The sequence below is a fragment of the Heptranchias perlo genome, chromosome 44, assembly GCF_035084215.1.
Source record: "Heptranchias perlo isolate sHepPer1 chromosome 44, sHepPer1.hap1, whole genome shotgun sequence".
Lineage (NCBI taxonomy): Eukaryota > Metazoa > Chordata > Chondrichthyes > Hexanchiformes > Hexanchidae > Heptranchias > Heptranchias perlo.
In genome coordinates, this window is record NC_090368.1 from 2955531 (window position 1) to 3025743 (window position 70213).

The 70213-nt window shown below is 50.2% G+C and overlaps 2 protein-coding genes across 2 annotated transcripts in view; one reads left to right on the top strand and one right to left on the bottom strand.

Moving 5' to 3' along the window:
* The first annotated feature begins 2075 nt into the window (after positions 1-2075).
* LOC137306739 (high affinity nerve growth factor receptor-like) lies at positions 2076-47643 on the top strand. Its single transcript, XM_067976106.1, has 15 exons — positions 2076-2333; positions 3319-3390; positions 19243-19311; positions 20373-20527; positions 23053-23195; positions 23873-24008; positions 29473-29799; positions 31196-31257; positions 32224-32326; positions 33348-33524; positions 34366-34496; positions 35025-35197; positions 41193-41433; positions 44252-44410; positions 47036-47643. The coding sequence occupies exons 1-15, from the start codon at positions 2176-2178 to the stop codon at positions 47219-47221; spliced, it is 2292 nt and encodes a 763-aa protein (XP_067832207.1). The 5' UTR covers positions 2076-2175; the 3' UTR covers positions 47222-47643.
* Positions 47644-64738: 17095 nt separating this feature from the next.
* Positions 64739-70213, bottom strand: part of LOC137306599 (insulin receptor-related protein-like) — a 66544-nt gene continuing 61069 nt past the window's right edge. The window contains exons 20-22 of the mRNA XM_067975898.1: positions 68666-68795; positions 66809-66943; positions 64739-65137 (exon numbers count right to left, since the gene is read on the bottom strand). Of these exons, the coding sequence (XP_067831999.1) occupies positions 64786-65137; positions 66809-66943; positions 68666-68795 (617 nt within the window). The 3' untranslated portion in view covers positions 64739-64785. The remainder of the gene's footprint in view (positions 65138-66808; positions 66944-68665; positions 68796-70213) is intronic.

Below are 70213 nucleotides of genomic sequence, written 5' to 3' on the forward strand. Positions count from 1 at the left end.
TGTGGGTTATAGAGTGTGGGTTACAGAGTGTGGGTTATAGAGTGTGGGTTACAGAGTGTGGGTTATAGAGTGTGGGTTATAGAGTGTGGGTTATAGAGTGTGGGTTATAGTGTGTGGGTTATAGAGTGTGGGTTATAGAGTGTGTATTACAGAGTGTGGGTTATAGAGAGTGTGGGTTATAGAGTGTGTGGGTTATAGAGAGTGGGTTATAGAGAGTGTGGGTTATAGAGTGTGGGTTATAGAGTGTGTGGGTTATAGAGAGTGGGTTATAGAGTGTGGGTTATAGAGTGTGGGTTATAGAGTGTGGGTTATAGAGTGTGGGTTATAGAGTGTGGGTTATAGAGTGTGTATTACAGAGTGTGGGTTATAGAGAGTGTGGGTTATAGAGTGTGTGGGTTATAGAGAGTGGGTTATAGAGAGTGTGGGTTATAGAGTGTGGGTTACAGAGTGTGGGTTATAGAGTGTGTGGGTTATAGAGAGTGGGTTATAGAGTGTGTGGGTTATAGAGAGTGGGTTATAGAGAGTGGGTTATAGAGAGTGGGTTATAGAGAGTGGGTTATAGAGTGTGGGTTATAGAGTGTGGGTTATAGAGTGTGGGTTATAGAGAGTGGGTTATAGAGTGTGGGTTATAGAGTGTGGGTTACAGAGTGTGGGTTATAGAGTGTGTGGGTTATAGAGAGTGGGTTATAGAGTGTGTGGGTTATAGAGTGTGGGTTATAGAGTGTGGGTTATAGAGAGTGGGTTATAGAGTGTGGGTTATAGAGTGTGGGTTACAGAGTGTGGGTTATAGAGTGTGTGGGTTATAGAGAGTGGGTTATAGAGTGTGTGGGTTATAGAGAGTGGGTTATAGAGTGTGGGTTATAGAGAGTGTGGGTTATAGAGTGTGGGTTATAGAGTGTGGGTTATAGAGTGTGGGTTATAGAGTGTGGGTTACAGAGTGTGGGTTATAGAGTGTGGGTTACAGAGTGTGGGTTATAGAGTGTGGGTTATAGAGTGTGGGTTATAGAGTGTGGATTATAGAGTGTGGGTTATAGAGTGTGGGTTATAGAGTGTGGGTTATAGAGTGTGGATTATAGAGTGTGGGTTATAGAGTGTGGGTTATAGAGTGTGTGGGTTATAGAGTGTGGGTTACAGAGTGTGGGTTACAGAGTGTGGGTTATAGAGTGTGTGGGTTATCGAGTGTGGGTTACAGAGTGTGGGTTATAGAGAGTGGGTTATAGAGTGTGGGTTATAGAGTGTGGGTTATAGAGTGTGGGTTATAGAGTGTGTGGGTTATAGAGTGTGGGTTACAGAGTGTGGATTATAGAGTGTGGGTTACAGAGTGTGGGTTATAGAGTGTGGGTTACAGAGTGTGGGTTATAGAGTGTGGGTTATAGAGTGTGGGTTATAGAGTGTGTGTTATAGAGTGTGGATTATAGAGTGTGGGTTATAGAGTGTGGGTTATAGAGTGTGGGTTATAGTGTGTGGGTATAGAATGTGGGTCGTGGAGAGTGTGGGTCGTGGAGAGTGTGGGTCGTGGAGAGTGTGGGTCGTGGAGAGTGTGGGTCGTGGAGAGTGTGGGTCGTGGAGAGTGTGGGTCATGGAGAGTGTGTATTCCTTTCCTTTATCTTTCCTTCTCTCGGGTTTTTAGCCCTGTTGCCCACACAGTCGTATTGGCCATGGCATTGCCCACCCAGACAGCCACCCCCCAGTGCAATAATCTGTCCCATTTATCTGATCCCGGAGTCTGGGAGAACTCCAGTAACGGGCAAGTGAAGACAGGCCCTGTGATGAAGTGGAGCCCATTAATCAGGCTTCCATTTGCTGACATTATTTGTAATTACAAGAAAAGCCCCAGGGCACCCTCCACCCCTAAACTAAAGGAATAACAAGACAGTTTGCACAACAAATAGGTTCAGGAATTCAAGAGCTGGAACGTGCTGGTACTCTGTGTGTGTGTGTGTGTGTGTGTGCGGATGTGTGTGTTTGTGGGTGTGTGTGTCTATGGGTGTGTGTGTGTGCGTGCATGTGTATATGTGTGTACGCCTGTGTGTGTGCGTGAATCCTTGTGTTTGTTTGTGTGTGCAAATTGAAAATGTCAAAACTGAGATTGATAGATTTTTGTTGGATATTAGGAGATACAGAACCAAGGTGGATAGATGGCGTTAAGATATAGATCAGCCGGGATCTAATTGAATGGCGGAACAAGCTCGAGGGGCCGTATGGCCTCCTCCTGCTCCTATGTTTGTTTTAACTTTCGATATTTATGCTTTCTGCAGATACATTGAGAACCAGGGTGGATTGAAGAATCTGTCTCGAAGTGACTTGGAGAATTACACCAAGCTGAGAAACCTGTAAGTCACCTCACCATCTGTGCCCGTGTCTAATGTCATCTCTTCAGTTCTCCTGAGAGCAGCCTTGAGCCCTCAAGGTGTGGTTCCGAGCCGTGTAACAAGGGCCCAGGGTCTGTCCCCGGTTCATGCTGAGCTAGCTGATCTCAGTCAGGCACCCACAGATATACGACAGTGGGTCTCACTGCCCCCCGCCAACCCATGTCAGGGAGGGGATAAATCAGTCAGTGCTGCTGCTCCTGGTCACTACTGGGTGACTCCCAAGGAGGGTAGATGGACTTAAGATACATATCAGCCATGACCTAATTGAATGGTGCAACAGGCTCGAGGGGCTGAATAGCCTCCTCCTGTTCCTATGTTCCCATCGGAAAGTGGGTGCATTAATGTCAGATAAGGACTCAGTTGTGATGCCACCCACAGTCAAACATGCTGTTGATACTGTCTGCCCAGTGGGATGTCTCTGCATCCAGGTGTACCACTCTCCCAGGTTATAGGTGTGGCAAGAGCCAGGAGATCGTGCATGAAGATTGGCCAATTGGGTGAGGTACCGGGGGCAAGACCAGGGCCTGTGGAACCCGTACTACAGTGACAGACAACACCAACAGGAGAGGAGGAAGAAGTTAGAGCCCTAGGAGTGTTCGATGGGACAGTGTAGAGGGAGCTTTACTCTGTATCTAACCCGTGCTGTACCTGTCCTGGGAGTGTTTGATGGGACAGTGTAGAGGGAGCTTTACTCTGTATCTAACCCGTGCTGTACCTGCCCTGGGAGTGTTTGATGGGACAGTGTAGAGGGAGCTTTACTCTGTATCTAACCCGTGCTGTACCTGCCCTGGGAGTGTTTGATGGGACAGTGCAGAGGGAGCTTTACTCTGTATCTAACCCTGTACCTGCCCTGGGAGTGTTTGAACGGGCAGTGTAGAGGGAGCTTTACTCTGTATCTAACCACCGGTTTTGTGTTGTGATTTAATTCTCTTTATTTTCCTTACAGAACAGTAACAAACTCAGGACTTCAGTACGTTGGCCTGGATGCATTCCATCACAACCCTCTGCTGCAATATATGTGAGTTCAGTATGTGTGAGATCAGTATGTGTGAGATCAGTATGTGTGAGTTCAGATAATGAAGCAGTCCGAGCCTGCATGCAGCAAGACCTGGACAACATCCAGGCTTGGGCTCATAAGTGGCAAGTAACATTCGCGCCAGATAAGTGCCAGGCAATGACCATCTCCAACAAGAGAGAGTCTAACCACCTCCCCTTGACATTCAACGGCATTACCATCGCCGAATCCCCCACCATCAACATCCTGGGGGTCACCATTGACCAGAAACTTAACTGGACCAGCCATATAAATACTGTGGCTACGAGAGCAGGTCAGAGGCTGGGTATTCTGCGGCAAGTGACTCACCTCCTGACTCCCCAAAGCCTTTCTACCATCTACAAGGCACAAGTCAGGAGTGTGATGGAATACTCTCCACTTGCCTGGATGAGTGCAGCTCCAACAACACTCAAGAAGCTCGACACCATCCAAGATAAAGCAGCCCGCTTGATTGGCACCCCATCCACCACCCTAAACATTCACTCCCTTCACCACCGGCGCACAGTGGCTGCAGTGTGCACCATCCACAGGATGCACTGCAGCAACTCGCCAAGGCTTCTTCGACAGCACCTCCCAAACCCGCGACCTCTACCACCTAGAAGGACAAGGGCAGCAGGCGCATGGGAACAACACCACCTGCACGTTCCCCTCCAAGTCACACACCATCCCGACTTGGAAATATATCGCCGTTCCTTCATTGTCGCTGGGTCATAATCCTGGAACTCCCTTCCTAACAGCATTGTGGGAGAACCGTCACCACACGGACTGCAGCGGTTCAAGAAGGCGGCTCACCACCACCTTCTCAAGGGCAATTAGGGATGGGCAATAAATGCCGGCCTTGCCAGCGACGCCCACATCCCGTGAACGAATAAAAAAAAAGTATATGAGTTCAGTATGTGTGAGATCAGTATGTGTGAGTTCAGTATGTGTGAGTTCAGTATATGAGTTCAGTATGTGTGAGTTCAGTATATGAGTTCAGTATGTGTGAGTTCAGTATATGAGTTCAGTATGCGTAAGATCAGTATATGAGTTCAGTATGTGTGAGATCAGTATGTGTGAGTTCAGTATATGAGTTCAGTATATGAGTTCAATATGTGTGAGATCAGTATGTGTGAGTTCAGTATGTGTGAGATCAGTATATGAGTTCAGTATATGAGTTCAGTATGTGTGAGATCAGTATATGAGTTTAGTATGTGTGAGTTCAGTATATGAGTTCAGTATATGAGATCAGTATGTGTGAGTTCAGTATATGAGTTCAGTATATGAGTTCAGTATGTGTGAGTTCAGTATATGAGTTCACTATGTGTCAGTTCAGTATATGAGTTCAGTATATGAGTTCAGTATGCGTGAGTTCAGCAAATGAGTTCAGTACATGAGTTCAGTATATGTGAGTTCATTATGTGTGAGTTCAGTATATGAGTTCAGTATATGTGAGTTCATTATGTGTGAGTTCAGTATATGAGTTCAGTATATGTGAGTTCATTATGTGTGAGTTCAGTATGTGTGAGATCAGTATGTGTGAGATCAGTATATGAGATCAGTATGTGTGAGTTCAGTATGTGTGAGTTCAGTATATGAGTTCAGTATGTGTGAGTTCAGTATATGAGTTCAGTATGTGTGAGATCAGTATATGAGTTCAGTATATGTGAGTTCAGTATATGAGTTCAGTATGTGTGAGTTCAGTATATGAGTTCAGAATGTGTGAGATCAGTATATGAGTTCAGTATATGTGAGTTCAGTATATGAGTTCAGTATGTGTGAGTTCAGTATATGAGTTCAGTATATGAGATCAGTATGTGTGAGTTCAGTATGTGTGAGTTCAGTATATGAGATCAGTATGTGTGAGTTCAGTATGTGTGAGTTCAGTATATTAGATCAGTATGTGTGAGTTCAGTATGTGTGAGTTCAGTATATGAGTTCAGTATGTGTGAGTTCAGTATATGAGTTCAGTATGTGTGAGTTCAGTATGTGTGAGTTCAGTATATTAGATCAGTATGTGTGAGTTCAGTATGTGTGAGTTCAGTATATTAGATCAGTATGTGTGAGTTCAGTATGTGTGAGTTCAGTATATGAGATCAGTATGTGTGAGTTCAGTATGTGTGAGTTCAGTATGAGTTCAGTATGTGTGAGTTCAGTATATGAGTTCAGTATATGAGTTCAGTATGTGTGAGTTCAGTATATGAGTTCAGTATGTGTGAGATCAGTATATGAGTTCAGTATGTGTGAGTTCAGTATATGAGTTCAGTATATGAGTTCAGTATATGAGTTCAGTATGCGTGAGTTCAGTATATGAGTTCAGTATGTGTGAGTTCAGTATATGAGTTCAGTATGTGTGAGTTCAGTATGTGTGAGTTCAGTATATAAGTTCAGTATATGTGAGTTCAGCATATGAGTTCAGTATTTGAGTTCAGTATATGTGAGATCAGTATGTGTGAGTTCAGTATATGAGTTCAGTATATGTGAGTTCATTATGTGTGAGTTCAGTATATGAGTTCAGTATATGTGAGTTCAGTATATGTGAGTTCATTATGTGTGAGTTCAGTATATGAGTTCATTATGTGTGAGTTCAGTATATGAGTTCAGTATATGAGTTCAGTATGTGTGAGATCAGTATATGAGTTCAGTATATGTAAGTTCATTATGTGTGAGTTCAGTATATGAGTTCAGTATGTGTGAGTTCAGTATATGAGTTCATTATGTGTGAGTTCAGTATGTGTGAGTTCAGTATATGAGTTCAGTGTGTGTGAGATCAGTATATGAATTCAGTATATATGAGTTCATTATGTGTGAGTTCAGTATATGAGTTCAGTATATGAGTTCAGTATATGAGTTCAGTATGTGTGAGTTCAGTATATGTGAGTTCATTATGTGTGAGTTCAGTATATGAGTTCAGTATGTGTGAGTTCAGTATATGAGTTCAGTATATGAGTTCAGTATGTGTGAGTTCAGTATGTGTGAGTTCAGTATATGAGATCAGTATGTGTGAGTTCAGTATGTGTGAGTTCAGTATATGAGTTCAGTATGAGTTCAGTATGTGTGAGTTCAGTATATGAGTTCAGTATGTGTGAGATCAGTATATGAGTTCAGTATGTGTGAGTTCAGTATATGAGTTCAGTATATGAGTTCAGTATATGAGTTCAGTATGCGTGAGTTCAGTATATGAGTTCAGTATGTGTGAGTTCAGTATATGAGTTCAGTATGTGTGAGTTCAGTATGTGTGAGTTCAGTATATAAGTTCAGTATATGTGAGTTCAGCATATGAGTTCAGTATTTGAGTTCAGTATATGTGAGATCAGTATGTGTGAGTTCAGTATATGAGTTCAGTATATGTGAGTTCATTATGTGTGAGTTCAGTATATGAGTTCAGTATATGTGAGTTCAGTATATGTGAGTTCATTATGTGTGAGTTCAGTATATGAGTTCATTATGTGTGAGTTCAGTATATGAGTTCAGTATGTGTGAGATCAGTATATGAGTTCAGTATATGTAAGTTCATTATGTGTGAGTTCAGTATATGAGTTCAGTATGTGTGAGTTCAGTATATGAGTTCATTATGTGTGAGTTCAGTATATGAGTTCAGTATATGTGAGTTCAGTATATGTGAGTTCATTATGTGTGAGTTCAGTATATGAGTTCATTATGTGTGAGTTCAGTATATGAGTTCAGTATGTGTGAGATCAGTATATGAGTTCAGTATATGTAAGTTCATTATGTGTGAGTTCAGTATATGAGTTCAGTATGTGTGAGTTCAGTATATGAGTTCATTATGTGTGAGTTCAGTATGTGTGAGTTCAGTATATGAGTTCAGTGTGTGTGAGATCAGTATATGAGTTCAGTATATATGAGTTCATTATGTGTGAGTTCAGTATATGAGTTCAGTATATGAGTTCAGTATATGAGTTCAGTATGTGTGAGTTCAGTATATGTGAGTTCATTATGTGTGAGTTCAGTATATGAGTTCAGTATGTGTGAGTTCAGTATATGAGTTCAGCATGTGTGAGTTCAGTATATGAGATCAGTATGCGTGAGTTCAGTATATGAGTTCAGTATGTGTGAGTTCAGTATGTGTGAGTTCAGTATATGAGTTCAGTATGTGTGAGTTCAGTATGTGTGAGTTCAGTATATGAGTTCATTATGTGTGAGTTCAGTATATGAGTTCAGTATGTGTGAGATCAGTATATGAGTTCAGTATATGTGAGTTCAGTATATGAGTTCAGTATGTGTGAGTTCAGTATATGAGTTCAGTATATGAGATCAGTATGTGTGAGTTCAGTATGTGTGAGTTCAGTATATGAGATCAGTATGTGTGAGTTCAGTATGTGTGAGTTCAGTATATTAGATCAGTATGTGTGAGTTCAGTATGTGTGAGTTCAGTATATTAGATCAGTATGTGTGAGTTCAGTATGTGTGAGTTCAGTATATGAGTTCAGTATGTGTGAGTTCAGTATATGAGTTCAGTATGTGTGAGTTCAGTATATGAGTTCAGTATGTGTGAGATCAGTATATGAGTTCAGTATGTGTGCGTTCAGTATATGAGTTCAGTATATGAGTTCAGTATGTGTGAGTTCAGTATATGAGTTCAGTATATGAGTTCAGTATGCGTGAGTTCAGTATATGAGTTCAGTATGTGTGAGTTCAGTATATGAGTTCAGTATGTGTGAGTTCAGTATGTGTGAGTTCAGTATATAAGTTCAGTATATGTGAGTTCAGCATATGAGTTCAGTATTTGAGTTCAGTATATGTGAGATCAGTATGTGTGAGTTCAGTATGTGTGAGTTCAGTATGTGTGAGATCAGTATATGAGTTCAGTATATGTGAGTTCATTATGTGTGAGTTCAGTATATGAGTTCAGTATGTGTGAGTTCAGTATATGAGTTCATTATGTGTGAGTTCAGTATGTGTGAGTTCAGTATATGAGTTCAGTGTGTGTGAGATCAGTATATGAGTTCAGTATATATGAGTTCATTATGTGTGAGTTCAGTATATGAGTTCAGTATGTGTGAGTTCAGTATATGAGTTCAGCATGTGTGAGTTCAGTATATGAGATCAGTATGCGTGAGTTCAGTATATGAGTTCAGTATGTGTGAGTTCAGTATGTGTGAGTTCAGTATATGAGTTCAGTATGTGTGAGTTCAGTATGTGTGAGTTCAGTATATGAGTTCATTATGTGTGAGTTCAGTATATGAGTTCAGTATGTGTGAGATCAGTATATGAGTTCAGTATATGTGAGTTCAGTATATGAGTTCAGTATGTGTGAGTTCAGTATATGAGTTCAGTATATGAGATCAGTATGTGTGAGTTCAGTATGTGTGAGTTCAGTATATGAGATCAGTATGTGTGAGTTCAGTATGTGTGAGTTCAGTATATTAGATCAGTATGTGTGAGTTCAGTATGTGTGAGTTCAGTATATTAGATCAGTATGTGTGAGTTCAGTATGTGTGAGTTCAGTATATGAGTTCAGTATGTGTGAGTTCAGTATGTGTGAGTTCAGTATATGAGTTCAGTATGTGTGAGTTCAGTATATGAGTTCAGTATGTGTGAGATCAGTATATGAGTTCAGTATGTGTGCGTTCAGTATATGAGTTCAGTATATGAGTTCAGTATGTGTGAGTTCAGTATATGAGTTCAGTATATGTGAGTTCATTATGTGTGAGTTCAGTATATGAGTTCAGTATGTGTGAGTTCAGTATATGAGTTCATTATGTGTGAGTTCAGTATGTGTGAGTTCAGTATATGAGTTCAGTATATGTGAGTTCAGTATATGTGAGTTCATTATGTGTGAGTTCAGTATATGAGTTCATTATGTGTGAGTTCAGTATATGAGTTCAGTATGTGTGAGATCAGTATATGAGTTCAGTATATGTAAGTTCATTATGTGTGAGTTCAGTATATGAGTTCAGTATGTGTGAGTTCAGTATATGAGTTCATTATGTGTGAGTTCAGTATATGAGTTCAGTATATGTGAGTTCAGTATATGTGAGTTCATTATGTGTGAGTTCAGTATATGAGTTCATTATGTGTGAGTTCAGTATATGAGTTCAGTATGTGTGAGATCAGTATATGAGTTCAGTATATGTAAGTTCATTATGTGTGAGTTCAGTATATGAGTTCAGTATGTGTGAGTTCAGTATATGAGTTCATTATGTGTGAGTTCAGTATGTGTGAGTTCAGTATATGAGTTCAGTGTGTGTGAGATCAGTATATGAGTTCAGTATATATGAGTTCATTATGTGTGAGTTCAGTATATGAGTTCAGTATATGAGTTCAGTATATGAGTTCAGTATGTGTGAGTTCAGTATATGTGAGTTCATTATGTGTGAGTTCAGTATATGAGTTCAGTATGTGTGAGTTCAGTATATGAGTTCAGCATGTGTGAGTTCAGTATATGAGATCAGTATGCGTGAGTTCAGTATATGAGTTCAGTATGTGTGAGTTCAGTATGTGTGAGTTCAGTATATGAGTTCAGTATGTGTGAGTTCAGTATGTGTGAGTTCAGTATATGAGTTCATTATGTGTGAGTTCAGTATATGAGTTCAGTATGTGTGAGATCAGTATATGAGTTCAGTATATGTGAGTTCAGTATATGAGTTCAGTATGTGTGAGTTCAGTATATGAGTTCAGTATATGAGATCAGTATGTGTGAGTTCAGTATGTGTGAGTTCAGTATATGAGATCAGTATGTGTGAGTTCAGTATGTGTGAGTTCAGTATATTAGATCAGTATGTGTGAGTTCAGTATGTGTGAGTTCAGTATATTAGATCAGTATGTGTGAGTTCAGTATGTGTGAGTTCAGTATATGAGTTCAGTATGTGTGAGTTCAGTATATGAGTTCAGTATGTGTGAGTTCAGTATATGAGTTCAGTATGTGTGAGATCAGTATATGAGTTCAGTATGTGTGCGTTCAGTATATGAGTTCAGTATATGAGTTCAGTATGTGTGAGTTCAGTATATGAGTTCAGTATATGAGTTCAGTATGCGTGAGTTCAGTATATGAGTTCAGTATGTGTGAGTTCAGTATATGAGTTCAGTATGTGTGAGTTCAGTATGTGTGAGTTCAGTATATAAGTTCAGTATATGTGAGTTCAGCATATGAGTTCAGTATTTGAGTTCAGTATATGTGAGATCAGTATGTGTGAGTTCAGTATGTGTGAGTTCAGTATGTGTGAGATCAGTATATGAGTTCAGTATATGTGAGTTCATTATGTGTGAGTTCAGTATATGAGTTCAGTATGTGTGAGTTCAGTATATGAGTTCATTATGTGTGAGTTCAGTATGTGTGAGTTCAGTATATGAGTTCAGTGTGTGTGAGATCAGTATATGAGTTCAGTATATATGAGTTCATTATGTGTGAGTTCAGTATATGAGTTCAGTATGTGTGAGTTCAGTATATGAGTTCAGCATGTGTGAGTTCAGTATATGAGATCAGTATGCGTGAGTTCAGTATATGAGTTCAGTATGTGTGAGTTCAGTATGTGTGAGTTCAGTATATGAGTTCAGTATGTGTGAGTTCAGTATGTGTGAGTTCAGTATATGAGTTCATTATGTGTGAGTTCAGTTTATGAGTTCAGTATGTGTGAGATCAGTATATGAGTTCAGTATATGTGAGTTCAGTATATGAGTTCAGTATGTGTGAGTTCAGTATATGAGTTCAGTATATGAGATCAGTATGTGTGAGTTCAGTATGTGTGAGTTCAGTATATGAGATCAGTATGTGTGAGTTCAGTATGTGTGAGTTCAGTATATTAGATCAGTATGTGTGAGTTCAGTATGTGTGAGTTCAGTATATTAGATCAGTATGTGTGAGTTCAGTATGTGTGAGTTCAGTATATGAGTTCAGTATGTGTGAGTTCAGTATGTGTGAGTTCAGTATATGAGTTCAGTATGTGTGAGTTCAGTATATGAGTTCAGTATGTGTGAGATCAGTATATGAGTTCAGTATGTGTGCGTTCAGTATATGAGTTCAGTATATGAGTTCAGTATGTGTGAGTTCAGTATATGAGTTCAGTATATGTGAGTTCATTATGTGTGAGTTCAGTATATGAGTTCAGTATGTGTGAGTTCAGTATATGAGTTCATTATGTGTGAGTTCAGTATGTGTGAGTTCAGTATATGAGTTCAGTATATGTGAGTTCAGCATATGAGTTCAGTATTTGAGTTCAGTATATGTGAGATCAGTATGTGTGAGTTCAGTATGTGTGAGTTCAGTATGTGTGAGATCAGTATATGAGTTCAGTATATGTGAGTTCATTATGTGTGAGTTCAGTATATGAGTTCAGCATGTGTGAGTTCAGTATATGAGATCAGTATGCGTGAGTTCAGTATATGAGTTCAGTATGTGTGAGTTCAGTATGTGTGAGTTCAGTATATGAGTTCAGTATGTGTGAGTTCAGTATGTGTGAGTTCAGTATATGAGTTCATTATGTGTGAGTTCAGTTTATGAGTTCAGTATGTGTGAGATCAGTATATGAGTTCAGTATATGTGAGTTCAGTATATGAGTTCAGTATGTGTGAGTTCAGTATATGAGTTCAGTATATGAGATCAGTATGTGTGAGTTCAGTATGTGTGAGTTCAGTATATGAGATCAGTATGTGTGAGTTCAGTATGTGTGAGTTCAGTATATTAGATCAGTATGTGTGAGTTCAGTATGTGTGAGTTCAGTATATTAGATCAGTATGTGTGAGTTCAGTATGTGTGAGTTCAGTATATGAGTTCAGTATGTGTGAGTTCAGTATGTGTGAGTTCAGTATATGAGTTCAGTATGTGTGAGTTCAGTATATGAGTTCAGTATGTGTGAGATCAGTATATGAGTTCAGTATGTGTGCGTTCAGTATATGAGTTCAGTATATGAGTTCAGTATGTGTGAGTTCAGTATATGAGTTCAGTATATGTGAGTTCATTATGTGTGAGTTCAGTATATGAGTTCAGTATGTGTGAGTTCAGTATATGAGTTCATTATGTGTGAGTTCAGTATGTGTGAGTTCAGTATATGAGTTCAGTATATGTGAGTTCAGCATATGAGTTCAGTATTTGAGTTCAGTATATGTGAGATCAGTATGTGTGAGTTCAGTATGTGTGAGTTCAGTATGTGTGAGATCAGTATATGAGTTCAGTATATGTGAGTTCATTATGTGTGAGTTCAGTATATGAGTTCAGTATGTGTGAGTTCAGTATATGAGTTCATTATGTGTGAGTTCAGTATGTGTGAGTTCAGTATATGAGTTCAGTGTGTGTGAGATCAGCATATGAGTTCAGTATATGTGAGTTCATTATGTGTGAGTTCAGTATATGAGTTCAGTATGTGTGAATTCAGTATATGAGTTCAGTATGTGTGAGTTCAGTATATGAGTTCAGCATGTGTGAGTTCAGTATATGAGATCAGTATGCGTGAGTTCAGTATATGAGTTCAGTATGTGTGAGTTCAGTATGTGTGAGTTCAGTATATGAGTTCATTATGTGTGAGTTCAGTATATGAGTTCAGTATGTGTGAGATCAGTATGTGTGAGATCAGTATATGAGTTCAGTATATGTGAGTTCAGTATGTGTGAGATCAGTATATGAGTTCAGTATGTGTGTGTTCAGTATATGAGTTCAGTATATGAGTTCAGTATGCGTGAGTTCAGTATATGAGTTCAGTATATGAGATCAGTATGTGTGAGATCAGTATGTGTGAGATCAGTATGTGTGTTCAGTATATGAGTTCAGTATGTGTGAGATCAGTATATGAGTTCAGTATGTGTGTGATCAGTATATGAGTTCAGTATGTGTGAGATCAGTATATGAGTTCAGTATGTGTGTGATCAGTATATGAGTTCAGTATGTGTGAGATCAGTATATGAGTTCAGTATGCGTGAGTTCAGTATATGAGTTCAGTATGTGTGTGATCAGTATATGAGTTCAGTATGTGTGTGATCAGTATATGAGTTCAGTATGTGTGAGATCAGTATATGAGTTCAGTATATGAGATCAGTATGTGTGAGATCAGTATATGAGTTCAGTATATGAGATCAGTATGTGTGAGATCAGTATATGAGATCAGTATATGAGATCAGTATATGAGTTCAGTATATGAGATCAGTATGTGTGAGATCAGTATATGAGATCAGTATATGAGATCAGTATATGAGATCAGTATATGAGTTCAGTATGTGTGAGATCAGTATATGAGTTCAGTATGTGTGAGATCAGTATATGAGTTCAGTATATGAGATCAGTATGTGTGAGATCAGTATATGAGATCAGTATATGAGATCAGTATATGTGAGTTCACGCCCTCATCCTGCAACTCTGCTATTCCCTCCACACCCTCCCTCAGACCCCATCTACTTTGCACGGACTGTGGCCGATCGGGACTTCAACCCCTTTCCGAGTCGGATGCTCTTGAGCGCTTGAGTGCTCCCCCTTCTAATCTTCTCCCCCTGCCCCATGCAGCGGTTTCTGGCCTGACTCCAGCAGCAGGCCACGCCATAGGCCCCAGATCTCTGCCACGTGCAAAAGTTGGCCACTCCGGGGCCTTTTGTTTGGCTCGAGTGCACAGGACAGGATTCCAATCCAACATTTCACAGTCATGCGTTTGTTTCTTTGAAGAGATTTTATCTGAGAAACTGAATAGGAAAGAGAGAGACAGATTGACAGAGAGAGAGAGAGGGAGGGAGAAGGCGAGATGGATAGAGAGAGGGAGAGATAGGGCGAGAGAGCGAGACAGATTGACAGAGAGAGGGAGAGAGAGGGAGAGATGGACAGAGAGAGGAAGAGACAGGAGAGGGAGAGATGGGGAAGAGAGAGACAGACTGACACAGAGAGAGGGAGAGATGGATAGAGCGAGGAAGAGACAGGAGGTGAGAAAGGTATGGAGAGACAGGGAGAGATAGAGAGAAGTGACAGAGAAAGAGACAGAGAGCGAAAGAGATAGAGAAATAAAGACAGACATACAGACGAGGACAGAGAGAAAGAGAAAAGAAGAGACAGAGAGAAGGACAATGACAGACAGAGAGAGTGAGAGAGACATTCAGAGAGGGGGAGAGACAGACAGAGACTGGGAACGAGAGACAGACAGAGAGACTGGGAATGAGAGACAACCTGTGATGGTGAAGGATGTCTGCTTTCCATTTCAAGCATCGAGGGTTAGATTTTACAATCAGAGATCAGATCAGGCGTTAGTCACTATGAGAGCGGGAGTGTAAGAATGTGAGACAGTGAGAGAGAGTGGGAGTGGGAGAGTGTGAGAGAGTGAGAGAGAGTGTGTGAGAGAGTGGGAGTGGGAGAGTGTGAGAGAGTGAGAGAGAGTGTGTGAGAGAGTGGGAGTGGGAGAGTGTGAGAGAGTGAGAGAGAGTGTGTGAGAGAGTGGGAGTGGGAGAGTGGGAGAGAGTGAGAGAGAGTGTGTGAGAGAGTGGGAGTGGGAGAGTGTGAGAGAGTGAGAGTGTGTGAGAGAGTGGGAGTGGGAGAGTGAGAGAGAGTGAGAGAGTGTGTGAGAGAGTGGGAGTGGGAGAGTGTGAGAGAGTGAGAGAGTGTGTGAGAGAGTGGGAGTGGGAGAGTGTGAGAGAGTGAGAGAGAGTGTGTGTGGGAGTGGGAGAGTGAGAGAGAGTGTGTGAGAGAGTGGGAGAGTGTGAGAGAGTGAGAGAGAGTGGGAGTGGGAGAGTGTGAGAGAGTGAGAGAGAGTGTGTGAGAGAGTGGGAGTGTGAGAGAGTGAGAGAGTGAGAGAGAGTGTGTGTGGGAGTGGGAGAGTGAGAGAGAGTGTGTGGGAGTGGGAGTGGGAGAGTGTGAGAGAGTGAGAGAGAGTGTGTGAGAGAGTGGGAGAGTGAGAGAGTGAGAGAGAGTGTGTGAGAGAGTGGGAGTGGGAGAGTGTGAGAGAGTGAGAGAGAGTGTGTGAGAGAGTGGGAGAGTGAGAGAGAGTGTGTGTGGGAGTGGGAGAGTGAGAGAGAGTGTGTGAGAGAGTGGGAGTGGGAGAGTGTGAGAGAGTGAGAGAGAGTGTGTGAGAGAGTGGGAGTGGGAGAGTGTGAGAGAGTGAGAGAGAGTGTGTGAGAGAGTGGGAGAGTGAGAGAGAGTGTGTGTGGGAGTGGGAGAGTGAGAGAGAGTGTGTGAGAGAGTGGGAGTGGGAGAGAGTGAGAGAGAGTGTGTGAGAGAGTGGGAGTGGGAGAGTGTGAGAGAGTGAGAGAGAGTGTGTGAGAGAGTGGGAGTGGGAGAGTGTGAGAGAGTGAGAGAGAGTATGTGTGAGAGTGGGAGAGTGAGAGAGAGTGTGTGAGAGAGTGGCAGTGGGAGAGTGTGGGAGAGTGGGAGAGAATGTGAGCGTGAAAGTGAGAGAGTGGGAGGGAGTGAGAGAGTGTGCAAGAGTGAGAGTAGGAGAGAGTGAGAGAGCTCAGGCGCTGGGAGCTTGTGGGTTGGATGTTGGACATTTAAATGATGTCTTCTAGGCCTGTAACTAGCTACAAGCTGGTGGAGGCTTCTGGTACTGGTACAAAACAGCTACAATTAGACACAGGGCCCAATGACATCAAAGCTCCCTCTACAATGTCCCATCAAACACTCCAGGCCAGGTACAGAGTAAAGCTCCCTCTGCACTGTCCCATCAAACACTCCAGGCCAGATACAGAGTAAAGCTTCCTCTACACTGTCCCATCAAACACTCCAGGCCAGATACAGAGTAAAGCTCCCTCTACACTGTCCCATCAAACACTCCAGGCCAGGTACAGAGTAAAGCTCCCTCTACAATGTCCCATAAAACACTCCAGGCCAGATACAGAGTAAAGTTCCCTCTACACTGTCCCATCAAACACTCCAGGCCAGATAAAAAGTAAAGCTTCCTCTACAATGTCCCATCAAATACTCCAGGCCAGATACAGAGTAAAGCTCCCTCTATAATGTCCCATCAAATACTCCAGGCCAGATACAGAGTAAAGCTCCCTCTATAATGTCCCATCAAATACTCCAGGCCAGATACAGAGTAAAGCCCCGTCTACACTGTCCCATCAAACACTCCAGGCCAGATAAAAAGTAAAGCTTCCTCTACAATGTCCCATCAAATACTCCAGGCCAGATACAGAGTAAAGTTCCCTCTACACTGTCCCATCAAACACTCCAGGCCAGATACAGAGTAAAGCCCCGTCTACACTGTCCCATCAATCACTCCCAGGGCAGGTACAGCACGGGTTAGATACAGAGTAAAGCTCCCTCTACACTGTCCCATCAAACACTCCCAGGGCAGGTACAGGGTTAGATACAGAGTAAAGCTCCCTCTACAATGTCCCGTCAAATATTCCCAGGGCAGGTACAGAGTAAAGCCCCGTCTACACTGCCCCAGCAATATGCCTCTGCCCCCACCTCACTTGTGCCATTTGTCCAGCCATCTTGCAGCATCTCTGGATTGAGGGCCTCACAGCAGAGAGAGGAGTCTTTGATCCCATCAGTCTGGGCTGGATTGAAAGCCTGACCCCAGGGGGGTGAAAGGCCAGCGTCTAACCTACTGCACCACCCAGGCTCCATAGATTCTGTAGAGTCTGAGGTAATCCCCATGGGTTCATGTTAAGCTCCTTGTATTTCCAGTATTTATTTAGCTGATCCATATTTAATCTTGTGCAGTAGTTAGCTGCTAATTGAAAATCAATGAAGCTTTCAGCTGCCATCATTACCAGAACTGGTGACGGGGGCTGATCGCTCAGGAGACAGTGACGCAGGAACGAATCTGTCTCTTCTGTTTACACATTTCTCCCCAGTTTCCTTCCCTGTCTCTCATCAAGCTGCTGTCCCTGGTACATCCCCCCGCACTGGCGATGGCTGTTGCTGTACCTCTGTGCTAGGCTGGGAGAGGTAGGTGTCGAGCTTCTCCCCCCCCCCCCACCCACCCCGGGCTTGTGGGAGCTCTGTAACTCTTGCTCAGAACTCACTGTTTCCATCTCCCTGTTTTTCTCTCTCTCTCTGCTGTTCATCTTTCTCCACATATCTGTTTATCTATCTTTAACTGTTTATCTTTCTCTATCTGTTTATCTTTCTCTATCTGTTTATCTCTACTTCTTTCTACAACCCTCCGAGACCTCTGCATTCCTCCAATGCCTCTTGCTCATCCCCGATTTCCATCGCTCCACCATTGGCGGCCGTGCCTTCAGCTGCCTAGACCCTAAGCTCTGGAATTCCCTCCCTAAACCTCTCTGCCTCTCTCTCCTCCTTTAATATGCTCCTTGAAACCTATCTGTCTATCTGGCACTATCCATCTATCTATATATATTTCTATCTGTGTAACAGTCTATTGATCTGTGTCTCTCTGCCACTATCTGTCTCTCTTTGTTTTTCTTTCCTCCTACATCCCTCTCTGTTTCTCTCCATCTCTCTCACTTTATATATCTCTCAGTTCAGGGCCCAGGGGACAGTACAGAGCCCAGGGGACAGTACAGGGCCCAGGGACAGTACATGGCCCAGGGGACAGTACATGGCCCAGGGACAGTACAGGGCCCGGGGACAGTACAGGGCCCAGAGGACAGTACAGGGCCCAGGGGACAGTACAGGGCCCGGGGACAGTACAGGGCCCAGGGGACAGTACAGAGCCCAGGGGACAGTACAGGGCCCGGGGACAGTACAGGGCCCAGGGACAGTACAGGGCCCAGAGGACAGTACAGGGCCCGGGGACAGTACAGGGCCCAGAGGACAGTACAGAGCCCAGGGGACAGTACAGAGCCCTGGGACAGTACAGGGCCCGGGGACAGTACAGGGCCCAGAGGACAGTACAGGGCCCAGGGGACAGTACAGGGCCCAGGGGACAGTACAGGGCCCAGGGGACAGTACAGAGCCCTGGGACAGTACAGGGCCCGGGGACAGTACAGGGCCCAGAGGACAGTACAGGGCCCGGGGACAGTACAGGGCCCAGGGGACAGTACAGAGCCCAGGGGACAGTACAGGGCCCAGGGGACAGTACAGGGCCCAGGGGACAGTACAGGGCCCAGGGGACAGTACAGAGCCCTGGGACAGTACAGGGCCCGGGGACAGTACAGGGCCCAGAGGACAGTACAGGGCCCGGGGACAGTACAGGGCCCGGAGACAGTACAGGGCCCAGGGACAGTACATGGCCCAGGGGATAGTACAGGGCCCAGGGGACAGTATAGGGCCCAGGGACAGTACAGGGCCCGGAGACAGTACAGGGCTCAGGGACAGTACAGGGCCCGGGGACAGTACAGGGCCCAGGGGATAGTACAGGGCCCAGGGACAGTACAGGGCCCAGGGGACAGTACAGGGCCCAGGGGACAGTACAGGGCCCGGGGACAGTACAGGGCCCAGGGGACAGTACAGGGCCCAGGGACAGTACAGGGCCCAGGGGACAGTACAGGGCCCAGGGGACAGTACAGGGCCCGGGGACAGTACAGGGCCCAGGGGACAGTACAGGGCCCGGGGACAGTACAGGGCCCAGGGGACAGTACAGGGCCCGGGGACAGTACAGGGCCCTGAGGACAGTACAGGGCCCGGGGACAGTACAGGGCCCAGGGGACAGTACAGGGCTCAGCGGACAGTACAGGGCTCAGGGGACATTACAGGGCTCAGGGACAGTACAGGGCTCAGGGGACAGTACAGGGCCCAGGGGACAGTACAGGGCCCAGGGACAGTACAGGGCCCAGGGGACAGTACAGGGCTCCGCGGACAGTACAGGGCTCAGGGGACATTACGGGGCCCAGGGGACGGGGACAGTACAGGGCTCAGGGGACAGTACAGGGCCCAGGGGACATGATCCCCTGAGGGATTTGCTACAGTCCAGTTTTAGGAGGATGCTGAGGACCATGTTTGTTGTTTGAAGAGAGGGATTCCGATTTCAGATAAACATTCTTTATTTTTTCCTTCAGAAACCTGTCATCGAATGCCCTGGTCACCCTATCCTGGAAGTCTTTCGCATCCCTGCACCTGATGGAGCTGTGAGTATAACTGGCATCCCACAATTTTGCCAGAATTTTGTTGACTTTAAAGGAAATAAAAATCGGGAGAGATGTAAAACTGGTTGCTGATTCGCTCTCGCCCGTTTCACACCATCGCACAAAGTCAGAATGACCCCCACGGACTCTGGATGGAGAGGGACTGATGGGGAGAGTCCGTGATCGAATAATCAGACACGGACTCTGGATGGAGAGGGACTGATGGGGAGAGTCCGTGATCGAATAATCAGACACGGACTCTGGATGGAGAGGGACTGATGGGGGGAGAGTCCATGATCGAATAATCAGACACGGACTCTGGATGGAGAGGGACTGATGGGGGGAGAGTCCGTGATCGAATAATCAGACACGGACTCTGGATGGAGAGGGACTGATGGGGGGAGAGTCCGTGATCGAATAATCAGACACGGACTCTGGATGGAGAGGGACTGATGGGGAGAGAGTCCATGATCGAATAATCAGACACAGACTCTGGATGGAGAGGGACTGATGGGGGGAGAGTCCATGATAGAATAATCAGACACGGACTCTGGATGAAGTGGGACTGATGGGGAGAGTCCGTGATCGAATAATCAGACACGGACTCTGGATGGAGAGGAACTGATGGGGAGAGTCCGTGATCGAATAATCAGACACGGACTCTGGATGGAGAGGGACTGATGGGGAGAGTCCGTGATCGAATAATCAGACACGGACTCTGGATGGAGAGGGACTGATGGGGAGAGTCCATGATAGAATAATCAGACACGGACTCTGGATGGAGAGGGACTGATGGGGGGAGAATCCATGATCGAATAATCAGACACGGACTCTGGATGGAGTGGGACTGATGGGGGGAGAGTCCGTGATCGAATAATCAGACACGGACTCTGGATGGAGAGGGACTGATGGGGAGAGAGTCCATGATCGAATAATCAGACACGGACTCTGGATATTCACACACACGCACACACACTCTCACCCACTCACATACCCTCTCTCTCACACACACCCTCACATGAAGACAGATCCTACATCTGAGAATTTCTCTTCCTCTTCCCTAGGGTACTCGCAGGGAATATCTTCAGCTGTTCCTGTGAGATTCTCTGGCTGCAGCTGTGGCAGGAGAGCGGATGGGCAGCGCTGGGCAACCAGAGCCTGAGCTGTTGGCAGAACAACAGTGCCATCCTGCTGGAGAGCATGCAGATCCCAGACTGCGGTAAGCATCCCGCCTTGTCACCTGGGGCTCAAAACAACACTGCTCAGGAAATGGCTGTCGGGAGGAGTGTGAGATTTGGCTTGGAGGTGACTGGCCCCTTGTTCCCTTACCTTGGGGGTGGGGTGAGGTGCAGAGTCTGTGATCGGTGCCCACCCACAAGAGCACGCTGGGACAGGGCACTCCTCAGGTGGAAAGAGCCCCTGCCCGGTAAAGGTACAGCTGAGCAGTTAACGAGAGCCCACCTCTCCCACGTTTCCAATTACGAGCTGTTTTGATCGAGTAATTAGGGTGAAACTGTTCCCACTGGCAGGAGGGTCGGTAACCAGAGGACACAGATTTAAGATAATTGGCAAAAGAACCAGAGGGGGGATGAAGAGAATTTTTTATGCAGCGGGTTGTTATGATCTGGAATGCGCTGCCTGAAAGGGCGGTGGAAGCAGATTCAATAATAACTTTCAAAAGGGAATTGGATAAATAGTTAAAAAGGAAAACATTTGCAGGGCTACGGGGAAAGAGCAGGGGGGGAGTGGGACTAATTGGATAGCTCTTTCAAAGAGCCAACACAGGCACAATGGACCAAATGGCCTCCTTCTGTGCTGTATGATTCTGTGACCTTTTCCATGACCAGTTCCATGACCTTTACCATTAGCATGATCTTTACCATGACCTTTACTGTGACATTTACCATGACCTTTACCATGACTATTACCATGACCGCTTCCATGATCTTTACCATGACCTTTACCGTGACATTTACCATGACTATTACCGTGACCGCTTCCATGATCTTTACCATGACCTTTTCCATGACCAATACCATGATTACAAAGAATTACAAAGAATGTACAGCACAAAACAGGCCCTTCGGCACAACCAGTCTGTGCCGGTCTTTATGCTCCACACGAGCCTCCTCCCCCCCCTCTTCATCTCACCCTATCAACATATCCTTCTATTCCCTTCTCATGTGTTTATCCAGCTTCCTCTTAAATCCATTTATGTTATTCGCCTCAGCTACTTGTGGTAGTGAGTTCCACATTCTCACCACTCTCTGGGTAAAGAAGTTTCTCCTGAATTCCCGATTGGATTTATTAGTGACTATCTTATATTTATGACCCCCTAGTTCTGGTCTCCCCCGCAAGTGGAATCATCTTCTCCACGTCTACCCTATCATAATTTTAAAGACATCTATCAGTCTTATCTTTTTTAGAGGAAAGAGCCCCAGCCTGCTCAATCTTTCCCGATAGTTATAACCTCTCAATTCTGGTATCATTATAGTAAATCTTTTTTGCACTTTCTCCAGTCCATATCCTTTTTATAATTTGGAGACCAGAACTGTTCACAGTACCCCAAGCGTGGTCTAACCAAGGTTCGATATAAGTTTGGCATAACGACTTTACTTTTCAATTGTATCCTTCTAGAAATGAACCCCAGTGCTTGGTTTGCTTTTTTTATGGTCTTATTAACCTGTGTTGCTACTTTTAATGATTTGTGTATCTGTACCCCTAAATCCCTCTGCTCCTCTACCCCATTTAGACTCTTATTTTCCAAGCAGTATGTGGCCTCCTTAATTTCCCTATCAAAACGTAACACCTCACACTTATCTATATTGAAATTCATTTGTCAATTACACGCCCATTCTCCAAGTTTATTAATGTCTTCCTGTATTTTGTTGCAGTCCTCCTCAGTATTAATCACATTCCCTAATTTGGTGTCGTCCGCAAATTTTGAAATTGTACTTCCAATTCCCGAGTCCAAATCATTTATGTAAATGGTGAACAACAGTGGTCCCAGCACTGATCCTTGAGGAACACCACTTCCCACCTTGTGTCTGTTTGAGTAACTACCTTTAACTGCTTCTCTCTGTTTTCTGTTTTGTAGCCAGCTTGCTATCCATTCTACTACTTGTCCCCTGACTCCACATGCTCTGACCTTCGTCATGAGTCTACAATGCGGTACCTTATCGAAGGTCTTTTGAAAATCCAAATATATTACATCTACTGCATTGCCCTTGTCTACACTTTCTGTTACTTCTTCAAAGAATTCAATAAGGTTGGTCAAGCATGACCTTCCCATGACCTTTACCGTGACCATTACCATGATCTTTTCCATGACCTTTACCATGACCATTTCCATAACCTTTACCATGATCTTTACCATGACCTTTTCCATGACATTACCATGACCTTTTCCATGACCATTACCATGATCTTTACCATGGCCTTTTCCATGACCTTTGCCATGACCATTACCATGACCTTTACTGTGACCATTACCATGACCTTTGCCATGACCATTACCGTGACCTTTACCATGACCATTACCGTGACCATTACCATGACCTTTACCGTGACCATTACCATGATCTTTACCGTGACCTTTTCCGTAACCATTACGTGACCATTACCATGACCTTTACCGTGACCATCACCATGATCTTTACCGTGACCTTTTCCGTAACCATTACCATGACCTTTACCATAACCATTACCATGATCTTCACCGTGACCTTTTCCGTGACCTTGCAGATTTTGCCAAGGCCAGCATAAGCCTGGAGAACGTCACGGTGAAGGAAGGCGAGAACCTGACGCTGAGATGCAACGCATCGGGAAGCCCCCGCCCGTCGGTGAGGTGGATCATCACAGACCTGAAGTCCAATCACTCTGTCGAGGTAATGCGGAGGCACCGGGTCTCCATGGGGAGGGGAGGGAGGGCTCGAACAGTTGAGAAGATCAGCAGAAACCCTTCACCCTCGTCAGCGCTTCCCCTCGCCGGGGTTCGGGCTCCATGGGGCGCAGACCACCTCCTGGTACCTCACACCTAAGTGGCTCGTTCTTCATGTGCGAGCCCAAGCAGTGAGGGTCTGCAGGGTATTGAGCCACTGGGGGAGGGGGTTGACTCTGATCCTGCCCTCACCCGACACGTGGATGTTCCAGCAGCGCATGTACTGGGAGCAGAAACCCTGGCCGATTCTAGCCCCCCCCCCAGCCCCACTCCCCTCCTCCATCCAGCCCAATGGCGTAGAGGTCAGTTGCGTGACTCACCCCCAGCCCCCGTGACACACGTCCCCTTCACAAAATGCTCATCCATACAGCCCAGCCCAGGCGATAGGAAGGGTGAGGGAAGGGGGGGCTATGGTGTGAAGTGAGCAATTTAATTGCAACACAATTGGATTCAACCCTTGTGCCTAGGTTCAAATCTACCCAGGCAGAGAGGTGAGAGCGGGATCATCGGTTAGAAGAAGAGGGTTTCCTGCATCCATTGAGGAGTGTGAGAGAGGGGTTAGAGAGGGGTGGGCACGCTTTCCCGGATGTTCGAGTGATTGGTTTACTTGTCTGTGCCCTTCAGGTGGATGACGAGAACCCACAGGAGGTGGTCCTCAAACTGCTTCACGTTGCACCTGAGGAGAACGGCAGTAACCTGACCTGCAGGGCCGAGAACCTGGTGGGGCAGGTCGAAGTCTCAATCACCCTCTCGGTGCTGTGTAAGCTTCATCCTTCCTCCTTACATCGTCACCGTGTTCGAATCAAGGCTCGCCAGTTCCTCTCCTCTCTCTCCCCCTCTCTCTCTCTCTCTTGTCTCACTCTCTCTTGTCTCACTCTCTCTTTCTCTCCCTCTCTCTCTCGTCTCACTCTCTGTGTCTCTCCCTCTCTCCCTCTCTCTCTCTTGCTGTGTGTCTCTCTCTCTCTCTGTCTCTGTGTGTGTGTCTCACTCTCACTCTCTGTCTTTCCCTCCCTCTCTGTCCTGTCTCTCTCCCTCGGTCTCTCTCTGTCTCTCTATCTCTCTGTCTCTGTCTCTCTATCTTTCTGAATCTCTGTCTCTCTCTGTCTTTCTCTCTCTTCTGTTTCTCTCTCTTGTCTCTCACTCTCTCTCTCTCTTTCCTGTCTCTCTTCCTCTCTTTTGATCCTACGATGATCAATTCCCCTTCTGAACGCTCCACTTTCGTCCCTCCTAAGCTCAAATCCCCCGTCCTACTCACTCTTCCCCCTCCCCTACATCCTCGCTGTGTTGAAACCAAGACTCACCACACCCTCTCCTCCTCCAACTCGTTCTTTCCCACGGTCCCAACATCCCCTCGCTCAGTCTTCCCGTCCTCCTACAATCTACAAGCTTCTAAAACTGAACCTTGGCGTCAAATTGATTTAACTAGGGGCGAATTCCTCCGGGCTTCTCACCCCTGCCCGACATGGGACTAACCCACACGGAGCACGAAGGGCCCAGGCTCTTTGCCTGGCCTGTGCTGAGTAAACCCATTGAAGGCACAACAGCTAGCTACAATGCTAATCAGGTAGGGTTTCATTTGTGAGCTGAATCCCAGTTCCTTGCTGGTCTCATGGGGAGCTGGGTCTGAGGTCTCACCCTGGTGGTCTGATGCGGAATTGGATCCCAGTTCCCTGATGGTCTGGTGGGGAGGTGGGTCCCACTTCCCTGATGGTCTGGTGGGGTGGTGTGTCCCAGTTCCCTGATGGTCTGGTGGGGAGGTGGGTCCCAGTTCCCTGATGGTCTAGTGGGGAGGTGGGTCCCAGTTCCCTGATGGTCTGATGTGGAGTTGGGTCCCAGTTCCCTGATGGTCTGATGAGGAGTTGGATCCCAGTTCCCTGATGGTCTGGTGGGGAGGTGGGTCCCAGTTCCCTGATGGTCTGATGTGGAGTTGGATCCCAGTTCCCTGATGGTCTGGTGGGGAGGTGGGTCCCAGTTCCCTGGTGGGGAGGTGGGTCCCAGTTCCCTGATGGTCTGGTGGGGAGGTGGGTCCCCGTTCCCTGATGGTCTGTGGGGAGTTGGATCCCAGTTCCCTGATGGTCTGGTGGGGAGTTGGGTCCCAGTTCCAGATGGTCTGTGGGGAGGTGGGTCCCAGTTCCCTGATGGTCTGGTGGGGAGGTGGGTCCCAGTTCCCTGATGGTCTGGTGGGGAGTTGGGTCCCAGTTCCCTGATGGTCTGGTGGGGAGTTGGGTCCCAGTTCCCTGATGGTCTGGTGGGGAGGTGGGTCCCAGTTCCCTGATGGTCTGGTGGGGAGGTGGGTCCCAGTTCCCTGATGGTCTGATGTGGAGTTGGGTCCCAGTTCCCTGATGGTCTGGTGGGGAGGTGGGTCCCAGTTCCCTGATGGTCTGGTGCGGAGGTGGGTCCCAGTTCCCTGATGGTCTGATGTGGAGTTGGGTCCCAGTTCCCTGATGGTCTGATGTGGAGTTGGATCCCAGTTCCCTGATGGTCTGATGTGGAGTTGGATCCCAGTTCCCTGATGGTCTGATGAGGAGTTGGATCCCAGTTCCCTGATGGTCTGATGAGGAGTTGGATCCCAGTTCCCTGATGGTCTGTGGGGAGTTGGATCCCAGTTCCCTGATGGTCTGGTGGGGAGTTGGGTCCCAGTTCCAGATGGTCTGTGGGGAGGTGGGTCCCAGTTCCCTGATGGTCTGGTGGGGAGGTGGGTCCCAGTTCCCTGATGGTCTGGTGGGGAGTTGGGTCCCAGTTCCCTGATGGTCTGGTGGGGAGTTGGGTCCCAGTTCCCTGATGGTCTGGTGGGGAGGTGGGTCCCAGTTCCCTGATGGTCTGGTGGGGAGGTGGGTCCCAGTTCCCTGATGGTCTGGTGGGGAGGTGGGTCCCAGTTCCCTGATGGTCTGGTGGGGAGGTGGGTCCCAGTTCCCTGATGGTCTGGTGTGGAGGTGGGTCCCAGTTCCCTGATGGTCTGGTGGGGAGGTGGGTCCCAGTTCCCTGATGGTCTGGTGGGGAGGTGGGTCCCAGTTCCAGATGGTCTGTGGGGAGGTGGGTCCCAGTTCCCTGATGGTCTGGTGGGGAGGTGGGTCCCAGTTCCCTGATGGTCTGGTGGGGAGTTGGGTCCCAGTTCCCTGATGGTCTGGTGGGGAGTTGGGTCCCAGTTCCCTGATGGTCTGGTGGGCAGGTGGGTCCCAGTTCCCTGATGGTCTGGTGGGGAGGTGGGTCCCAGTTCCCTGATGGTCTGGTGGGGAGGTGGGTCCCAGTTCCCTGATGGTCTGGTGGGGAGGTGGGTCCCAGTTCCCTGATGGTCTGGTGGGGAGGTGGGTCCCAGTTCCCTGATGGTCTGGTGGGGAGTTGGGTCCCAGTTCCCTGATGGTCTGGTGGGGAGTTGGGTCCCAGTTCCAGATGGTCTGTGGGGAGGTGGGTCCCAGTTCCCTGATGGTCTGGTGGGGAGGTGGGTCCCAGTTCCCTGATGGTCTGGTGGGGAGGTGGGTCCCAGTTCCCTGATGGTCTGGTGTGGAGGTGGGTCCCAGTTCCCTGATGGTCTGGTGGGGAGTTGGGTCCCAGTTCCCTGATGGTCTGATGTGGAGTTGGATCCCAGTTCCTTGCTGGTCTCATGGGGAGCTGGGTCTGAGGTCTCACCCTGGTGGTCTGATGCGGAATTGGATCCCAGTTCCCTGATGGTCTGGTGCGTAGGTGGGTCCCAGTTCCTTGATGGTCTGGTGGGGAGGTGGGTCCCAGTTCCCTGATGGTCTGGTGGGGAGGTGGGTCCCAGTTCCCTGATGGTCTGGTGGGGAGGTGGGTCCCAGTTCCCTGATGGTCTGATGTGGAGTTGGATCCCAGTTCCCTGATGGTCTGGTGGGGAGGTGGGTCCCAGTTCCCTGATGGTCTGGTGGGGAGGTGGGTCCCAGTTCCCTGATGGTCTGGTGGGGAGGTGGGTCCCCGTTCCCTGATGGTCTGTGGGGAGTTGGATCCCAGTTCCCTGATGGTCTGGTGGGGAGTTGGGTCCCAGTTCCAGATGGTCTGTGGGGAGGTGGGTCCCAGTTCCCTGATGGTCTGGTGGGGAGGTGGGTCCCAGTTCCCTGATGGTCTGGTGGGGAGTTGGGTCCCAGTTCCCTGATGGTCTGGTGGGGAGCTGGGTCCCAGTTCCCTGATGGTCTGGTGGGGAGGTGGGTCCCAGTTCCCTGATGGTCTGGTGGGGAGGTGGGTCCCAGTTCCCTGATGGTCTGATGTGGAGTTGGGTCCCAGTTCCCTGATGGTCTGGTGGGGAGGTGGGTCCCAGTTCCCTGATGGTCTGGTGCGGAGGTTGGTCCCAGTTCCCTGATGGTCTGATGTGGAGTTGGGTCCCAGTTCCCTGATGGTCTGATGTGGAGTTGGATCCCAGTTCCCTGATGGTCTGATGAGGAGTTGGATCCCAGTTCCCTGATGGTCTGATGAGGAGTTGGATCCCAGTTCCCTGATGGTCTGATGAGGAGTTGGATCCCAGTTCCCTGATGGTCTGTGGGGAGTTGGATCCCAGTTCCCTGATGGTCTGGTGGGGAGTTGGGTCCCAGTTCCAGATGGTCTGTGGGGAGGTGGGTCCCAGTTCCCTGATGGTCTGGTGGGGAGGTGGGTCCCAGTTCCCTGATGGTCTGGTGGGGAGTTGGGTCCCAGTTCCCTGATGGTCTGGTGGGGAGTTGGGTCCCAGTTCCCTGATGGTCTGGTGGGGAGGTGGGTCCCAGTTCCCTGATGGTCTGGTGGGGAGGTGGGTCCCAGTTCCCTGATGGTCTGGTGGGGAGGTGGGTCCCAGTTCCCTGATGGTCTGGTGGGGAGGTGGGTCCCAGTTCCCTGATGGTCTGGTGGGGAGGTGGGTCCCAGTTCTCTGATGGTCTGGTGGGGAGGTGGGTCCCAGTTCCCTGATGGTCTGGTGGGGACTTGGGTCCCAGTTCCCTAATGGTCTGGTGGGGAGTTGGGTCCCAGTTCCAGATGGTCTGTGGGGAGGTGGGTCCCAGTTCCCTGATGGTCTGGTGGGGAGGTGGGTCCCAGTTCCCTGATGGTCTGGTGGGGAGGTGGGTCCCAGTTCCCTGATGGTCTGGTGTGGAGGTGGGTCCCAGTTCCCTGATGGTCTGGTGGGGAGGTGGGTCCCAGTTCCCTGATGGTCTGGTGGGGAGGTGGGTCCCAGTTCCAGATGGTCTGTGGGGAGGTGGGTCCCAGTTCCCTGATGGTCTGCTGGGGAGGTGGGTCCCAGTTCCCTGATGGTCTGGTGGGGAGTTGGGTCCCAGTTCCCTGATGGTCTGGTGGGGAGTTGGGTCCCAGTTACCTGATGGTCTGGTGGGGAGGTGGGTCCCAGTTCCCTGTTGGTCTGGTGGGGAGGTGGGTCCCAGTTCCCTGATGGTCTGGTGGGGAGGTGGGTCCCAGTTCCCTGATGGTCTGGTGGGGAGGTGGGTCCCAGTTCCCTGATGGTCTGGTGGGGAGGTGGGTCCCAGTTCCCTGATGGTCTGGTGGGGAGTTGGGTCCCAGTTCCCTGATGGTCTGGTGGGGAGTTGGGTCCCAGTTCCAGATGGTCTGTAGGGAGGTGGGTCCCAGTTCCCTGATGGTCTGGTGGGGAGGTGGGTCCCAGTTCCCTGATGGTCTGGTGGGGAGGTGGGTCCCAGTTCCCTGATGGTCTGGTGTGGAGGTGGGTCCCAGTTCCCTGATGGTCTGGTGGGGAGTTGGGTCCCAGTTCCCTGATGGTCTGATGTGGAGTTGGATCCCAGTTCCCTGATGGTCTGGTGGGGAGGTGGGTCCCAGTTCCCTGATGGTCTGGTGGGGAGGTGGGTCCCAGTTCCCTGATGGTCTGGTGGGGAGGTGGGTCCCAGTTCCCTGATGGTCTGGTGGGGAGTTGGGTCCCAGTTCCCTGATGGTCTGGTGTGGAGGTGGGTCCCAGTTCCCTGATGGTCTGGTGGGGAGGTGGATCCCAGTTCCCTGATGGTCTGGTGGGGAGTTGGGTCCCAGTTCCCTGATGGTCTGTGGGGAGTTGGGTCCCAGTTCCCTGATGGTCTGGTGGGGAGTTGGGTCCCAGTTCCCTGATGGTCTGGTGGGGAGGTAGGCCCCAGTTTGCTGGCGATCTCACAGGGTCTCCCTGCTCCTTCCCGGACGATCCCTCTCTCGGATCAGAACCCTAGTCTGAATCTGCCCATGCTCGACCTCCACCTACACTCCAAGGACCCTCAGGCCCTGCTCCAGGGCGAGCTGACTTTCTCCATTCAATCCTCTGGCAGATAAGCCTGAGATCCTGAGCCTGTCTGACGCCGTCAACCACCACAACTGGTGCTTCTCGTTCGTGGTGCGGGGGAACCCTCGGCCCACCACCCGCTGGATCTACGACTCCCTGGAGCTGCCCGACAACCTCATCAGCTGGACGGCCATATACGAGGAGGCGCCAAATGAGATCCACGGCTGCCGGGAGCTGGCCAGCCCCACCCACTGCAACAATGGCAACTACACGCTGGTGGTGGAGAACTACCTGGGCAGTGACAGCCGGACAGCCGTCGGTCACTTCATGGATGGTCCCGTGGACATCTGCCAAATCGAGCCTACCAAGCCAGGTCAGTGAAGACCCCCAACCCCCATCGCCCTCCCTTCAGCACCTCTCATACACCAGGTTTCGATCCTCCCTGCCCCGTGCCGAGTCAGACTGCTGTGTCAGGCTGTGACTCAGTGGGTAGCTCACACTCTCTCTCCCCTCCGAGCCAGGAGGTCGCGGGTTCGAGCCCCCACATCCAGAGACTCGAGCCATAATCCAGGCCGACACTCCCAGTGCCGGTACCGAGGGAGCGCCGCACTGTCGGAGATGCCGATTTTCAGATGAGACCTTAAAGCAATACCCCGTCTGCCCCTCTCAGCTGGATGTAAAAGATCCCACGGCCACTATTTCGATGAAGAGAAGGGGAGTTCTCCCCGGTGTCCTGGGGCCGATATTTATCCCTCAACCAACATCACTGAAAACAGATGAGCTGGTCATTTATCTCATTGCTGTTTGTGGGATCTTGCTGTGCGCAAATTGGCTGCTGCGTTTCCTACATTACAACAGTGACTACACTTCATAAAAGTACTTCATTAGCTGTAAAGCGCTTTGGAACATCCTGAGATGGTGAAAGGTGAGATAGAAATGCAAGTTCTTTCTGCAGTGCCCCATAACCAGGGAAGGTAAATTGGGGCGTGGGGGAGGGGGTGGTTTCTGCTCCTGATCGCTATCCAGTGATCCCTGCCGGACAGCGCAGGAGACTGGGCATCAGCGGAGGATGGGATCGAGCTCAGCTCTGGTGAACCAATCGACTGTCTGGCCAGCGGTACTCAGACTACAATCCAGGGACTGTTTGCAACCTCTCTCCTTCTCCTTTGGCCCCCCCCAGACTGGCCGCTCCGTGTGCTTCCCTCACACTCTGCCCGGCCATTGGACATTGGCCGAGCTGAGAATCCGGGCTGTTCCCTCTCCTTTTCCCTGCTCACCAGCAAAGTAACGGGAGGGAATGTCCTTCGGAGGCTGTGATGCCCCAGCTCCCACACAGTGAGCGAAAGGGCCCCGTTCAGAGCTGTTCAATCGGACTATTGGGTCTGGAGTTTATTTCTCTCCCTGTGGCCTGACTGAAATCAGGAGCTTCCCGCATGGGAGGGGGTGGGGGGAATCGCAGAGGCCTGGGGCAGTAGTCTCGAGAGCGCGACACTGGGTGGGATTGTGACCCTGGTGTAACGTTAGTGAGTACCATTGGGCTCACACAGGGCAGCCAGCACCCGGACAACTGGTACCCAGGCAAGAGAGTCAATACCTTTGGGAGAGGAGGGGGGGTGGGGGAAAGAGGTAGAAAACGAGGGACAGATTGAGGGGAGAAATATAGAGACTGAATGGGGAAGACTCTGTGCTCACAAGATTGCTTCTCAGTTCATGAGATTGGCAGCATAGCTGTAATTTCTGACAAGACGGTTTCCTTTCTCTTTGAGTAGCAGGTAAGGAAAGCAGCACGTCGAGGAATGTCACCGTGAGGAACAAGGAGCCTTCCTTTGGGGTGAGCGTCGAGCTATCTCTCGCCTTTCGTCAAAGAAATAGATGTCAGATTGACGGGGAAACCTGGAAGGATCTCTGGATCCCCCCTTCCGATGGCTCAGTAGCCTTGAAGGAACCAGGTTCCGTCCCCAGTCTGTGCTGAGTTGCACGTAGAAATACGCAGAGGTCCCGTTCGGCCCATCTGTTCTGTGTTGGCCCTTCCCCTCCGCGTGAGCAAAGGGTTCTGATCGCCTTTACCCGCCCTGCTCCCACATCCCTTCATCCCCTTTTCCTCCCTCCGATCTGACCTTGAATCTTGACCTCGTTTCCGCCTCGACCACTAACGCTGGGAGCGAATCCCACGGCCTCACAACTCTCTGTGTGAAGAAGTTTCTCCCGCCCTCTGTTCTAAATCATAGAATCGTTCAGCACAGAAGGAGGCCATTCGGCCCATCGTGCCTGTAGCGGCTCTTTGGAAGAGCTATCCAATTAGACCCACTCCCCTCGCTCTTCCCCATAGCCCTGCAAATTTCTCCTTTTCAAAGTTACTAATGAATCTGCTTTCAGGCAGTGTGTTCCGGATCACAACAACTTGCTACGTGAAAAAAATTCTCCTCATCTCCCCTCTGGTTCTTTTGCCAATTATCTTTAATCTGTCTCCTCTGGTCACCGACCCTCCTGCCAATAGAAACAGTTTCTCCCTATCTACTCTATCAAATCCCTTCATGATTTTGAACACCTCTATTAAATCTCCCCTTAACCCTCTCTGCTCTAAGGAGAACAATCCCAGCTTCTCCAGTCTCTCCACATAACTGAAGTCCATCATCCCTGGTACCGTTCTAGTAAATCTCCTCTGCACCCTCTCCAAGGCCTTGACATCCTTCGGGGGAAGTGGGGGGGGGGTGGTGGGTGGAGGATTGGTGTGGAAAGGTGGGGGGGGCAACCACTTTTTTTCAAACCTTAATCTCTGTGCCCTCTTGTTTCCCAGGTCTGGGTAGCTGTAACGTTGGCGATCTTTGCCTCTGTGTTCCTGATGCTGATGCTGATTATCATTCACAGATATAGGCAGAGCTCCAAGCTCAGCAACAACAGTAAGAGCCAAACTGTTATTGGAGAGTTCAGAATGTATCCAGGGGTAAAGGGTACTGGAGGGGGTCAACCAGGGTCCAGAGTTCACAGGGCCATCTGGGGTCCAGAGTTCATAGGGCCATCTGGGGTCCAGAGTTCACAGGGCCATCTGGGGTCCAGAGTTCATAGGGCCATCTGGGGTCCAGAGTTCACAGAGCCATCTGGGGTCCAGAGTTCATAGGGCCATCTGGGGTCCAGAGTTCATAGGGCCATCTGGGGTCCAGAGTTCACAGGGCCATCTGGGGTCCAGAGCTCATAGGGCCATCTGGGGACCAGAGTTCACAGGGCCATCTGGGGTCCAGAGTTCACAGGGCCATCTGGGGACCAGAGTTCACAGGGCCATCTGGGGTCCAGAGTTCACAGGGCCATCTGGGGACCAGAGTTCACAGGGCCATCTGGGGTCCAGAGTTCACAGGGCCATCTGGGGTCCAGAGTTCACAGGGCCATCTGGGGTCCAGAGTTCACAGGGCCATCTGGGGTCCAGAGTTCACAGGGCCATCTGGGGTCCAGAGTTCACAGGGCCATCTGGGGTCCAGAGTTCACAGGGCCATCTGGGATCCAGAGTTCACAGGGCCATCTGGGATCCAGAGTTCACAGGGCCATCTGGGGTCCAGAGTTCACAGGGCCATCTGGGGTCCAGAGTTCACAGGGCCATCTGGGGTCCAGAGTTCACAGGGCCATCCGGCTAGTTAGAGAGCGAAGGGGATATCTAGGATGGAGGGTGCAGAGGGATATATGATGTAGAGGGCTCAGAAGGGTATCTTTGGGGGGGACGGTGCACAAGAGTATATGTAGAGGAGTACCTGGGTAAAGGATGTGGAGGGGTATCTGTAGTAAGGTTCTGAGGGGTATTAGGGATAGAGTACAGAGGGATATCTGGGGTATCGGGCAGGGGGATGAATTATTGGGGCTGATACAGACACAGGGAGGGCCCCACCCTGGAACAAACACATTGACACATTTACTTCTCTCCTGGTCCTGAAGGAGATGCCAAGATGCTGGGCAGCGAGGATGAAGCTGGCGTCTCGCTGCACTTCATGAACCTGGGCATCAGCTCCACCCCATTGGCTATGGGCAACCCGGACGGGGTGAAGAGCCACACCATTGAGAACCCGCAGTACTTCTGGCAGTCCAACAGCTTTCTCAAGGACAAGGACCACTGTGAGATACCCTTCTCCCTGTTGTAATGGTTAACGGAGGCCGTGCGGATTAGCTGCCACCTCCCATGCAGTGAGTAGCTGGGCCATGCAGACCAGGGAGGCCCCACCATCCACGCCCAGTCTGTTAGCTGGGTCAGCAGATCACAGCCTGGGCGGTGGTTAGAGAAACTGTAATTGGCCTCAGTGCCCTAGGGAGGGAGGTGGGGTGGGGGTGGGGTTCGGGAAATCAGGTGGGGTTCCTCCTCCTGATCACTGTCCAGTGACACCTGCCGCAAGTGTGAGTGGACCTCTGGGTGAGTTTCGGGCCACAGTTCCCTCTTCTGTAGGCATCGGCCGTGGCGCAGTGGGTGGCACTCTCGCCTCTGAGTCATCAGGTCGTGAGCCCCACTCCAGAGACTTGAGCCCATAATCCAGGCCGACACTCCCAGTGCAGTACTGAGGGAGTGCTGCACTGTCGGAGGTGCTGTCTTTCAGATGAGACGTTAAACCGAGGCCCCGTCTGCCCCTCTCAGGTGGACATAAAAGATCCCACGGCCACTATTGCAAGAAGAGCAGGGGAATTCTCCCTGGTGTCCTGGGGCCGATATTTATCCCTTAACCAATATCACTAAACACAGATTATCTGGTCATTCTCACATCGCTGTTTGTGGGATCTTGCTGTTCGCAAATTGGCTGCCGTGTTTCCTACATTACAACAAGAAATACTTCATTGGTGCCCTTAATAACCAAATCAGCCTGTGCTTCCCTCTGCAGTGTCTAGAACAGCTCGGTTTGGTGTGCACGGTGTCTGATGTCCCTTTCAGGGTAGCTCCTCTCTGAGAATTGTCCTTCTTCCCTTCTAGCTGTGCAGCACATCAAGCGGAGAGATATTGTTCTGAAGTGGGAGCTCGGGGAGGGAGCGTTCGGGAAGGTGTTCCTCGCTGAGTGTTGCAATCTGAGCCCGGAGCAGGACCGGATGCTAGTGGCTGTCAAGGTATGGACCAATCCACTGACAGTCCTCGCTGGGGTATGGGAGAGAGAGAGAGAGACAGATAGAGGAAGAGAGGCAGGGAGAAAGGCATGGAGAGATGGAGAGAGACAGATAGAGAGAGAGGAGAGAGACAGATAAAGAGAGAGAGAGACAGAGGATAGAGAGAGGCAGAGAAATGGAGAGTGTTTGACAGTAATGGAGGGAGAGGGAGAGAGAGGAGAAAGAGAGGCAGGGAGATGGAGAGAGAGACAGAGAGAGAGAGGGAGACAGACAGAGAGAAAGAGGCAGAGAGACAGATGGTGATTGACAGAGATGGAGGGAGAGACGGAGAGAGGGAGACAGGGATGGAGAGAAAGAGAGAGTAACAGGGAGAGAGACAGAGCGAGAACGAGAGGGGGAGACAGAGTGAGAGGGCCTATTAGTTGCTCGCAGTAATCTTGGTGAGACTGCATGTTTAACATGTGACTGTGTTTTAGTTGTGTGCCTTGTATTTAGCGACTTTTTCTGATTCCATGACTGGTGTGAACACAGACACTGAAAGAGGCGACAGAGAGCGCCCGCATCGACTTCCAGCGAGAGGCTGAGCTCCTGACCTTCCTGCAGCACGAGCACATTGTGAAGTTCTACGGGGTGTGCACACAGGGCGAACCTCTCATCATGGTCTTCGAGTACATGAAGCACGGAGACCTGAATCGCTTCCTGCGGTAAGCTTGGCCGTGTCTTTCCAACCCGTCCGCGAGGATCGCTCGGGCACCAGATTCATCGTTACAGAGTCTCGGGTCACCTACTGCCACAGCTATTGTACAGAGGGCGGGCCACACACTGTCCTGGACAAGGGAGTGAACTAATTCAAGAGGGAGCTGGACAGATAGCTGGAGGGATGAGGGGTGTGGGATTGTGGGGGACTCTGAGAGCAGCCACACCAGGCCCAGCCTGTTTTGTAAAATTCTTACATTCCTGTGTGAGAGGACAGTGTGTGTCTGTGAGTGTGTGTGTGTGTGTGTGTGTGTGTATATGTTTGCACGAATGCGCATGAGAGTGATTATGTCTGTAAGGGGGTGTGCATGGGTGAGTGAGGATGTGTCTGCATGTCTAAGAGATTGTTAGTAAGATTGAATGAGTATGAGTGAGGGTGTGTGTGAGGGTGTGTGTTAAGGTGTGTGTTTATGAGAGTGTGTGTATGACGGTGTGTGTGCAGGTGTGTTAATGAGGGTGTGAGGATGTGTGTGAGGGTGTGTATGAGGGTGTGTTACATGTGTGTGAGGGTGTGTGTGTATGAGGGTGTGTGTGAGGGTGCGTGTGAGTGTATATGGGTGTGAATGAGGGTGTGTGAGGATGTATATGAAGGTGTTTGTGAGGGTGTGCGTGAGGGTGTGTGTGAGGGTGTGTATTAGGGTGTGTGTGAGGGTGTGTATTAGGGTGTGTGTGAGGGAGTATATGAAGGTGTTTGTGAGGGTGTGCGTGAGGGTGTGTGTGAGGGTGTATATGAAGGTGTTTGTGAGGGTGTGTATTAGGGTCTGTGTGAGGGTGTATATGAGGGTGTGTGTGCGGGTGTGTGTGAGGGTGTGTATTAGGGTATGTGTGAGGGTGTGTGTGTGGGTGTGTGTGAGTGTGTGTGTGAGGGTGTGTGTGAAGGTGTGTGTGAGTGAGTGTGTGTGTGAGGGTGTGAGTGAGTGTGTGTGTGTGAGGGGGTGTGTGAGGGTGTGTGTGAAGGTGTGTGTGAGTGTGTGTGTGAGGGTGTGTGTGAGGGTGTGTGTGAGGGTGTGTGTGAAGGTGTGTGTGTGTGAAGGTGTGTGTGAGGGTGTGTGTGAGGGTGTGTGTGAAGGTGTGTGTGTGTGAGTGAGTGTGTGTGTGAGGGTGTGTGTGAAGGTGTGTGTGTGTGAGGGTGTGTGTGAGGGTGTGTGTGAAGGTGTGTGTGAGGGTGTGTGTGAAGGTGTGTGTGTGTGAGTGTGTGAGTGAGTGTGTGTGTGAGGGTGTGTGAAGGTGTGTGTGTGCGAGGGTGTGTGTGAGTGAGGGTGTGTGTGAGGGTGTGTGTGAGTGAGGGTGTGTGTGAGTGTGTGTGTGAGGGTGTGTGTGAAGGTGTGTGTGTGAGTGTGTGAGTGAGTGTGTGTGTGAGGGTGTGTGTGTGTGAGGGTGTGTGTGAAGGTGTGTGTGAGGGTGTGTGTGAGGGTGTGTGTGAAGGTGTGTGTGTGTGAGAGTGTGTGTGAAGGTGTGTGTGTGTGAGGGTGTGTGTGAGAGTGTGTGTGAAGGTGTGTGTGTGTGAGAGTGTGTGTGAAGGTGTGTGTGAGGGTGTGTGTGAGGGTGTGTGTGAAGGTGTGTGTGTGTGAGGGTGTGTGTGAAGGTGTGTGTGTGTGAGGGTGTGTGTGTGTGAGGGTGTGTGTGAAGGTGTGTGTGAGGGTGTGTGTGAGGGTGTGTGTGAAGGTGTGTGTGTGTGAGGGTGTGTGTGAGGGTGTGTGTGAAGGTGTGTGTGTGAGGGTGTGAGTGAGGGTGTGTGTGTGTGAGGGTGTGTGTGTGTGAGTGTGTGTGTGAGGGTGTGTGTGAAGGTGTGTGTGTGTGAGGGTGTGAGTGAGGGTGTGTGTGTGTGAGGGTGTGTGTGAGGGTGTGTGTGTGTGAGGGTGTGTGTGAAGGTGTGTGTGAGGGTGTGTGTGAGGGTGTGTGTGAAGGTGTGTGTGTGTGAGGGTGTGTGTGAGGGTGTGTGTGTGTGAGGGTGTGTGTGAAGGTGTGTGTGAGGGTGTGTGTGAGGGTGTGTGTGAAGGTGTGTGTGTGTGAGGGTGTGTGTGAGGGTGTGTGTGAAGGTGTGTGTGTGTGAGGGTGTGAGTGAGGGTGTGTGTGTGTGAGTGTGTGAGTGAGTGTGTGTGTGAAGGTGTGTGTGTGAGGGTGTGAGTGAGGGTGTGTGTGAGGGTGTGTGTGTGTGAGTGTGTGTGTGAGGGTGTGTGTGAGGGTGTGTGTGAAGGTGTGTGTGTGTGAGAGTGTGTGTGAAGGTGTGTGTGAGGGTGTGTGTGAGGGTGTGTGTGAAGGTGTGTGTGAGGGTGTGTGTGAGGGTGTGTGTGTGTGAGGGTGTGTGTGAGGGTGTGTGTGAAGGTGTGTGTGTGTGAGAGTGTGTGTGAAGGTGTGTGTGAGGGTGTGTGTGAAGGTGTGTGTGAGGGTGTGTGTGAGGGTGTGTGTGAGGGTGTGTGTGAAGGTGTGTGTGTGTGAGGGTGTGTGTGAGGGTGTGTGTGAAGGTGTGTGTGTGTGAGAGTGTGTGTGAAGGTGTGTGTGAGGGTGTGTGTGAGGGTGTGTGTGAAGGTGTGTGTGTGTGAGGGTGTGTGTGAAGGTGTGTGTGTGTGAGGGTGTGTGTGAGGGTGTGTGTGTGTGAGGGTGTGTGTGAAGGTGTGTGTGAGGGTGTGTGTGAGGGTGTGTGTGAAGGTGTGTGTGTGTGAGGGTGTGTGTGTGAGAGTGTGTGTGTGAGGGTGTGTGTGAGGGTGTGTGTGAGGGTGTGTGTGAAGGTGTGTGTGTGTGAGGGTGTGTGTGAGGGTGTGTGTGTGTGAGGGTGTGTGTGAAGGTGTGTGTGAGGGTGTGTGTGAGGGTGTGTGTGAGGGTGTGTGTGAAGGTGTGTGTGTGTGAGGGTGTGTGTGAGGGTGTGTGTGAAGGTGTGTGTGTGTGAGAGTGTGTGTGAAGGTGTGTGTGAGGGTGTGTGTGAGGGTGTGTGTGAAGGTGTGTGTGTGTGAGGGTGTGTGTGAAGGTGTGTGTGTGTGAGGGTGTGTGTGAGGGTGTGTGTGTGTGAGGGTGTGTGTGAAGGTGTGTGTGAGGGTGTGTGTGAGGGTGTGTGTGAAGGTGTGTGTGTGTGAGGGTGTGTGTGAGAGTGTGTGTGTGTGAGGGTGTGTGTGAGGGTGTGTGTGAGGGTGTGTGTGAAGGTGTGTGTGTGTGAGGGTGTGTGTGAGGTGTGTGTGAAGGTGTGTGTGTGTGAGGGTGTGTGTGAGGGTGTGTGTGAGGGTGTGTGTGTGTGAGGGTGTGTGTGAGGGTGTGTGTGTGTGAGGGTGTGTGTGAGGGTGTGTGTGTGAGGGTGTGTGTGAGGGTGTGTGTGTGTGAGGGTGTGTGTGAGGGTGTGTGTGAGGGTGTGTGTGTGTGAGGGTGTGTGTGAGGGTGTGTGTGAGGGTGTGTGTGTGTGAGGGTGTGTGTGAGGGTGTGTGTGAGGGTGTGTGTGAGTGTGTGTGTGAGGGTGTGTGTGAAGGTGTGTGTGTGTGAGGGTGTGTGTGAGGGAGTGTGTGTGTGAGGGTGTGTGTGAAGGTGTGTGTGTGTGAGGGTGTGTGTGAGGGAGTGTGTGTGTGAGGGTGTGTGTGTGTGAGTGTGTGTGTGAGGGTGTGTGTGAAGGTGTGTGTGTGTGAGGGTGTGTGTGAGGGTGTGTGTGAGGGTGTGTGTGAACCCTGCCACTTAATTACATTCCCGTCCCTTCTACTGCTGAGTGAGAAATGGAGAGGGGACAGGCCGGAATCGCAGCTGGGCTGTGAGTGGAGACACTGGGAGCAGTGGGTGGGGAGGGGCTTTGGGCAGCAGTGGGCTGAAGGAACGAAGAGCGGGAGGTCAGGAGCACTCACTAGTTGAGAAACAACATCAGCCTTTAACTCCAAACAAGAAAATATGCTTTTCCAAATAGAATTATAGCCCTGTCAGGCCCAACAAAAGCATTTGCAGCTTAGTAATTATTGAAATATTGATTAGAAGAGCTGTCTAAGAGGCTTAAACTCAAGTAGATTGACTGTCAGTAGCAAATAAACACTGCGTTTCAGTGAGATCTCGGGGGGATGGCCGTAACACAGAGCTTTGGGCCCATTGCCAAACTTGCTATCAAGGAGATTGTCTTTCAGTCACACTCCAGACAACAACTTGCATTTATATAGCGCCTTTAACATAGTAAAATGTCCCGAGGCGCTTCACAGGAGCGTAAATCAGACAAAAATTTGATACCGAGAGGCAGAAGGAGATATTACGACAGGTGACGGTCAAAGAGGTGGGTTTTAAGGAGCTTCTTAAAGGAGGAGAGAGAGGCGGAGAGGTTTAGGGAGGGAATTCCACAGCTCAGGGCCCAGGCAACTGAAGGCACGGCCGCCAATAGTGGAGCGATGGAAATCGGGGGATGCGCAAGAGGCCCGAACTGGAGGAGCGCAGAGATCTCGGAGGAGGTTACAGACATAGGGAGGGAGGCGAGGCCACGGAGGGATTTGAACACGAGGATGAGGTAAGCATTCGAATAAAAGCTCGGGTCACGTCAGGATCCCACGCAGCAGTCAGCGCTTTCCGTAAGTGGGGGTACGTGGGGCACTCGTGTCCATCAAGAATGCACAACCCTCGCTTCCACCCTCGAGAAAGTGGTAGTTCAGAACCGTCGCCATCTTTGTGGCAACGCGACTCTCGTGCTGACACGGGCGCTTGGAACACGCATCCACGCTTGTACTCGATCTCGCATTGACGACCGCGTTTGAAAGCACTGTGACCTTTCTTGCAGACTCCTGCACATCTCTCTCGGCTCTCTCTGGGGTTTTTGGTTCCATGGGTGACCCCCACCCCGAGTGGCCATTCTTCACGTCTGAGGCTAGACAATGGAGCCTGACACTTGTAGTGAGGCACGGAGGGGATGTCTGGTGCCTGTGGGAGCCCGGACCCCAGCCAGTATCAACGGTGCCCACAGGGGATAGATAGATAGATAGCTTTTTGGCAACCAAAGGTATTAAGGGATATGGGCCAAAGGCAGGTATATGGAGTTAGATCACAGATCAGCCATGATCTTATCAAATGGCGGAGCAGGCACGAGGGGCTGAATGGCCTCCTCCTGTTCCTATGTTCCTAAGGGAGAAGTGGGCAATGAATAAGAGACAGGCCAACCATCCACTACAATAAAAACAGAACAACAGAACACTCAGCAGGCCGGGCAGCATCTGTGGAGAGAGAGAAACAGAGTTAACATTTCAGGTCGACGATCTTTCGTCAGAAGTGGAAGAAGTTAGAGATTTAACAGTTTACAAGCAAGTACAGAGCCTGGGAACGAGGCGGGGAGGAAAGAACAAAAGAGGAGGGCCTGTGAGAGGGTGGAGGGCAGGTGTGATTTAATGGCAAAAAGGACGAGGCAAAAATGGTGGGGGGGGGTTGTTAATGGGAGAAGTAAAGAAACAAAAGATGGGGCTAGAGGCGGTGTAAATGGTAACAGCAGAACCCGCACCAGCACCGGGAAAATGGGAGCAGTGGTTATGGTGTGACGTTGTTGAATTGTCTGTGTGTGTGTGTAGATCACAGGGAGCAGTGGTTATGTTGTGACGTTAAATTGTCTGTGTGTGTGTGTAGATCACAGGTACCAGTGGTTATGGTGTGACGTTAAATTGTCTGTGTGTGTGTGTAGATCACAGGTACCAGTGGTTATGTTGTGACGTTAAATTGTCTGTGTGTGTGTGTAGATCACAGGTACCAGTGGTTATGATGTGACGTTAAATTGTCTGTGTGTGTGTGTAGATCACAGGTACCAGTGGTTATGATGTGACGTTAAATTGTCTGTGTGTGTAGATCACAGGTACCAGTGGTTATGATGTGACGTTAAATTGTCTGTGTGTGTGTGTAGATCACAGGTACCAGTGGTTATGGTGTGACGTTAAATTGTCTGTGTGTGTGTGTAGATCACAGGTACCAGTGGTTATGATGTGACGTTGTTGAATTTTCTGCCTGTGTGTGTAGATCACAGGGTCCTGATGCGACTATCCTGGTCAGTGGCAGTGACCAACCCTTTGGACAACTCAACCTGCCCCAATTGCTGCATGTCGCCAAGCAAATCGCCTCTGGGATGGTGTACCTGGCATCACTGCACTTTGTGCACCGAGACTTAGCCACCAGGAACTGTCTGGTCGATGAGAGCATGGTGGTGAAAATTGGAGATTTTGGCATGTCCAGGGATATCTACAGCACCGATTACTACAGGGTGAGTTATCTAACGACGGCAGCACCAAATCCTTTGCCGTTTTACATTTGTACTCGGCAAAGTGAGGGATGTTATTGTTGGGGAACAGATCACAAGTTCAGCCCCTCTACACTCCCAGGGCAGGTACAGCACAGGTTAGATACAGAGTAAAGCTCCCTCTACACTGTCCCATCAAACACTCCCAGGGCAGGTACAGCACAGGTTAGATACAGAGTAAAGCTCCCTCTACACTGTCCCGTCAAATACTCCCAGGGCAGGTACAGCACAGGTTAGATACAGAGTAAAGCTCCCTCTACACTGTCCCGTCAAATACTCCCAGGGCAGGTACAGCACAGGTTAGATACATAGTAAAGCTCCCTCTACACTGTCCCCTCAAATACTCCCAGGGCAGGTACAGCACGGGTTAGATACAGAGTAAAGCTCCCTCTACACTGTCCCCTCAAACACTCCCAGGGCAGGTACAGCATGGGTTAGATACAGAGTAAAGCTCCCTCTACACTGTCCCATCAAACACTCCCAGGGCAGGTACAGGGTTAGATACAGAGTAAAGCTCCCTCTACACTGTCCCATCAAACACTCCCAGGGCAGGTACAGGGTTAGATACAGAGTAAAGCTCCCTCTACACTGTCCCATTGGACATGGGCTGAAATCCAGCCTGGCCCAAGGCTTTTCAATGATGTGAGATTGGGTGTTACAAGGATTCATAGAATGGATTGTCACAGCTCAGAAGGAGGCCAATCGGCCCATCATGCCAGTGCTGGCTCTCTGAATGTACCTTCCACACGCTGCCTTTTCCCCATCTTCACATCACAAAGTACAGTGGAAAAAAGATCAACTGGAAGTTTGAAATGTCAAGACCTTTTGGTCAAACACCAGCCCCAGACAGTGGGCTGCTCGTAAGGTGGTAACAGACCCGACGCTGCCACCAATTTACCTCAGAGTTCGGCAGGGAAAGTCTCTGTTTGCCGTTATTGATTGTGTTCCAGGCAAGTGGTGGGGCCTGTCGTGCTCGTGGTCTTCGTTCCTGGAGCTACTCCTCGGGGTTGAATCTGACTGTGGCCCGATTCTCGTTCAGGCTTTTAATAGTGACCTTTCTGTGACCCCCCCCCCCTCCCAGCTTCCTGACAGGAAGGGACGTCACTGCCCCTTACCCATCGCTGAACTCCCAGCCAGCAGTGACTTTTGTTCTTCCCCAGTACATCTCTTGAAGGGGCCCCTAGAAGTTGGATCACACTGTGCCCATCTTACAGGCATAAAACGGGTGATTAGGGGTCCAACATGGCGAGCATCATGCACTCATTCAACTCCACCCGCCATTTTGGCACAGGCACCTCCATAGTGTCAGAAAATCGAGGCTCCCTCTGCAAGATTCGATTGCACGTGATTGCAATATGTGGCGGGAATTCTACGATCAGGTTTCTCAGGCCCTCGGCAGCCAAACCTGTCGCCCTTAAAGGGACCGCTGGAGTCTGCCGCCGGAAACGTACGCTTGGAACCATTTTACTTACCTTTTTGTGGAGCTGGGAGGAGGAGTAGGGAGGGCCCATTCCGGCTCCAAGTTAAATTCCAGGACCTCCGCCGACCACCAATCACTCCCCGCCCCCCCCCTTCCCTTCCGGACTCTGGTCGCGACCTCGGCCAATCTTGTCCCCCCCCCCCACCCCCCTCTCCCCGGGGCCAGTGGGTGTCAACAGACTCTCCACATGTGGAGGCCGTCGCAGCAATTAGGGATGGGCAATAAATGCCGGCCTCGCCAGCGACGCCCACATCCCGTGAACGAATAAAAAAAAAAAAAAGCCCAGCCTGATCCGGTGGGGAGGAAGCGATTACCTCGTTTATAACACAGGGGTTTACGACCTAGTTACGTGTGAGGGGTGACCCTACGCGCCTGTGCGGTTGGCGGAGAAGCCGTGCGTCGGAGGCAACAACAGCAACAACAACAACAACAAATTGCATTTATATAGCGACTTTGACGTAGTAAAATGTCCCAAGGCGCTTCACAGGAGCGATTATCAAACAAAATTTCGCACTGAGCCAGATAAGGAGACATTAGGACCGGTGACCAAAAGCTCGGTCAAAGAGGGAGGTTTTAAGGAGCGTCTTAAAGGAGGAGAGAGAGGCGGAGAGGTTTAGGGAGGGAATTCCAGAGCTCAGGGCCCAGGCAGCTGAAGGCACGGCCGCCAATGGTGAAACGATTAAAATCAGGGACGTACAAGAGGCCAGAGCTGGAGAAGCCCAGAGATCTTTTGTGGGGCTGGAGGAGGTTACAGAGATAGGGAGGGGGAGCGAGGGCCATGGAGGGATTTGAAAACAAGGATGAGAATCTTAAAATCGAGGCGTAACCCCATCCCCCCGTCCTCCGACATGCGTTGGCGCATCCCCCACCTCGATAAGCGCAAACTTCAAAAATTGCTGGTTTTCAGACGTTAAAATATTAATTTGGAATAACCGATCGATTTGAGATGAATGGCTCAAGAGGGACTAAATCATAATTTAATTTTAGTCGGAGGTGCCGTCTTTCAGATGCGACATTAAACCAAGGCCCCCGTCTGCCCCTCTCAGGTAGATGTAAAAGATCCCATGGCTCAATATTTATCCCTCAACCAACTAAAAAACAGATTATCTGGCCATTATCACATTGCTGTTTGTGGGAGCTTGCTGTGCGCAAATTGGCTGCCTACATTACAACAGTGACTACACTTCGAAAAGTACTTCATTGGCTGTAAAGCGCTTTGGGACGTCCTGAGGTGGTGAAAGGCGCGATAGAAATGCAAGCTGTTTCTTTTTCTTTCTTTGATGTTTGTGCACCTCCTGCCAGGTCGGAGGCCGAACCATGCTGCCGATTCGCTGGATGCCCCCGGAGAGTATCATGTACCGGAAATTCACCACGGAGAGCGACATCTGGAGCTTCGGCGTGGTGCTATGGGAAATCTTCACCTACGGCAAGCAGCCCTGGTACCAGCTGTCCAACAACGAGGTTAGGGGCCTCTCTCACCCATCAAAAGGGTTGTCCGCGCGCTGGGGTGGGACAGGAGCAGCAGGTCGGGACGTCCGAGGGGAGGGACTGAGTGCACGGACGGTGAGGTAAGGGGACGGTAAACCGTGGCGGAACTGACGCCCTCAGGCACCAAGCTGCCCGTGACTTTTCCGTCCCAACGGGTCGGGCAGGGGGGAGGCCTGGGACGGACCGGGACCCGGAGAGGGTGGGGAGAACAATGGGTTCGTACCGTGCCCAGCTTCCTGCGCCAGGCAGGGCTCGAGGGACGAGAGATTGTCGCTTAAGAGTTTCTAACCAAGGGTTTCTTTTTTAGGCGCAGGTAACGTGTAAAGATGTAAATGCAGGACAGAGACCACCTGAATCAGGCTGTGGGCCGTCCCGCAGTCCTGGTAAACCTCCCTCCTCCAATATCACCAAATAAAACCCTGTCAAACTGCAGTTAGTGGGATCTTGCTGTGCAGAAAATGGTTGCCAAATTTGCCTACATTACGACAGTCATTGCACTTCCAGAAGCACTGGGACATTTCTGAGAAATTGAATAAGATGTTGCATAAGTATCAGTCTTTCTTACTCTCTTTCCTTTTCTCCCTCTCTTTCTCTTGCTCTTCCTTGTGTTTCTTTTCTTTTTTTCTCTTTTTCTCCATCTTTTTCTCTCCCTCCTCTCTCTATCTCTTTCTTTTCCCTTCTCACTTTTTTTTCTTTTTCTCTCTTTCTCTCTCGGTCGCCCTGTCTCTCTCTCTCTCTCTTTCTGTCTTGCTCTTTCTCATGCTCCCCTCTCTTTCCTTTCTCTCTCATTCTCTCTCCTTTCTCTGTCGTTCCTTTCTCTCTTTCTTCCTTTCCCTTTTTCCTCCTTCCCTCCCTCCTGCGCTGGTACTGAAACTGCTTTGACTCAGCAACGGTGGTTCAGCCTGCACTCTCCTTTGCTCACGGCTACCAGCTCCTCTGCCGATCCTCATCGAACTCACACACTCCAACTGTGCGAATAGATGTGGCAGCATGAGCTGAATGGAGCAGTTACTGAACCATCCTGAAATAAATCAGCACTGAAACCTGACCTAGTAACGGTCTGGGCAGCCCAGAGACAGGAGCTCAGTTAATGTTCCGAGGCTCTCATGTTCCATTTACCGAGTGGAATTCTGTGCTTCCCTCTTTAATTTACTTGATTTTTACAGCGCTTATTTAGTGAGGGATAATCACACTGGAGCAGGGGACCTCTCTGCTAGCCATTAATGAGAGGCAGTGGATTGCAATGAGAAGCCGATAGCGCCATCAGCCTGGCCCTAGTTGCCTTGATCGGCAGCCCATGCACCAGCTTAAACACCCACTCTCTCCACCACCGGTGCACTGTGGCTGCAGTGTGTACCATCCACAGGATGCACTGCGGCAACTCGCCAAGACTTCTTCGACAGCACCTCCCAAACCTCTACCACCTAAAAGGACAAGGGCAGCAGGTACATGGGAACAACACCACCTGCACGTTCCCATCCAAGTCACACATCATCCTGACTTGGAAATATATCGGCCGTTCGTTCATCGTTGCTGGGTCCAAATCCTGGAACTCCCTTCCTAACAGCACTGTGGGAGAACCTTCACCACACGGACTGCAGCGGTTCAAGAAGGCGGCTCACCACCACCTTCTCAAGGGCAATTAGGGATGGGCAATAAATGCCGGCCTTGTCAACAACATTCACATCCCCAGAGTGAATATAAAAATTAAGTACAGATGTAGATAGTGGGCGGATATCACAAGATTTCAAATCATTTCACAAATCGTCAAACACCAAAACAAGTGCCAGGAGATTACCAGCAACCTAGCTAGTAAATGCACCCCCCCCTCCACCTCCCGGTGTGGCATTGATCCCATACAGACCAATCGGGCCCCCGATCTGGGCCGAGTTAGCTGATTGAGGTGTTACATCTCACCTCAGTAGTCACTGGGCTAGAGAGGGGAAAAGTCAGCCGGGATTCCTCCTCCCGATCACTGCCACTAAACCCTGCAGGACAATGTGCGTGTGGACGTCAAGTGGAGACAGGGTCATGCTCGGCTGTGATGCACACTGTGATTGAATAGTCCAATTACAGTTAGGAAATGACAATTGGGCAGTTTCTATAACAACAGTTTTATGCCCGGGCAGCAAATTGAATCGCTCCATCTCACTGTCTGGGCTCACACATGAGAAATGGTTCCTTGGGTAAGGCAACAGAGTGCGGCTGATGCATGTGTTGGATAGTTGGGTCTCCAGCGCATTGGGCACTGGTTATGCCAACCCATTGGGTATCTGGGTCTCCAACACATTGGCCACTAGTTGTGCCAATCCATTGGGTATTAGTTATGCCAACCCATTGAGTATTTGGGTCTCCAACTCATTGGGTACTAGTTATGCCAACCCATTGGGTATCTGGATTTCCAACTCATTGGGTACTAGTTATGCCAACCCATTGGGTATTTGGGTCTCAGCTGACAGCTGTAGGATGGCCACTTGGGTGGGGTGCAGAGGGCAGCCAGTGCCTGTGTAACCCATTCCCCAGGAGCAGAAAAAATATGGATTAAAAAAACAATGAGTTGTAGAGGCCACCTTTAATCGCTGACATTGTCCCCCACAGGCCATTGAGTGCATCACACAGGGTCGCGAACTGGAATGCCCAAGGACCTGTCCCAGAGAAGTGTACGACATCATGCAAGGCTGCTGGCAGAGAGAGCCGCAGCAGCGACTGACCATCAAGGAAATCCACAGCAGGCTCCAGCGCTTGGTGAAGTCCCCTCCAGTCTACCTCGATGTGTTGCAGTAGTATCCTTGATGGGGGACAACTGTGTCCCAGAGGAAAGAGACACATTGAGCTGCCTTGTACGGTGAGATCCTGGATGGACATTGCTCGGGACAGTTTGGGCAGACTTTCAAGAGAATTTTACAATCTTTCTCCTCTTTCATTGTAATTAGTACCAAGTCCTGTTTATAAGTATGTTTAATATATGCACCACTAACAGGTTTCCCAATTATTATTATTCAGTTCTATTGGATCAATGTTTAATGCTTCTTCCCCCATAATATTTTGAGCACTGTCTTCGGCAAAGAAACCAAAGAAATGGACCAACCTCTCATTCAGGCAGAGGAACGTTACCAGCTGTTTTTCATCATCTAGACGGTAAACGTATGAATTGGGCACTGTTCTTTGCTCCTGTTGCATGCACTGATTCAATTAAAGTATCTTCCTGCTGTCAGGAGAGTCATCGTGTATCCCTCTGTGACTCCAAACCACCTGGTGTCTGGTTCATTGAGTAGCTAGGCATAGGCTCACAACTAGATATTTAATTCTTCAAGTTGCTGCATATCTGGATCTCCAACCCATCGGGTATCTGGGTATCCAGCCCATCAGGTATCTGGGTCTCCAGCCCATCAGGTATCTGGGTCTCCAGCCCATCAGGTATCTGGGTCTCCAGCCCATCGTGTATCTGGGTCTCCAACCCATCGGGTATCTGGATCTCCAACCCATCAGGTATCTGGGTCTCCAACCTATCGGGTATCTGGGTCTCCAACCCATCGGGTATCTGGATCTCCAACCCATCAGGTTTCTGGGTCTCCAACCCATCGGGTATCTGGATCTCCAACCCATCAGGTATCTGGGTCTCCAGCCCATCGGGTATCTGGGTCTCCAACCCATCGGGTATCTGGATCTCCAACCCATCAGGTATCTGGGTCTCCAACCCATCGGGTATCTGGGTCTCCAACCCATCGGGTATCTGGATCTCCAACCCATCGGGTATCTGGGTCTCCAACCCATCGGGTATCTGGGTCTCCAACCCATCGGGTATCTGGGTCTCCAACCAATCGGGTATCTGGGTCACAAACCCGTCGGGTATCTGGGTCTCCAGCCCATCGGGTATCTGGGTCTCAAACCCATTGGGTATCTGAATCTCCAACCTATCGGGTACCTGGGTCGCCAGACTGTCGGGTACCTGGGTCTCCAGCCCATCGGGTAGCGGAGTCGCCAGCCCATCAGGCGTTTGGGTCTAGACTCATTGGGTGTTTGGGTCTATACTCAATGAGTGTTTGGGTCTAGATTCACTGGGTGTTTGGGTCTTGAATCACTGGGTGTTTGGGTCTAGATTCATTGGGTGTTTGGGTCTATACTCAATGAGTGTTTGGGTCTAGATTCACTGGGTGTTTGGGTCTAGATTCACTGGGTGTATGGGTCTAGATTCATTGGGTGTATGGGTCTAGATTCACTGGGTGTTTGGGTCTAGATTCATTGGGTGTTTGGGTCTAGATTCACTGGGTGTTTGGGTCTAGATTCACTGGGTGTTTGGGTCTAGATTCATTGGGTGTTTGGGTCTAGATTCACTGGGTGTTTGGGTCTTGATTCACTGGGTGTATGGGTCTAGATTCACTGGGTGTTTGGGTCTAGATTCACTGGGTGTTTCAGTCTAGATTCATTGGGTGTTTGGGTCTAGATTCACTGGGTGTTTGGGTCTAGATTCATTGGGTGTTTGGGTCTAGATTCACTGGGTGTTTGGGTCTAGATTCACTGGGTGTTTGGATCTAGACTCACTTGGTGTTTGGGTCTAGATTTACTGGGAGTTTGGGTCTAGACTCACTTGGTGTTTGGATCTAGACTCACTGGGTGTATGCGTCTAGACTCACTGGGAGTTTGGGTCTAGATTCACTGGGTGTTTGGGTCTAGACTCACTGGGTGTTTGGGTCTAGATTCACTGGGTGTTTGGGTCCAGATTCACTGGGTGTTTGGGTCTGGACACACTGGATGTTTGGGTCTAGATTCACTGGGTGTTTGGGTCTAGACTCACTGGGTGTTTGGGTCTAGATTCACTGGGTGTTTGGGTCTAGATTCACTGGGTGTTTGGGTCTAGTCTCACTGGGTGTTTGGGTCTAGATTCACTGGATGTTTGGGTCTAGATTCACTGGGTGTTGGGTCTAAATTCACTGGGTGTTTGGGTCTAGATTCACTGGGTGTTTGGGGCTAGACTCACTGGGTGTTGGGTCTCGACTCACTGGGTGTTTGGGGCTAGACTCACTGGGTGTTTGGGTCTAGATTCACTGGGTGTTTGGGTCTAGATTCACTGGGAGTTTGGGTCTAGACTCACTGGGTGTTTGGGTCTAGATTCACTGGGTGTTTGGGTCTAGATTCACTGGGTATTTGGGTCTAGATTCACTGGGTGTTTGGGTCTAGATTCACTGGGTGTTTGGGTCTAGTCTCACTGGGTGTTTGGGTCTAGACTCACTGGGTGTTTGGGTCTGGACTCACTGGATGTTTGGGTCTCGATTCACTGGGTGTTTGGATCTAGATTCATTGGGTGTTGGGTCTAGATTCACTGGGAGTTTGGGTCTAGACTCACTGGGAGTTTGGGTCTAAGCTCACTGGGTGTTTGGGTCTAGAATCACTGGGAGTTTGGGTCTAGACTCACTGGGTGTTTGGGTCTAGACTCACTGGGAGTTTGGGTCTAGATTCACTGGGTGTTTGGGTCTAGACTCACTGGGAGTTTGGGTCTAGACTCACTGGGAGTTTGGGTCTGGACTCACTTGGTGTTTGGGTCTAGACTCACTGGGTGTTTGGGTCTAGACTCACTTGGTGTTTTGGCCTGGACTCACTGGATGTTTGGGTCTAGATTCACTGGGTGTTGGGTCTAGACTCACTGGGAGTTTGGGTCTAGATTCACTGGGTGTTTGGGTCTAGACTCACTGGGAGTTTGGGTCTAGATTCACTGGGTGTTTTGGCCTGGACTCACTGGATGTTTGGGTCTAGATTCACTGGGTGTTTGGATCTAGATTCACTGGGTGTTGGGTCTAGATTCACTGTGAGTTTGGGTCTAGACTCACTGGGTGTTTGTGTCTAGAATCACTGGGAGTTTGGGTCTAAGCTCACTGATAGAGGAAGGGTAAGGCACTGCAGGACAGCTGTCGCCTGTGGAAGCCGTGACCCCAGTGAGAGTCGGTGCATTTTGTGGGGAGGGAACTGGACGAGGGAAACAAATAATGAAACAGTGAACTGGGTTTGCCTTAAACCTCTCACTTCTCCCCTCGATCGATGTAACTCCCATTAATTCCACGGATAAGTGGAGTGCTGGGGTCCCTCTGGGAGGCTGTAATGGACTCTCAGACCCAGTAATTAACATACATTTCAGGCCTCTCCCACTGTGAGACAGGCAGGAATTCGCTTTCAATCGGACTCTCTTGTGCCGTTGTGACACATGAAGCTTTCCCGGGTCAAGAGGTGGCCGCAGGATCTCTGCCTCAGCCAGGGACGGTGCAGTTACCACTCTGCGTGGGTCTAACCAGTCTGTGCAACATTAACGTGTCTGTATAAAGCACTGACTGCTCGGTTAGATCGGAACGAAGAGAACTTAGCAGGGCAGGTCGATACGGCTGTTAAAGAAATCATGTGGGATCCTGGGCTTTGAGCACAAAAGCAAGGAAGTTGCTGGGGACGCAGGAACAGAGAGACCTGGGGGTGTACGTAGACAGATCTTTGAAGGTGGCAGGACAAGTTGAGAAGGCTGTTAAAAAGCATACAGGATCCTTGGCTTTATAAATAGAGGCACAGAGTACAAAAGCAAGGGAGTTATAGTAAACCTTTATAAATCACTGGTGAGGCCTCAGCTGGAGTATTGTGTCCAATTCTGGGCACCGCACTTTAGGAAGGACGACAAGGCCTTGGAGAGGGTGCAGAGGAGATTTACCAGAACGGTACCAGGGATGAGAGACTTCAGTTATGTGGAGAGACTGGAGAAGCTGGGATTGTTCTCCTTAGAGCAGAGAAGGTTAAGGGGAGATTTAATAGAGGTGTTCAAAACTATGAAGCTTTGAGAGAGTAAATAGAGAGAAACTGTTTCCAGTGGTGGGAGGGTTGTTAACCAGACAACACAGATTTAAGGTAATTGGCAAAAGAACCAGACGGGAGCTGAGGAGAATTTTTTTTACGCAGCGAGTTGTTCTGATCTGGAATGCACTGCCTGAAAGGGCGGTGGGAGCAGATTCAATAATAACTTTCAAAAGGGAATTGGAAAAGGAAAAAATTTGCAGGGCTATGGGGGAAGAGCAAGGGGAGTGGGACTGATTGGATAGCTCTTTCAAAGAGCCGGCACAGGCACAATGGGCTGAATGGCCTCCTTCTGTGCTGTCTGAAGAGGAGTGTTGTCTGTCGATCTTCGAGCCGGTCGATTCCCTCAGGAGCCAAACCTCTCACTTTAATCAGCTTTAATCCACGGGGGGAGGTCGGGGGGTGGGTTGGAGAGTCACTAGGAGACCGTGCTCGCGGCCTGAGCATCACCAGGGGGTTCCCCCAAGGTCCAGGCTGCCTTGGGTGTGAGAGCATGAGGTGTGGCACGAGGGCAGGCTCTCCTCTGCCCTTGAGGAATCCTTTCCACCTCCCACCCCCCCCAGCTAAAGGATTCTTTGCACCTTGTCCTGCTGTAGTTAATCGAGCTCTTTCTGAATGTGAGTTGATGCAGTCTAATTCAACACAGAGGCGCTATGTGGGAGAGGGGGGGGCGAGAGAGAGAGAGAGAGACCGTGTGGGGGAGAGGGGAGAGTCAGGGAGAGACCGAGTAGGGGAGAGGGGGGAGAGACAGAGAGAGACCGAGTAGGGGAGAGGGGGGAGAGACAGAGAGAGACTGAGTGTGGAGAGAGGGGAGAGTCAGGGAGAGACCGAGTGGGGGAGAGGGGAGAGTCAGGGAGAGACCGAGTAGGGGAGAGGGGGGAGAGACAGAGAGAGACTGAGTGTGGAGAGAGGGGAGAGTCAGGGAGAGACCGAGTGGGGGAGAGGGGAGAGTCAGGGAGAGACCGAGTGGGGGAGAGGGGAGAGACCGAGTGGGGGAGAGGGGGGAGTCAGGGAGAGACCGTGTGGGGGAGAGGGGGGAGTCAGGGAGAGACCGAGTAGGGGAGAGGGGGGAGAGACAGAGAGAGACTGAGTGTGGAGAGAGGGGAGAGTCAGGGAGAGACCGAGTGTAGAGGAGAGGGGGGCGTGAGAGAGAGAGACCGTGTGGGGGAGAGGGGAGAGTCAGGGAGAGACCGTGTGGGGGAGAGGGGGGAGTCAGGGAGAGACCGAGTGGGGGAGAGGAGAGAGAGACAGAGAGAGACTGAGTGTGGAGAGAGGGGAGAGTCAGGGAGAGACCGAGTGGGGGAGAGGGGAGAGTCAGGGAGAGACCGTGTGGGGGAGAGGGGAGAGTCAGGGAGAGACCGAGTGGGGGAGAGGAGAGAGAGAGACAGAGAGAGACTGAGTGTGGAGAGAGGGGAGAGTCAGGGAGAGACCGAGTGGGGGAGAGGGGAGAGTCAGGGAGAGACCGAGTGGGGGAGAGGAGAGAGAGACAGAGAGAGACTGAGTGTGGAGAGAGGGGAGAGTCAGGGAGAGACCGAGTGTAGAGGAGAGGGGGGCGTGAGAGAGAGAGACCATGTGGGGGAGAGGAGAGAGTCAGGGAGAGACCGAGTGGGGGAGAGGGGGGAGTCAGGGAGAGACTGAGTGTAGGGGAGAGGGGGCGTGAGAGAGACCGTGTGGGGGAGAGGGGAGAGTCAGGGAGAGACCGAGTGGGGGAGAGGGGGGCGTGAGAGAGAGAGACCATGTGGGGGAGAGGGGAGAGAGAGAGAGAGACTGAGTGTGGGGAGAGGGGAGAGTCAGGGAGAGACCGAGTGTAGAGGAGAGGGGGGCGTGAGAGAGAGAGACCATGTGGGGGAGAGGGGAGAGTCAGGGAGAGACCGAGTGGGGGAGAGGGGGGAGTCAGGGAGAGACTGAGTGTAGGGGAGAGGGGGCGTGAGAGAGACCGTGTGGGGGAGAGGGGAGAGTCAGGGAGAGACCGAGTGGGGGAGAGGGGGGCGTGAGAGAGAGAGACCATGTGGGGGAGAGGGGAGAGAGAGAGAGAGACTGAGTGTGGGGAGAGGGGAGAGTCAGGGAGAGACCGAGTGTGGAGAGAGGAGAGAGAGACAGAGAGAGACCGACTGTGGAGAGAGAGAGAGTGGAGGAGAGGGGAGACCTAGAGAGACCGAGTGTGGGGAGAGGGGAGAGTCAGAGAGAGACCGAGTGTGGAGAGAGGGGAGAGAGAGAGAGTGGAGGAGAGGGGAGACCTAGAGAGGCCGAGTGTGGAGAGAGGAGAGAGACAGGGAGAGACTGAGTGTGGGGAGAGAGAGAGAGACAGGGAGAGACTGAGTGTGGGGAGAGAGAGAGAGACAGGGAGAGACTGAGTGTGGGGAGAGGGGAGAGACAGAGAGAGACCGAGTGTGGAGAGAGGGGAGACCTAGAGAGACCGAGTGTGGAGAGAGGGGAGACCTAGAGAGACCGAGTGTGGAGAGAGGGGAGACCTAGAGAGACCGAGTGTGGGGAGAGGGGAGAGACAGAGAGAGCCCGAGTGGAGAGAGGGGGGAGACAGGGAGCAGTGTCGGGAGCCTGGAGGAGCAGAGAGCCCGAGTGGGGGAGAGAGGGGAGAGACCTGAAGGTGATTGAGTGGGGAGAGAGAGAGACCTCCTGTATGGGGAGGGCAGAGGTAGAGATGGGGCAGTTGGAGCTCAGGAGGAGAAGGAAAGATTTCACAGCCTCTAGTAAGATCGATACAATAGAGAGAGGCTGTGAGGACTTGTGCTCATTTTTTACACTGTTTTTAAATGTGTATCAGAGTAGGAACATCAGTCAGTTTATAAATACCCCCTTGCCAATTAAAATGACCCCTGACCTTTATCATGTTTGCCGGGGATACTAAGATATGAAAGACGGTCGGTGCAGTCTGAGTGTGTGCACTTGTTCTTTACTTTAGTTTTCTGCAGGGACCCTTTTCGTTAAATATTTAATCCTCCTCTCTCCCAGATCTTCAATCTCGCTCTGTCTCTGTTTACATTAACGAAATGATGAGAACTTGTCAAACAAGATCACTGATCACTCAACAACCTCCGCTATTCACTGAGACACACACGGGCCGTACAGTCCCAGACAGGAGTGAATCGTTCCCTTTTACCCACTGTGTACTGTACATGTACAGGAGCTGACACTGAGACACACACGGGCCGTACAGTCCCAGACAGGAGTGAATCGCTGCCTTTTACCCACTGTGTCCTGTACATGTACAGGAGCTGACACTGAGACACACACGGGCCGTACAGTCCCAGACAGGAGTGAATCGTTCCCTTTTACCCACTGTGTACTGTACATGTACAGGAGCTGACACTGAGACACACACGGGCCGTACAGTCCCAGACAGGAGTGAATCGTTCCCTTTTACCCACTGTGTACTGTACATGTACAGGAGCTGACACTGAGACACACACGGGCCGTACAGTCCCAGACAGGAGTGAATCGTTCCCTTTTACCCACTGTGTCCTGTACATGTACAGGAGCTGACACTGAGACACACACGGGCCGTACAGTCCCAGACAGGAGTGAATCGCTGCCTTTTACCCACTGTGTACTGTACGTGTACAGGAGCTGACACTGAGACACACACGGGCCGTACAGTCCCAGACGAGAGTGAATTCTAAACTTTGAGCTGCTGTGCCCTTTAGGGCTGAAGGATTTGGCTCTGTTAGCAACCCTCGCACTCCTGAACACGATACGAGAAAAAGCTTGTTTCTGATCCTTCCACTTTTACCACTGCACTGAAATCAAAACTCATCGCCCTGTCTCCAACTTAACTCAACCTTTCCCAGTACCTCACGTTCCTCGGTCTTCCCGTCTGCTCTTTGAAACCGAAGTCTGGCCTCACCGCCCCACAATTCCACCCTGCCCTCCCCTGCTGAGCCTTTCCGCTCTGTCCGGCTCTCTGGGCTTCGGACCCTTCCCGGCAGTTCTCCAGACTTTAATTGGGAACTGGTTTCACGAAACCAGCCGACATCAGCAATTCTGCAGAAATCGGATTGGGGTCAGGCTGAAATGCAGAGTGCACAAAATCTTGACGGGGCCCCATGCCGTAATTGGACCATTAGTGTGCAAGAGAGAGCAAGGAAGCATTCACTGATACACATCTTTAATAAAAACAAACAGCGCTCGCCCCGCACCACCTCCGACCATTACAGCTGCTAATGCATCATTAGGAATAACCCTGTGGTGGGGCTAATACAATGTTAGACAACAGCACAGCAGGATTATCATTCTCTTACGTAGGGAACAGGATGTCAAGTGCGAAAATTGAAAGAGTCAATGAATTATACTCACTCTGGAGTGAGAGAATTATTCCTTAGCTCAGGAGAAATAATGAAATATGATGTGTCGTGCCCATCCCCTCGCTCAAGCTGTGATTCACTATCTGAACACTAACTCAGATTACATCGTGTCCACCGCTTGGGCACAGAAGCAGTCTCTTTATATTTTACTTTGCCGAGGAGCTCTTGCTTTTGTTAACTTGCTCGTCCCATCTCTCCTGAGATGGTACGGGTCCCACAGACACTGACTTTCACTGGGGTACGGGTCCCACAGACACTGACTTTCACTGGGGTACGGGTCCCACAGACACTGACTCTCACTGGGGTACGGGTCCCACAGACACTGACTCTCACTGGGGTACGGGTCCCACAGACACTGACTTTCACTGGGGTACGGGTCCCACAGACACTGACTCTCACTGGGGTACGGGTCCCACAGACACTGACTTTCACTGGGGTACGGGTCCCACAGACACTGACTCTCACTGGGGTACGGGTCCCACAGACACTGACTCTCACTGGGGTACAGGTCCCACAGACACTGACTTTCACTGGGGTACGGGTTCCACAGACACTGACTCTCACTGGGGTACGGGTCCCACAGACACTGACTCTCACTGGGGTACGGGTTCCACAGGCACTGACTCTCACTGGGATACGGGTCCCACGGGTGCAGACACTGAAGGACAGGATTGAGCTGGGCTGCGATGCCCCCAGAGTCGAATAGCCCACCGGCTACTCGCGACTGAGCTCACACCTGAAGAATCCACACTCGAGCCAGGCACCACCAACGAAGGGATTTAGGAGGGTCACTGGGCGGAAAGCCCACGGGATGGGGTGTTAATGGTGGTGTTACATCCCCGTCCAATACTACTCTCCACTGACTTCAATGAGGTGCAAAAGCAGATTTGCTCCCAATCCCGACAGTTTCCCGACGGGCGTCTTAGGTTAAAGTTGGCCCCTAAAATCTCTTTTTTTTTGCATGATATTTGAAGAGCTGGACCCCCTACAGAACCCCTGTCCGTGGAATCGGGTTTCTTTACACTATTCCTGATGTTCAATAATTAAATAAATCGTTCCCTGGGGCCAGAGGATGTTCCTCGGTGGTCACCACTTACCAGTAGATCACATCCGCACTTTTGTGCGACTCTCTCAGAGGGCTGAGGGACCCTCCCCCGACCCCCGTTGAGAGGTCCTGGAGCTTTTTTTTTTGAGGCCTGTTAACGTGGATCCTGGGAGCTCTGAATCTCAGCACAGATGCTAGTTCTTCCTCGCACGTCACTCAGTGTGACCCACGCTGCCTGAGGCCCCATCACTGGCCCCACTGAGAAATCTTTGATGGTGGAGGCAAAGTTCACATCTGGGCCTCAGTGGGTGTGGCACTGAGCCGCACACGGAGCAGGAAGGGGTCCCAGGGTGTGTGCCCAGTCTGCCCTGGGAGTGGAGGGGGTTAAAAATGAGAAATCCACTTGCCTGCCAAAATCCACGAGCTGCCCCTCAAACCCCCTATGACCCTGCTTTGCCTGGGGGATCTGGTGTCGGTCTTGGCTTCAGGTTCCTTCAGCCTCCCCTCCACCGGGGCACCTGATGACCAAAAGCTCGGTCAAAGAGGTCGGTTTTAAGGAGAGAGAGGCGGAGAGGTTTAGGGAGGTTTAGGGCCCGTGCAGCTGAAGGCACGGCCGCCAGTGGTGGAGCGATTGAAATCGGGGGATGCGCAAGAGGCCAGAATTGGAGGAGCGCGGAGATCTCGGAGGGTTGGAGGAGGTTACAGTGATAGGGAGGGGGGGCGAGGGCCATGGAGGGATTTGAACACGAGGATGAGAATTTTAAAATCGAGGCTTTGCCGGACCGGGAGCCGGTGTAGGTCAGCGAGCACAGGGGGCGATGGGTGAACGGGACGCGGTGCGACTCAGGATAGGGGGCAGCAAAGTTTTGTATGAGCTCAAGTTTACGGAGGGTGGGGGGCCGGCCAGGAGAGCAGAAAATCCTGCTCTTTGTAACTCCCTCCCTCACCACTTCTCCGTGTTCCAAAAGCAAGTCTCCCGGTCACCCCCACGTCGTTTCTCCCTTCTGTGCCCAGTGTCCTCTTCCTCCTTGTTGTTAAATACCGTGAGATATTCTCTCATGCCCGGGTCCACTGTGCAGACACGAGTTGTCCGTGCACTGTAGCCTTGGTGGGCACCGCCATCTAGTGGACGTGAGCCACATTGTCCGCTCGAGAGCTATGTATTTTTGGGAGCGACACTGCACTGATATTTGTACTGATCAAGGTGTCAGTGCTGGGGAAAGAAACTGTCTCTGTCCGTTTATGTCAGCACGGAGCACTTCTACATCAGCCGCAGAAAGTCAGACTGCAATTGCACAGCTTCCTGCTCAGACCGTGAAAAAACGGGGGTCAGGGTCCATATTGGTACCGACGACATAGATAGAGAGAGAGAGAGAGATGAGGTCCTGCAGGCAGATTTTAAGGAGTTAGGAAAGAGATTAACAAGCGGGACCTGAAAGGTAGTAATCCCCGGATTACTCCCGGTGCCACGCGCTAGTGAGTACAGAAATAGGAGGATGGAGCAGATGAATGCGTGGCTGGAGAGATGGTGCAGGAGGGAGGGCTTCAGAGGGGCATTGGGACCAGTTCTAGGGGAGGCGGGACCTGTACAGGCCGGACGGGTTGCCGGGGGGAGGAGGAGGTGGGGTTTAAACTAATTTGGCAGGGGGATGGGCACCAGGATGTAGCATTGGAAAGGAGAAACGAGTCGCACAATGGATAGGACTAGAGTAAGAAATAGTACAGTATTAGGTGGGACCAGACTAAGAGAGAGTACAAGAAAGTCTAAGACTGGTCTGCAGTGCATGTGTGTAAACACACAAAGTGTGGTAAACAAGGTCGGTGAGCTGCAGGTGCAAATAGCCACATGGGAATACGATGTCGTGGCGATAACGGAGACCGGGCTCAAAAAAAAGGGCAGGATTGGAGACTAAATATTCCTGGATACAAGGTGTTCAGGAAAGACAGGGAAGGAAAGAAAGGAGGAGGGGGTAGCAGTATTGCTTAAGGAGAATATTGCAGTGCTGAAGAGAGAGGATGTCCTGGAGGGGTCAAGGGCAGAATCTATTTGGTTTGAGTTAAGAAACAATAGAGGTGCCATTACACTACTGGGTGTATTCTACAGGTCACCAACTAGTGGGAAGGATATAGAGGAGCAAATTTGCAGGGAAATTACAGAGAGGTGCACGATCCATAGAGTAGTGTTCACGGGGAACTATCCGAATACAGACTGGGATAGTAATACTGTAAGGGGCAAAGAGGGGGAGGAATTTTTGAGGTGTGTTCAGGAGAACTTTCTTGACCAGTACGTTTCCAGCCCTGTGAGGAAGGAGGCATTGCTGGATTTGGTTCTGGGGAATGAGGCGGGCCAAGTGGAGCAGCGATCATAGTATCATAAGGTTTAGAATAGCTATGGAAAAGGACGAGGAGCAATCTAAAGTAAAAATACTCAATTGGAGGAGGGCCAATTTCCGTGGGATGAGAACAGATCTGGCCCGGGTAAATTGGAATCAAAGATTGGCAGGCAAAACTGTAATTGAACAGTGGGCGGCTTTTAAAGAGGAGACGGTTCGGGTACAGTCTGGGTACATTCCCACGAGGGGGAAAGGAGGGCAATTAAAGCCAGAGCTCCCTGGATGACAAAAGAGATAGAGAGTAAGATGAAGCAGAAAAAAGGGGCATATGACAGATGTCAGGTTGATAACACAAGTGAGAACCAGGCTGAATATAAGAAGTACAGAGGGGAAATGAAAAAGGAAATAAGAGGGGCAAAGAGAGAGTATGAGAATAGACTGGCGGCCAACATAAAAGGGAATCTAAAAGTCTTCTTTCGGCATATAAACAGTAAACAGGTAGTAAGGAGGGGTGGGGCCGAATAGGGACCAAAAAAGAGATCTACTCATGGAGGCAGAGGGCATGGCCGAGATACTAAATGAGTAGTTTGCATCTATCTTTACCAAGGAAGAAGATGCTGCCAGAGTCTCAGTAAAGAAAGATGTCGTTGAGATACTGGATGGGATAAAAATTGATAAAGAGGTACTTGAAAGGCTAGCTGTACTTAAAGTAGATAAGTCACCTGGTCCGGATGGGATGCATCCTAGGTTTCTGAGGGAGGTAAGGGTGGAAATTTCAGAGGTACTGGCCATAATCTTCCAATCATCCTTAGATACAGGGGTGGGGCCAGAGGACTGGAGAATTGCAAATGTTACACCCTTGTTCAAAAAAGGATGTAAGGATAAACCCAGCAACTACAGGCCAGTCAGTTTAACCTCGGTGGTGGGGAAACTTTTAGAAATGATAATCTGGGACAGAATTAACAGTCACTTGGACAAGTGTGGATTGATTAGGGAAAGCCAACACTGATTTGTTAAAGGCAAATCGTGTTTAACTAACTTGATAGAATTTTTTTGATGAAGTAACAGAGAGGGTTGATGAGGGCAATGCGGTTGATGTGGTGTATATGGACTTTCAAAAGGTGTTTGATAAAGTGCCGGATAATAGTCTTGTCATCAAGATTGAAGCCCATGGAATAAAGGGGGCAATAGCAGCACAGATACGGAATTGGCTCAGGGACAGGAAACAGAGAATAGTGGTGTTTTTCAGACTGGAGGGAGGTGTACAGTGGTGTTCCCCAGGGGTCGGTGCTGGGACCACTGCTTTTCTTGATATATATTAATGACTTGGACCTGGGTGCACAGGGCACAATTTCCAAATTTGCAGATGACACAAAACTTGGAAATGTAGTAAACAGTGAGGAGGATTGTGATAGACTTCAAGAGGATATAGACAGGCTGGTGGCATGGGCGGACACGTGGCAGGTGAAATTTAACACAGAAAAATTCGAAGTGATACATTTCGGTAGGAAGAATGAGGAGAGGCAATATAAACTAAAGGGCACAATTCTAAAAGGGGTACAGAACAGAGAGATCTGGGGGTATATGTACACAAATCATTGAAGGTGGCAGGACAGGTTGAGAAAGTGGTTAAAAAAAGTATATGGGATCCTTTTTTAAAATTTATTCGTTCATGGGATGTGGGCGTCGCTGGCCAGGCCGGCATTTATTGCCCATCCCCTAATTGCCCTTGAGAAGGTGGTGGTGAGCCGCCTTCTTGAACCGCTGCAGTCCGTGTGGTGAAGGTTCTCCCACAATGCTGTTAGGAAGGGAGTTCCAGGATTTTGACCCAGCGACGATGGTGTGTGACTTGGAGGGGAACGTGCAGGTGGTGTTGTTCCCATGTGTCTGCTGCCCTTGTCCTTCTAGGTGGTAGAGGTCGCGGGTTTGGGAGGTGCTGTCGAAGAAGCTTTGGCGAGTTGCTGCAGTGCATCCTGTGGATGGTACACACTGCAGCCACTGTGCACCGGTGGTGAAGGGAGTGAATGTTTAGGGTGGTGGATGGGGTGCCAATCAAGCGGGCTGCTTTATCTTGGATGGTGTCGAGCTTCTTGAGTGTTGTTGGAGCTGCACTCATCCAAGCAAGTGGAGAGTATTCCATCACACTCCTGACTTGTGCCTTGTAGATGGTGGAAAGGCTTTGGGGAGTCAGGAGGTGAGTCACTTGCCGCAGAATACCCAGCCTCTGACCTGCTCTCGTAGCCACAGTATTTATATGGCTGGTCCAGTTAAGTTTCTGGTCAATGGTGACCCCCAGGATGTTGATGGTGGGGGATTCGGCGATGGTAATGCCGTTGAATGTCAAGGGGAGGTGGTTAGACTCTCTCTTGTTGGAGATGGTCATTGCCTGGCACTTATCTGGCACGAATGTTACTTGCCACTTATGAGCCCAAGCCTGGATGTTGTCCAGGTCTTGCTGCATGCAGGCTCGGACTGCTTCATTATTTGAGGGGTTGCGAATGGAACTGAACACTGTGCAATCATCAGCGAACATCCCCATTTCTGACCTTATGATGGAGGGAAGGTCATTGATGAAGCAGCTGAAGATGATTGGGCCTAGGACACTGCCCTGAGGAACTCCTGCAGCAATGTCCTGGGGCTGAGATGATTGGCCTCCAACAACCACTACCATCTTCCTTTGTGCTAGGTATGACTCCAGCCACTGGAGAGTTTTCCCCCTGATTCCCATTGACTTCAATTTTACTAGGGCTCCTTGGTGCCACACTCGGTCAAATGCTGCCTTGATATCAAGGGCAGTCACTCTCACCTCACCTCTGGAATTCAGCTCTTTTGTCCATGTTTGGACCAAGGCTGCAATGAGGTCTGGAGCCGAGTGGTCCTGGCGGAACCCAAACTGAGCATCGGTGAGCAGGTTATTGGTGAGTAAGTGCCGCTTGATAGCACTGTCGACGACACCTTCCATCACTTTGCTGAGGATTGAGAATAGACTGATGGTGCGGTAATTGGCCGGATTGGATTTGTCCTGCTTTTTGTGGACAGGACATACCTGGGCAATTTTCCATATTGTCAGGTGGATGCCAGTGTTGTAGCTGTAATGGAACAGCTTGGCTAGAGGCACAGATAGTTCTGGAGCACAAGTCTTCAGCACTACAGCTGGGATGTTGTTGGGGCCCATAGCCTTTGCTGTATCCAGTGCACTCAGCCGTTTCTTGATATCACGTGGAGTGAATCGAATTGGCTGAAGACTGGCTTCTGTGATGGTGGGGATATCGGGAGGAGGCCGAGATGGATCATCCACTTGGCACTTCTGGCTGAAGATGGTTGCAAACGCTTCAGCCTTGTCTTTTGCACTCACGTGCTGGACTCCGCCATCATTGAGAATGGGGATGTTTGCAGAACCACCTCCTCCCGTTAGTTGTTTAATTGTCCACCACCATTCACGACTGGATGTGGCAGGATTGCAGAGCTTTGATCTGATCTGTTGGTTGTGGAATCGCTTAGCTCTGTCTATAGCATGTTGCTTCCGCTGTTTAGCATGCATGTAGTCCTGAGTTGTAGCTTCACCAGGTTGGCACCTCATTTTTCGGTACGCCTGGTGCTGCTCCTGGCATGCTCTTCTATATTCCTCATTGAACCAGGGTTGATCTCCTGGCTTGTTGGTAATGGTAGAGTGAGGAATATGCCGGGCCATGAGGTTACAGATTGTGCTGGAATACAATTCTGCTACTGCTGATGGCCCACAGTGCCTCATGGATGCCCAGTTTTGAGCTGCTAGATCTGTTCTGAATCTATCCCATTTAGCACGGTGGTAGTGCCACACAACACGTTGGATGGTGTCCTCATTGCGAAGACGGGACTTCATCTCCACGAGGACTGTGCGGTGGTCACTCCTACCAATACTGTCATGGACAGATGCATTTGCGACAGGTAGATTGGTGAGGACGAGGTCAAGTAAGTTTTTCCCTCGTGTTGGTTCGCTCACCACCTGCCGCAGGCCCAGTCTGGCAGCTATGTCCTTCAGGACTTGGCCAGCTCGGTCAGTAGTGGTGCTACCGAGCCACTCTTGGTGATGGACATTGAAGTCCCCCACCCAGAGTACATTTTGTGCCCTTGCTACCCTCAGTGCTTCCTCCAAGTGGGTTTTATAAATAGAGGCATAGAGTACAAAAGCAAGGAAGTCATGGTGAACCTTTATAAAACACTGGTTCGGCCACAACTGGAGTATTGTGTCCAGTTCTGAGCATCACACTTTAGGAAAGATGTGAAGGCCTTAGAGAGGGTGCAGAAGAGATTTGCTAGAATGATTCCAGGGATGAGGGACTTTAGTTACATGGATAGACTGGAGAAGCTGGGGTTGTTCTCCTTGGAACAGAGATGGTTGAGAGGAGATTTGATCGAGGTGTTCAAAATCATGAAGGGTCTGGACAGAGTAGATAGAGAGAAACTGTTCCCATTGGCGGAAGGGTCAAGAACCAGAGGACAGAGATTTAAGGTGATTGGCAAAAGAACCAAAGGTGACATGAGGAAAAACTTTTTTACACAGCGAGTGGTTAGGATCTGGAATGCACTGTTAGGGTGGGTGGAGGCAGATTCAATCATGGCCTTCAAAAGGGAACTGGATAAATACTTAAAAGGAAAAAATTTGCAGGACTACGGGGAAAGGGTGGGGGAGTGGGACTAGCTGGATTACTCTTGCATAGAGTCGGCATGGACTCGACGGGCCGAATGGCTTCCTTCCGTGCATTTGACGACCGCAGGACGTCCCAAAGGTTTAACGTCTCAAAAGCATTTTACACCCAATGAAGTGCAGTCACTGTTGTAATGTAGGAAACGCAGCAGCCAATTTGCGCACAGCAAGATCCCACAAACAGCAATGAGATAATGACCCAGATCATCTGTTTTATTGATGACGGTTGAGAGATAAATATTGGCCCCAGGACACCGGGGAGAACTCCACCTGCTCTTCTTCGTAATAGTGTCCGTGGGATCTTTTACATCGACCCGAGAGGGGCAGACGGGGCCTCGGTTTAACGTCTCATCCGAAAGACGGCACCTCCGACAGTGCAGCACTCCCTCAGTACTGGCACTGGGAGTGTCGGCCTGGATTACGGGGCTCAAGTCGCTGGAGTGGGGGCTCGAACCCTCGACCCTCTGACTCGGAGAGTTACCCACTGAGCCACAGCTGGCACCGGTTGTGCGTTACCCTCAGTTCCCATCGCACACAGGAGAGAGACTCAGGCCCGAGGGAGGAGCAGAGAAGAGACTCCAGGCCGACCCCTGGCGTCAGAGGGCCCCGAGTAGTGAGGGAAGCCTGGGAGAGACTTGGGCTCTTCGACCTTGAAAGGCGGCGTCGGGTGATTGTGCAAATAACTCCCGGTGGCTCAGTGAGTAAACGAGACTTGCCGATCAGGCACAGCCCCATTAAACGTCACTGCAGATTTCTATTCTAACACTCCCCCCGCCCGACACACGAGGACGGATTTAGCAACATTTCGGAGACCCCCGGCCCTCGGTGGACAGATCTGGGCCGGCTGGGGGCAAATAACAACAGCAGTCCCCGTCAGCAAGAAGAAACAGTTTATTCGGACGATGGGAACGGCCTCGAGATTTACAAACCGACCCGTCAAACGCCACAGAGGGTGGACCGAATTTCCTTTCTTACATCTCTTGCCGGTTTCCCCGAAACACCAAACAGAATTCCGCTCCACCGTCATAAAAACAACCGAGAAATCTGGCCCAGGACCTCCCCCCCCCTCCCCCCCCCCCCACCTCCCCCAGCCAAACCGAGTTAAAGGGTCAAAGCCCCACGGGGGAAGCCGGACGCCCTTAGAGACCGTCGGTGGCCAGTGATGGCGGCAGAGTTCTGACACTTCCCGCCTTCCCGTTCAGGTGGCAGTAGCCCAGCTCGTCCCCCCGGCAACGGCTGCCCGTCGGCTCCGGCTCGTTCCTCGTCGCGTTGCGGCGGGTCTGGCGGCCGGAGGCCGGAGGGGAGGCCGAGTCGGGCGGCAGGGTCGGTGGCCTGGGGGTCGCCGATTCCCGCAGCTGATTCTCCTGGGCGTGGAAGAAGGAGACATCCCGAAAGCTCGGACACAAGGTGTCTGTTATTTGGTCGAGGATCTGGATGAAGGTCGGCCTGGACTTTGGGTTCTGCTGCCAGCAAAGCTGCATCAGTTCGTGACTAAAAGGCAAAATAACCCAGGGTTAGTCACTCAATCACTCCCAGGACAGGTACAGCACGGGCTAGATACAGAGTAAAGCTCCCTCTACACTGTCCCATCAAACACTCCCAGGGCAGGTACAGCACGGGTTAGATACAGAGTAAAGCTCCCTCTACACTGTCCCATCAAACACTCCCAGGGCAGGTACAGGGTTAGATACAGAGTAAAGCTCCCTCTACACTGTCCCATCAAACACTCCCAGGGCAGGTACAGGGTTAGATACAGAGTAAAGCTCCCTCTACACTGTCCCATCAAACACTCCCAGGGCAGGTACAGGGTTAGATGCAGAGTAAAGCTCCCTCTACACTGTCCCATCAAACACTCCCAGGGCAGGTACAGGGTTAGATACAGAGTAAAGCTCCCTTTACACTGTCCCATCAAACACTCCCAGGGCAGGTACAGCACGGGTTAGATACAGAGTAAAGCTCCCTCTACACTGTCCCATCAAACACTCCCAGGGCAGGTACAGGGTTAGATACAGAGTAAAGCTCCCTCTACACTGTCCCATCAATCACTCCCAGGGCAGGTACAGCATGGGTTAGATACAGAGTAAAGCTCCCTCTACACTGTCCCATCAAACACTCCCAGGGCAGGTACAGCACGGGTTAGATACAGAGTAAAGCTCCCTCTACACTGTCCCATCAAACACTCCCAGGGCAGGTACAGGGTTAGATACAGAGTAAAGCTCCCTCTACACTGTCCCATCAATCACTCCCAGGGCAGGTACAGCATGGGTTAGATACAGAGTAAAGCTCCCTCTACACTGTCCCATCAAACACTCCCAGGGCAAGTACAGGGTTAGATACAGAGTAAAGCTCCCTCTACACTGTCCCATCAAACACTCCCAGGGCAGGTACAGCACGGGTTAGATACAGAGTAAAGCTCCCTCTACACTGTCCCATCAAACACTCCCAGGGCAGGTACAGCACGGGTTAGATACAGAGTAAAGCTCCCTCTACACTGTCCCATCAAACACTGTCTGCTGAGTTAGCTGTTATCAGTTGGGATGGTGTTACTATAATTAACTAAACTGTTGGGGGGGTGGCTGTGAGCAGGGAGGGAAGGGAGTCATCACTCTGTCTCCTGATTGCTTTCTATTGATTCCCGCTCCAATTGTATGATTGGAGGTCGTACGAAGACGGGAGCAGGCTCAGCTGTGATTCCCGCAATGGTCGAATAGCCGAGCAGGACTCACGCTCACACCATGATCGACACCTCGGTAAGGGGAGCAGAGGACACTTCCTCACGTGGTACCTTATCTCTGGATGAGTTAGCAGCGTCCAAGGAAGGGAGAGAGACGGGGCAGCCGATGAGGGTAGACTGGAAGTTTCAGGGCCCCGGCTCCCATCGTCAGTCACCGGCATTAGTGGAAAGAGTCGGAGAGAAGATGGGCTAAATCGTGGAGTAATGATCACTTGTTGCTAAGCTTGTGTGATGAAAAGCCTGTGGGCTGTAAGAGGAAGGGAAGTGTGAGGGAGGGGAGGAGATGCACAGTCCAGAGGCCCTGGGAAAGACTGAGTTCGAGTTGGAGTCAGTGCCACCAGGGAGGAGGGAGCAGAGTTGATCAAGCTGAATCTTCCCAAAAAAAGATGAGCGCGAGCTCGGGAAAGGCACAATCAGAAGAAACTTACAGTTTATCCGGGCAATTCTCAGGCTTGTCCAAGATCCCATTGATCATCACAAAGTGCAGGACTTGCTCGTTCGACATCCCCTGGTACGGCTGCTCAGCCAATGTGGCAATTTCCCACAGGACCACTCCAAAAGACCTGAACAGAAGCAAATCAGAATTACCGTCCCCCGCACCCACTCCCTCACTACCAGCAGGTCAGAGACCCAATCCTACACACCCCTAGGACAGCGGAAATATCTGGTTGCTTCAATGTCAACCAACTTCTTGCCATCAAAAGGGATTGTTGTATTTCTACAACTTGGTAATTGGGATTTAATTCCATGGAAGAGGAACCCTGGAGGTCCATTGGGATTGGGTACAGTGGGAGTGAATGGGAAGGGGTTTGGTCCATTGGGATTGTGTACAATGGGAGTGAATGGGAAGGGGTTTGGTCCATTGGGATTGTGTACAATGGGAGTGAATGGGAAGGGGTTTGGTCCATTGGGATTCCGTACAATGGGAGTGAATGGGAAGGGGTTTGGTCCATTGGGATTCCGTACAATGGGAGTGAATGGGAAGGGGTTTGGTCCATTGGGATTCCGTACAATGGGAGTGAATCGGAAGGGGTTTGGTCCATTGGGATTGTGTACAGTGGGAGTGAATGGGAAGGGGTTTGGTCCATTGGGATTGTGTACAATGGGAGTGAATGGGAAGGGGTTTGGTCCATTGGGATTCCGTACAATGGGAGTGAATGGGAAGGGGTTTGGTCCATTGGGATTGTGTACAGTGGGAGTGAATGGGAGGGGGTTTGGTCCATTGGGATTGTGTACAATGGGAGTGAATGGGAAGGGGTTTGGTCCATTGGGATTGTGTACAATGGGAGTGAATGGGAAGGGGTTTGGTCCATTGGGATTGTGTACAGTGGGAGTGAATGGGAAGGGGTTTGGTCCATTGGGATTGTGTACAGTGGGAGTGAATGGGAGGGGGTTTGGTCCATTGGGATTGTGTACAGTGGGAGTGAATGGGAAGGGGTTTGGTCCATTGGGATTGTGTACAATGGGAGTGAATGGGAAGGGGTTTGGTCCATTGGGATTCTATACAATGGGAGTGAATGGGAAGGGGTTTGGTCCATTGGGATTCTGTGCAATGGGAGTGAATGGGAAGGGGTTTGGTCCATTGGGATTCTATACAATGGGAGTGAATGGGAAGGGGTTTGGTCCATTGGGATTCTGTGCAATGGGAGTGAATGGGAAGGGGTTTGGGTCCATTGGGATTCTATACAATGGGAGTGAATGGGAAGGGGTTTGGTCCATTGGGATTCTATACAATGGGAGTGAATGGGAAGGGGTTTGGTCCATTGGGATTCTGTGCAATGGGAGTGAATGGGAAGGGGTTTGGGTCCATTGGGATTCTATACAATGGGAGTGAATGGGAAGGGGTTTGGTCCATTGGGATTCTATACAATGGGAGTGAATGGGAAGGGGTTTGGTCCATTGGGATTCTATACAATGGGAGTGAATGGGAAGGGGTTTGGTCTATTGGGATTCTATACAATGGGAGTGAATGGGAAGGGGTTTGGTCCATTGGGATTGTATACAATGGGAGTGAATGGGAAGGGGTTTGGTCCATTGGGATTGTATATAATTGAGGACAATCAGTAATTGGTGATATGGTCACACTGAGTGTATTGGGTTCAGCACTAATTGTAAACTGTTTCTGCTAATGGTACAGTGTCAGTGTCCCTCCCAGTTCATGTGGTCCTCAAATTTTAAATATATATTTTGAATCACCAACGTTTAACTATAACAGAGTGAGGAACCTCCAGCTCCTCCTTTGTACCAAACATTATCCATCTGACAGACTCCACTGACAGGCTTACCAAACATCGGTGTGTGGGCTGAAGATCCCGTCTTTGAGAGACTCCGGAGACATCCAACGCACTGGGAGCAGCCCTTTGCCTCCCTTCCTGTAATAATCTGTCTCGTAAATATCTCTGGTCATTCCAAAATCTGCAAGGGATTGCGGAGAGTGAAAGAGGCACGTCGTAAATCTGTTAGTGTGTCAGGCTGTGTCTTGGTGGGTAACTCTCACCTCTGAGTCAGAAGGCTGTGAGCTCGAGTCCCCACTCCAGAGACTTGAGCTCATAATCCAGGCTGACACTCCCAGTGCAGTACTGAGGGAGCGCTGCACTGTCGGAGGGTCAGTACTGAGGGAACGCTGCACTGTCGGAGGGTCAGTACTGAGGGAGCGCTGCACTGTCGGAGGGTCAGTACTGAGGGAGCGCTGCACTGTCGGAGGGTCAGTACTGAGGGAGCGCTGCACTGTCGGAGGGTCAGTACTGAGGGAGCGCTGCACTGTCGGAGGGTCAGTACTGAGGGAGCGCTGCACTGTCGGAGGGTCAGTACTGAGGGAGTGCTGTACTATCGGAGGGTCAGTACTGAGGGAGTGCTGCACTATCGGAGGGTCAGTACTGAGGGAGTGCTGCACTGTCGGAGGGTCAGTACTGAGGGAGTGCTGCACTGACAGAGGTGCCGTCTTTCGAATGAGACTTTAAACCGAGGCCCCGTCTGCCCCTTTCAGTTGGACGTAAAAGATCCCACGGCCACTATTGGAAGAAGAGCAGGGGGGAGTTCTCCCCGATGTCCTGGGGCCGATATTTATCCCTCAACCAGCATCACTAAAACAGATTATCTGGCCATTATCACATTGCTGTTTGTGGGATCTTGCTGTGCGCGAATTGGCTGCTGCGTTTCCTACACTACAACAGTGACGACACTTCACAAAGTACTTCATTGGCTGTAAAGCGTTGTGGGACGTCCCGAGGTGGTGAAAGGCGCGACAGAAATGGGAGTCTGTGTTTTTCTGTCTGCTCTGAAGAGTGGCTGTGTTTGGCTGTGGGCCGTGGATCGATGCTAATGAATAAGTGATTAACGGGTTATTAAAGGCGACATTTACAGTTTCAGAACATTTGGGATATTGCCCAGTTTCAACCCTCCATCTTCCATCTGGCACTTTCGATGGTCGGAAAAATCAAGGGCGTGTGACTCCCAATCTTGTTCCCCCAATTTCCTCTCCTCTGGCTGTCCTGAAGGCGTGGACTCTCACTGGGTTCTGGGTTCCATTGCCCCTGTTGGCCCATTTACCCGAGTGACCATCCTTCGTGTATGGTGCCAGGCAGCGAGAGTTGGCCGATCCCAATCCTGGTCCTCACCAAACATCTGCACACCCGCCCTTCCCTGCAGGGTTCACTGGATGGTGATCGGGAGCAGGAACCCTCCCTGAACCCCCCACCCTCCCTAAACCAGGGGTGCTGAGGACAACTGTAGCCTTCACACAACAACAGCCACTACGCTCCAAAGTAAGATATGCTGTAAGTGTCGCGATGCTGGGGAGGAACATGTGACTTTGGACCTCCGGTTCCCAAAGC

What these genes read in the sequence shown, in the direction of transcription:
- LOC137306739 (XM_067976106.1), top strand. Translation starts at nt 2,176, where the DNA reads ATGGCGGAACAAGCTCGAGGGGCCGTATGGCCTCCTCCTGCTCCTATG. An exon ending in AATCGAGCCTACCAAGCCAG is followed by an intron (nt 29,800 to 31,195) that starts GTCAGTGAAGAC and finishes CTCTTTGAGTAG; the next exon opens with CAGGTAAGGAAAGCAGCACG. An exon ending in GACCTGAATCGCTTCCTGCG is followed by an intron (nt 35,198 to 41,192) that starts GTAAGCTTGGCC and finishes CTGTGTGTGTAG; the next exon opens with ATCACAGGGTCCTGATGCGA.